We start from the raw sequence: 72,089 nt of genomic DNA, 5'->3' as shown, positions 1-72,089 counted from the left end.
CCTTTACATTTTTCACTCTTTGTTTCATTGCAGCCATTTGGTAAATTCAAAAAAGGTCTTTTTTTTTCATTAATGTACACTCTGCACCCCATCTTAACTGAAAAAAAAACAGAAATGTAGAAGTTTTTGCAAATTTATTAAAAAAGAAAAACTGAAATATCACATGGTCATAAGTATTTAGACTCTTTGCTCAGACACTCATATTTAAGGCACATGCTGTCCATTTCCTTGTGATCCTCCTTGAGATGGTTCTACTCCTTCATTGGAGTCCAGCTGTGTTTAATTAAACTGATAGGACTTGATTTGGAAAGGCACACACCTTTCTATATAAGGCTAGTTTCACACTAGCGTTTTGAGGAGCTGCGGAGAGCTGCGGACTTCCCCCGTGAAGCCCCTCCCTCAGCCGCACTTCCGCCGCTAGCTCCGCCTACTTCTGTATGTGGCCGGCATGCAGCCTGCGTACCTATCTTTAACATTAGATAAAGAGAAAAGGAACAGCACACTTTCTACTTATCTTCGGGTGCAGAGCCCCCAGGATAATAGTCCATATATCCAGGTTAGTCAATATTGGAAAAAATGAGGCAGCACTCCATTGTTGCAGTGTTAGACGTGCAGGATTTAATCAACCCACTTGAGAAAGGCTCAGTCTGAGCCGAAACGTCGCCCAGACAAGTGGGTTGATTAAATCCTGCACGTCTAACACTGCAACAATGGAGTGCTGCCTCATTTTTTCCAATATCTTTAACATTAGGTACGCAGGTCATGCCGCTGTATGCAGATGCTTCCGCATGTGTCGTTTTGACGATGCAGAAAAAAAAAGAAATTGCTACAAGCTGCGTCCTACGCTGGTCGCAGCATTGTCAAAACGAAACATGCGGAAGCATTAGCATACAGTGGCACAACCTGCGTACCTAATGTTAAAGATAGGTACGCAGGCCGCATGCCGGCCGCATGCAGAAGTAGGTGGAGCTAGTGGCAGAGGTGCGGCCAAGGGCGGGGCTTCACAGAGGAAGTCCGCAGCCCTCCACAGCTCCTCCAAACGCTGATGTGAAACCGGCCTAAGACCACACAGCTCACAGTGCATGTCAGATCAAATGAGAATCATGAGGTCAAAGGAACTGGCCAAGGAGCTCAGAAACAGAATTGCGGCAAAGCACAAATCTGGCCAAGGTCACAAAAGAATTTCTGCAGTACTCAAGGTTCCTAAGAGCACAGTGGCTTCTATAATCCTTAAATGGAAGAAGTCTGGGACCACCAGAAGTCTTCCTAGATCTCGCCATCCAGGCAAACTGAGCAATCGTGGGAGAAGAGCCTTGGTGAGAGAGGTAAAGAAGAACCCCAAGATCACTGTGGCTGAGCTCCAGAGATGCAGTAGGGAGATGGGAGAAAGTTCCACAAAGTCAACTATCACTGCAACCATCCACCAGTCGGGCCTTTATGGCAGAGTGGCCCGACGGAAGCCTCTCTTCAGTGCAAGACATATGAAAGCCTGCATAGAGTTTGCTAAAAAACACATGAAGGACTCCCAGAGGATAAAGCCAAGTGAAGGCTTGTTTATGTGTTAAATACCAAACAACCCTAAATAGCAGTGGCGTAACTACAAAGTTATGGGCCCCGGTGCGAACTTCCAAATGGGGCCCCCCCCCTACCTCCGTGACGCCCCCCCACCCCCTTCCCCTAGATACGCCTCGGACTGTTGCAGGAATCTCCTGCACTGCAACATGGTGTTGGGTGCCAGCACAGCCCGCACAGTGGTATATCCAGCACAGCCCGCACAGTGGTATATCCAGCACAGCCCGCACAGTGGTATATCCAGCACAGCCCGCACAGTGGTATATCCAGCACAGCCCGCACAGTGGTATATCCAGCACAGCCCGCACAGTGGTATATCCAGCACAGCCAGCACAGTGGTATATACAGCACAGCCCGCACAGTGGTATGTACAGCACAGCCCGCAAAGTGGTATATACAGCACAGCCCGCACAGTGGTATATACAGCACAGCCCGCACAGGGGTAAATACAGCACAGCCCGCACAGGGGTATATACAGCACAGCCCGCACAGGGGTATATACAGCAGAGCCCGCACAGGGGTATATACAGCAGAGCCCGCACAGGGGTATATACAGCAGAGCCCGCACAGGGGTATATAGAGCAGAGCCCGCACAGGGGTATATACAGCACAGCCCGCACAGGGGTATATACAGCACAGCCCGCACAGGGGTATATACAGCACAGCCCGCACAGGGGTATATACAGCACAGCCCTCACAGGGGTATATAGAGCACAGCCCGCACAGGGGTATATACAGCAGAGCCCGCACAGGGGTATATACAGCACAGCCAGCACAGGGGTATATACAGCACAGCCGGCACAGGGGTATATAGAGCACAGCCGGCACAGGGGTATATAGAGCAGAGCCCGCACAGGGGTATATACAGCACAGCCCGCACAGGGGTATATACAGCACAGCCCGCACAGGGGTATATAGAGCACAGCCCGCACAGGGGTATATACAGCACAGCCCGCACAGGGGTATATACAGCACAGCCCGCACAGGGGTATATACAGCACAGCCCGCACAGGGGTATATAGAGCACAGCCCGCATCTCATCTCCCCCCCCCCCCCCGATAATGGCCCCACAGTCCGGTGAAAAAGAAAAAAAAAAACTCTCCTCACCTTTCCTTTTGCCCGCGCTGCTCCTGGTGGCTGCAGTCTGCCCAGGACACTGCAGGTGCGCGATGATATGACGTCATCGCGCACCCGCAGTGTACTGTCAGAGGCAGAGCGGGGAATGATGGGAGAGGGAGCGTCAGGTGACGCTCTCCTCCATCATTGCATTGAACTATACCGGTGTCATAGACGCCGGTATAGTTAAATGCGGCGGCGGCGGCGGCGGCGGCGGGGGGGGAGGAACAGTGCAGCGGCCCACTACTGGCATCGGCTCTTCTGGCATTTGCCAGAAGTGCCCGATGTCCAGCACGGCCCTGCCCTGACCTGCCGGCCCGGGGCCCCTGACCTGCGGGGCCCGGTCGCAATGGCGACCGCTGCGACCGCGGTCGTTACGCCCCTGCTAAATAGGAATAAGATATAGGCAAAAAACACAACGAACAATATCATACACAAAACCCCTGCAAGCTTAGGTAAAGCAAAGAAATGGGTCAAAAAAAGTGTATCTTAGGCCACAAAATATTTTATTATAAACACATATTAGGATATACAGAAATTGAACAGAATATTCATGCTGAAGCAGGAAAACAGGGATCCAGTAAGGAATTATTATAAATCCATACTAGTAGCATCAATAAACATATTAGTCCCATATGGAGAATACGAGAAAAATCCATATTAGATTAAACTAAATGTACATCTGGAGAGCTCTCAGAAACTAATATGTTCCCTAAAGACAAAAATTTAATGATAACGGTAACACATTACCAAAATTGTGGATATGTAAGGTCACTGTAATCAAATCCACAGTCATATACTGGTTATAGAAGCAGCATAATATGTGCTCAATAATAAAGTGCCAGTGCTAAAGTACCCATAATGCAGTTGCCATAATAACCACAACTATATGAACCAGGAAGGGAGTGCTAAAGCCGGTAATTACTGGTATAAAAAAGGACCCCAACCTGCCGCCCCTACGCGCGCTTCAAAGTCTCTTCTTCAGGAAACCTGCCAATTTTTTTGGTTTCATTTTTTCCAGCATTCCTTCCACCGCAGTACTAGTACGGCGGCACGATCGCGCGGTCTCATGGTGAGCACCGCGGCAATCGCGTGCGGGTGTCAGCTGTATGTGACAGCTGACACCCCGCAGCAATGCCCATGATCGGCGCTAGCGACATAGAGGGGCATCTCGCAGGGACAGGGGCTCCCTGCGCTCTCCCACCGGAACAGCGCGATGCGATCGATTTGTTTCGGTGATCTCCATGGAGTCCCTGGATCCAAAATGGCTGCGGGGCTCCTTCCGGGGCCTGAAGTGAGGTAGCTAGCCAGCGCCTGCTGAGAACAGGTGCCGGAAAGCCTCCTGCACTACCTGTCAGATCGCTGACCTGACACAGGGCTATTCAAAGTGTCATATCAGATCTGATGTAATATATAGTGATGTCCCACCCTGGGACAATGTTATAAAGTAAAAAAAAATAAATCCCCAAATAAAGAAAAAAATAAATAAATATTTTCCAATAAATCCATTTATTTATGTAAATAACGGACAATAAAAGTACACGTTTGGTATCGCCGTGTCCGCAACGACCCGCTCTATATAACTATCCCACTAGTTAACCCCTTCAGTGAACATCGGAAAAAAAAAAAAAAAAAAAACGAGGCAAAAAAACAATGCTTTATCAGCATACTGCTGAACAAAAAGTGCAATAAAATGTGAGCAAAAAGACATATAAACATGGTACCGCTGAAAACGTCATCTTGTCCCGCAGAAAACGAGCCGCCATACAGCATCACCAGCAGAAAATTAAAAAAGTTATAGCTCTCAGAATAAATCGATGCAAAAACAATTATTTTTTTTATATAAAATAGTTTTTATTGTGTAAAAGTGCCAATACATAAAAAAAAGATATAAATGAGGTATCGCTTTAATCATACTAACCCGAAGAATAAAGCTGCTTTATCAATTTTACCACACGCGTAACGGTTTAAACGCCCCCCCCCCTAAAAGAAATTCAAGAATTGCTGGTTTTTGTTCATTCTGCCTCCCAAAAATCAGAATAAAAAGCGATCCAAAAATGTCATGTGCCCGAAAATGGTACCAATAAAAACGTCAACTCGTCCCGCAAAAAACAAGACCTCACATGACTCTGTGGGCCAAAATATGGATAAATTATAGCTCTCAAAATATGGTGATGCAAAAACTATTTTTTGCAATAAAAAGCATCTTTTAGCATGTGACAGCTGTCAAACATAAAAACCCCCTATAAAAACCAGCTATAAATAGTAAATCAAACCCCCCTTTATCACCCCCTTAGTTAGGGAAAAAAAATAAAATTAAAAAATGTACCCGTATTTTCTGGTGTATAAGACGACTGTCATGGTTCTCAATGGCAAGAGAACATAGCCCAGCAAACATAAGTACTAGCTCTTGGAAGGATGGAAACTAAACTGACCATGAACTAAACCTGCCGCACAACTAACAGTAGCCGGGTAGCGTTGCCTACGTTTTTTATCCCTAGACGCCCAGCGCCGGCCGGAGGACTAACTAATCCTGGCAGAGGAAAATATAGTCCTGGCTCACCTCTAGAGAAATTTCCCCGATAGGCAGACAGAGGCCCCCACATATATTGGCGGTGATTTTAGATGAAATGACAAACGTAGTATGAAAATAGGTTTAGCAAAATTGAGGTCCGCTTACTAGATAGCAGGAAGACAGAAAGGGCACTTTCATGGTCAGCTGAAAACCCTATCAAAATACCATCCTGAAATTACTTTAAGACTCTAGTATTAACTCATAACATCAGAGTGGCAATTTCAGATCACAAGAGCTTTCCAGACACAGAAACGAAACTACAGCTGTGAACTGGAACAAAATGCAAAAACAAACGAGGACTAAAGTCCAACTTATCTGGGAGTTGTCTAGCAGCAGGAACATGCACAGAGAGGCTTCTGATTACAATGTTGACCGGCATGGAAGTGACAGAGGAGCAAGGTTAAATAGCGACTCCCACATCCTGATGGAAGCAGGTGAACAGAGGGGATGATGCACACCAGTTCAATTCCACCAGTGGCCACCGGGGGAGCCCAAAATCCAATTTCACAACAGTACCCCCCCCTCAAGGAGGGGGCACCGAACCCTCACCAGAACCACCAGGGCGATCAGGATGAGCCCTATGAAAGGCACGGACCAGATCGGAGGCATGAACATCAGAGGCAGTCACCCAAGAATTATCCTCCTGACCGTATCCCTTCCATTTGACCAGATACTGGAGTTTCCGTCTGGAAACACGGGAGTCCAAGATTTTTTCCACCACGTACTCCAACTCGCCCTCAACCAACACCGGAGCAGGAGGCTCAACGGAAGGCACAACCGGTACCTCATACCTGCGCAACAATGACCGATGAAAAACATTATGAATAGAAAAAGATGCAGGGAGGTCCAAACGGAAGGACACAGGGTTAAGAATCTCCAATATCTTGTACGGGCCGATGAACCGAGGCTTAAACTTAGGAGAAGAAACCCTCATAGGGACAAAACGAGAAGACAACCACACCAAGTCCCCAACACAAAGCCGAGGACCAACCCGACGCCGGCGGTTGGCAAAAAGCTGAGTCTTCTCCTGGGACAACTTCAAATTGTCCACTACCTGCCCCCAAATCTGATGCAACCTCTCCACCACAGCATCCACTCCAGGACAATCCGAAGATTCCACCTGACCAGAAGAAAATCGAGGATGAAACCCCGAATTACAGAAAAAAGGAGACACCAAGGTGGCAGAGCTGGCCCGATTATTGAGGGCAAACTCCGCTAAAGGCAAAAAAGCAACCCAATCATCCTGATCTGCAGACACAAAACACCTCAAATATGTCTCCAAGGTCTGATTCGTCCGCTCGGTCTGGCCATTAGTCTGAGGATGGAAAGCAGACGAGAAAGACAAATCTATGCCCATCCTAGCACAGAATGCTCGCCAAAATCTAGACACGAATTGGGTTCCTCTGTCAGAAACGATATTCTCCGGAATACCATGCAAACGGACCACATTTTGAAAAAACAGAGGAACCAACTCAGAAGAAGAAGGCAACTTAGGCAGGGGAACCAAATGGACCATCTTAGAGAAACGGTCACACACCACCCAGATGACAGACATCTTCTGAGAAACAGGAAGATCCGAAATAAAATCCATCGAGATGTGCGTCCAGGGCCTCTTCGGGATAGGCAAGGGCAACAACAATCCACTAGCCCGAGAACAACAAGGCTTGGCCCGAGCACAAACGTCACAAGACTGCACAAAGCCTCGCACATCTCGAGACAGGGAAGGCCACCAGAAGGACCTTGCCACCAAATCCCTGGTACCAAAGATTCCAGGATGACCTGTCAACGCAGAAGAATGAACCTCAGAAATGACTTTACTGGTCCAATCATCAGGAACAAACAGTCTACCAGGTGGGCAACGATCAGGTCTATCCGCCTGAAACTCCTGCAAGGCCCGCCGCAGGTCTGGAGAAATGGCAGACAATATCACTCCATCCTTAAGGATACCTGTAGGTTCAGAGTTACCAGGGGAGTCAGGCTCAAAACTCCTAGAAAGGGCATCCGCCTTAACATTCTTAGAACCCGGCAGGTAGGACACCACAAAATTAAACCGAGAGAAAAACAACGACCAGCGCGCCTGTCTAGGATTCAGGCGTCTGGCGGACTCAAGATAAATTAGATTTTTGTGGTCAGTCAATACCACCACCTGATGTCTAGCCCCCTCAAGCCAATGACGCCACTCCTCAAAAGCCCACTTCATGGCCAAAAGCTCCCGATTCCCAACATCATAATTCCGCTCGGCGGGCGAAAATTTACGCGAGAAAAAGGCACAAGGTCTCATCACGGAACAATCGGAACTTCTCTGCGACAAAACTGCCCCAGCTCCGATTTCAGAAGCGTCGACCTCAACCTGAAAAGGAAGAGCAACATCAGGCTGACGCAACACAGGGGCGGAAGAAAAGCGGCGCTTAAGCTCCCGAAAGGCCTCCACAGCAGCAGGGGACCAATCAGCAACATCAGCACCCTTCTTAGTCAAATCAGTCAATGGTTTAACAACATCAGAAAAACCAGCAATAAATCGACGATAAAAGTTAGCAAAGCCCAAAAATTTCTGAAGACTCTTAAGAGAAGAGGGTTGCGTCCAATCACAAATAGCCTGAACCTTGACAGGATCCATCTCGATGGAAGAGGGGGAAAAAATGTATCCCAAGAAGGAAATCTTTTGAACCCCAAAAATGCACTTAGAACCCTTCACACACAAGGAATTAGACCGCAAAACCTGAAAAACCCTCCTGACCTGCTGGACATGAGAGTCCCAGTCATCCGAAAAAATCAAAATATCATCCAGATACACAATCATAAATTTATCCAAATAATCACGGAAAATGTCATGCATAAAGGACTGAAAGACTGAAGGGGCATTTGAAAGACCAAAAGGCATCACCAAATACTCAAAGTGGCCCTCGGGCGTATTAAATGCGGTCTTCCACTCATCCCCCTGCTTAATTCGCACCAAATTATACGCCCCACGGAGATCTATCTTAGAGAACCACTTGGCCCCCTTTATGCGAGCAAACAAATCAGTCAGCAGTGGCAACGGATATTGATATTTAACCGTGATTTTATTCAAAAGCCGATAATCAATACACGGTCTCAAAGAGCCATCTTTCTTAGCCACAAAGAAAAACACGGCTCCTAAGGGAGATGACGAAGGACGAATATGTCCCTTTTCCAAGGACTCCTTTATATATTCTCGCATAGCAGCATGTTCAGGCACAGACAGATTAAATAAACGACCCTTAGGGTATTTACTACCCGGAATCAAATCTATGGCACAATCGCACTCCCAGTGCGGAGGTAATGAACCAAGCTTAGGTTCTTCAAAAACATCACGATATTCAGTCAAGAATTCAGGAATCTCAGAGGGAATAGATGATGAAATGGAAACCACAGGTACGTCCCCATGCGTCCCCTTACATCCCCAGCTTAACACAGACATAGCTTTCCAGTCAAGGACTGGGTTATGAGATTGCAGCCATGGCAATCCAAGCACCAACACATCATGTAGGTTATACAGCACAAGAAAGCGAATAATCTCCTGATGATCCGGATTAATCCGCATAGTTACTTGTGTCCAGTATTGTGGTTTATTACTAGCCAATGGGGTGGAGTCAATCCCCTTCAGGGGTATAGGAGTTTCAAGAGGCTCCAAATCATACCCACAGCGTTTGGCAAAGGACCAATCCATAAGACTCAAAGCGGCGCCAGAATCGACATAGGCATCCGCGGTAATAGATGATAAAGAACAAATCAGGGTCACAGATAGAATAAACTTAGACTGTAAAGTGCCAATTGAAACAGACTTATCAAGCTTCTTAGTACGCTTAGAGCATGCTGATATAACATGAGTTGAATCACCGCAATAGAAGCACAACCCATTTTTTCGTCTTAAATTCTGCCGTTCACTTCTGGACAGAATTCTATCACATTGCATATTCTCTGGCGTCTTCTCAGTAGACACCGCCAAATGGTGCACAGGTTTGCGCTCCCGCAGACGCCTATCGATCTGGATAGCCATTGTCATGGACTCATTCAGACCCGCAGGCACAGGGAACCCCACCATAACATCCTTAATGGCATCAGAGAGACCCTCTCTGAAATTCGCCGCCAGGGCGCACTCATTCCACTGAGTAAGCACAGCCCATTTACGGAATTTCTGGCAGTATATTTCAGCTTCGTCTTGCCCCTGAGATAGGGACATCAAGGCCTTTTCCGCCTGAAGCTCTAACTGAGGTTCCTCATAAAGCAACCCCAAGGCCAGAAAAAACGCATCCACATTGAGCAACGCAGGATCCCCTGGAGCCAATGCAAAAGCCCAATCCTGAGGGTCGCCCCGGAGCAAGGAAATCACAATCCTGACCTGCTGAGCAGGATCTCCAGCAGAGCGAGATTTCAGGGACAAAAACAACTTGCAATTATTTTTGAAATTTTGAAAGCAAGATCTATTCCCCGAGAAAAATTCAGGCAAAGGAATTCTAGGTTCAGATATAGGAACATGAACAACAAAATCTTGTAAATTTTGAACTTTCGTGGTGAGATCACTCAAACCTGCAGCCAAACTCTGAATATCCATTTTAAACAGGTGAACACAGAGCCATTCCAGGATTAGAAGGAGAGAGAGAGAGAGAGAAAGGCTGCAATATAGGCAGACTTGCAAGAGATTCAATTACAAGCACACTCAGAACTGAAGGGAAGGGAAAAAAAAAAAAAAAAAAAAAATCTTCAGCAGACTTCTCTTTTCTCTCCTTTCTCTGTCAATTAATTTAACCCTTTTTGGGCCGGTCAAACTGTCATGGTTCTCAATGGCAAGAGAACATAGCCCAGCAAACATAAGTACTAGCTCTTGGAAGGATGGAAACTAAACTGACCATGAACTAAACCTGCCGCACAACTAACAGTAGCCGGGTAGCGTTGCCTACGTTTTTTATCCCTAGACGCCCAGCGCCGGCCGGAGGACTAACTAATCCTGGCAGAGGAAAATATAGTCCTGGCTCACCTCTAGAGAAATTTCCCCGATAGGCAGACAGAGGCCCCCACATATATTGGCGGTGATTTTAGATGAAATGACAAACGTAGTATGAAAATAGGTTTAGCAAAATTGAGGTCCGCTTACTAGATAGCAGGAAGACAGAAAGGGCACTTTCATGGTCAGCTGAAAACCCTATCAAAATACCATCCTGAAATTACTTTAAGACTCTAGTATTAACTCATAACATCAGAGTGGCAATTTCAGATCACAAGAGCTTTCCAGACACAGAAACGAAACTACAGCTGTGAACTGGAACAAAATGCAAAAACAAACGAGGACTAAAGTCCAACTTATCTGGGAGTTGTCTAGCAGCAGGAACATGCACAGAGAGGCTTCTGATTACAATGTTGACCGGCATGGAAGTGACAGAGGAGCAAGGTTAAATAGCGACTCCCACATCCTGATGGAAGCAGGTGAACAGAGGGGATGATGCACACCAGTTCAATTCCACCAGTGGCCACCGGGGGAGCCCAAAATCCAATTTCACAACAGACGACTGGGCGTATAAGATGACCCCCAACTTTTCCATATAAAATATGGAATTTGGGATATGCCCGCCGTATAAGACGGGGGTCATCTTATATTCCCAGTCATCTTATACGGCGTGTGGTTCCCAGGGTCTGGAGGAGAGGAAACTCTCCTTCAGGCCCTGGGATCCATATTCATGTAAAAAATAAAGAATAAAAGTAAAAAATATGGATATACTCACTCTCGGACGGCCCCTGGCTGTCACCGCTGCAAGCGTCTGCCTCCGTTCCTAAGAATGCAGTGAGTGTAGGACCTGCGATGACATCACGGCTTGTGATTGGTCGCGTGAGCGGTCACATGAGCGGTCACGCGACCAATCACAAGCCGCGACGTCATGGAAGGTCCTTCACTCTCTGCATTCTTAGGAACGGAGGCAGACGCTTGCAGCGGTGAGGTCCAGGGGCCGTCGGAGGGGTGAGTATATCCATATTTTTTATTTTTATTCTTTATTTTTTACATGAATATGGATCCCAGGGCCTGAAGGAGAGTCTCCTCTCCTTCAGGCCCTGGGAACATCCAGGATCGCTCCCTGTACCCGGCGTATAAGATGACCCCCGACTTTTGGGACAATTTTTAGGGGTTAAAAAGTCATCTTATATGCCGGAAAATATGGTATTTATTTCCATTTTCCCATTAGGGTTAGGGTTGGGGCTAACATTAGGGTTAGGGTTGGGGCTAAAGTTAGGGTTGGGGCTAAAATTAGGGTTGGGGCTAAAGTTAGGGTTAGGGCTGGGGCTAAAGTTAGGGTTGGGGCTAAAGTTAGGGTTAGGACTAAAGTTAGGGTTGGGGCTAAAGTTAGGGTTAGGGTTGGGGCTAAAGTTGGGGTTAGGGCTGGGGCTAAAGTTAGGGTTGGGGCTAAAGTTAGGGTTTGGATTATGCTTACGGTTGGGGTTAGTGTTGTGAATTTGCTTTTTGGCTCCCTCTAGTGGTTACTAGTTTTTTGACTCTGGTTTTTCTGTCATTCCTTTTATCCGCACCTGGGTCGTTAGTTAGGGGTGTTGCTATATAAGCTCCCTGGACCTTCAGTTCAATGCCTGGCAACGTAGTTATCAGAGCTAATCTGCTGTGCTCTTGTCTACTGATCCTGGTTCCGGTTATATCAGCTAAGTCTGCTATTTTGCTTTTTGCTATTTGTTTTGTTTTGTATTTTTGTCCAGCTTGTTCCAAATCTGTATCCTGATCTTTGCTGGAAGCTCTAGGGGGCTGGTGTTCTCCCCCCGGACCGTTAGACGGTTCGGGGGTTCTTGAATTTCCAGTGTGGATTTTGATAGGGTTTTTGTTGACCATATAAGTTACCTTCTTTATTCTGCTATTAGTAAGCGGGCCTCTCTGTGCTAAACCTGGTTCATTTCTGTGTTTGTCATTTCCTCTTACCTCACCGTTATTATTTGTGGGGGGCTTCTATCCTGCTTTGGGGTCCCTTTCTCTGGAGGCAAGAGAGGTCTTTGTTTTCTTCTACTAGGGGTAGTTAGATTCTCCGGCTGGCGCGTGTCATCTAGAATCAACGTAGGAATGATCCCCGGCTACTTCTAGTGTTGGCGTTAGGAGTAGATATATGGTCAACCCAGTTACCACTGCCCTATGAGCTGGATTTTTGTATCTTGCAGACTTCCACGTTCCTCTGAGACCCTCGCCATTGGGGTCATAACAGTTTGCCAGGCCAGTATTATATGTTTAATGCATTGCAAAAGAGGGATTACAAGAAAGAAGATTCTGAGTTTTTTTTTTCTCCTCTCTCATTTTTTTTTTTCTTCTTCCCCTTTACCTCAGAGTGGCTTAAGCTTGCTGCAGACATGAATGTCCAGACCTTGATTACAAGTGTGGACCAGCTGGCTACTCGTGTGCAGGGCATACAAGATTATGTTATCAGAAATCCTAGGTCAGAACCTAAGATACCGATTCCTGAACTGTTTTCCGGAGACAGGTTTAAGTTTAGGAATTTCATGAATAATTGCAAATTGTTTTTGTCCCTGAGACCCTGTTCATCTGGAGACTCCGCTCAGCAAGTAAAAATTGTTATTTCGTTCTTACGGGGCGACCCTCAAGATTGGGCTTTTTCGCTGGCGCCTGGAGATCCGGCATTGGCTGATATTGATGCGTTTTTTCTGGCGCTCGGTTTACTTTATGAGGAACCCAATCTTGAGATTCAGGCAGAAAAGGCCTTGCTGGCTATGTCTCAGGGGCAGGACGAGGCTGAAGTGTATTGCCAAAAATTTCGGAAATGGTCCGTGCTGACACATTGGAACGAGTGTGCACTGGCCGCTAATTTTAGAAATGGCCTTTCTGATGCCATTAAGAATGTTATGGTGGGTTTTCCCATTCCCACAGGTCTGAATGATACTATGGCACTGGCTATTCAAATTGACCGGCGGTTGCGGGAGCGCAAAACCGCAAATTCCCTCATGGTGTTGTCTGAACAGACACCTAATTCGGTGCAATGTGATAGAAAAACCGTAAATTCCCTCATGGTGTTGTCTGAACAGACACCTGATTTAATGCAATGTGATAGAATCCTGACTAGAAATGAGCGGAAAATTCATAGACGCCGGAATGGCTTGTGTTACTACTGTGGTGATTCTACACGTTATCTCAGCATGCTCTAAACGTATAGCTAAGGTTGTTAGTCCGGTCACCGTTGGTTATTTGCAACCTAAATTTATTCTGTCTGTAACTTTGATTTGCTCACTGTCATCTTATCCTGTCATGGCGTTTGTAGATTCAGGTGCTGAGTCTTATGGATCTGTCATTTGCTAAGCACTGTGGTTTTATTCTTGAACCATTAGAAAATCCTATTCCTCTTAGGGGTATTGATGCTACGCCATTGGCAGCAAATAAACCGCAGTATTGGACACAGGTTACCATGTGCATGACTCCTGAACACCGCGAGGTGATACGTTTTCTTGTTTTACATAAAATGCATGATTTGGTTGTTCTAGGGCTGCCATGGTTACAGACCCATAATCCCGTCCTGGACTGGAAGGCTATGTCGGTGTCAAGTTGGGGCTGTCGTGGTATTCATGGGGATTCCCTGCCTGTGTCTATTGCTTCTTCTACGCCTTCGGAAGTTCCGGAGTATTTGTCTGATTATCAGGATGTCTTTAGCGAGTCCAGGTCCAGTGCATTGCCTCCTCATAGGGACTGTGACTGTGCTATAGATTTGATCCCAGGCAGTAAATTTCCTAAGGGAAGACTGTTTAATCTGTCGGTACCTGAACATACCGCTATGCGTTCGTATATCAAGGAGTCTCTGGAGAAAGGACATATTCGTCCTTCTTCTTCCCCTCTTGGGGCGGGATTCTTTTTTGTGGCTAAAAAGGACGGATCTTTGAGGCCTTGTATTGATTATCGGCTTTTAAATAAGATCACTGTCAAATTTCAGTATCCTTTGCCGCTGTTGTCTGACTTGTTTGCCCGGATTAAAGGTGCCAAGTGGTTCACCAAGATAGACCTTCGTGGTGCGTACAACCTTGTGCGCATTAAGCAAGGTGATGAATGGAAAACCGCATTCAATACGCCCGAAGGTCATTTTGAGTACTTGGTGATGCCTTTTGGGCTCTCCAATGCGCCTTCAGTTTTTCAGTCCTTTATGCATGACATTTTCCGGAAGTATCTGGATAAATTTTTGATAGTTTATCTGGATGATATTTTGGTTTTTTCTGATAATTGGGACTCGCATGTGGAGCAGGTCAGGTTGGTCTTTAAAATTTTGCGTGAAAATTCTTTGTTTGTCAAGGGCTCAAAGTGTCTCTTTGGTGTACAGAAGGTTCCCTTTTTGGGGTTCATTTTTTCCCCTTCTGCTGTGGAGATGGACCCAGTCAAGGTCCGAGCTATTCTTGATTGGACTCAGCCCTCGTCAGTTAAGAGTCTTCAGAAGTTCTTGGGTTTCGCTAACTTCTACCGTCGTTTTATCGCTAATTTTTCTAGCATTGTGAAACCTTTGACGGATATGACCAAGATGGTAGGCCTGAGTCTTGTCCACCTGACAGACTGTTTGTCCCGGATAAGTGGACCAGCAGAGTCATTTCCGAGGTTCATTCCTCGGTGTTGGCAGGTCACCCGGGAATTTTTGGCACCAGAGATCTGGTGGCCAGGTCCTTTTGGTGGCCTTCCTTGTCAAGGGATGTGCGGTCATTTGTGCAGTCCTGTGGGACTTGTGCTCGAGCTAAGCCTTGCTGTTCTCGTGCCAGCGGGTTGCTCTTGCCCTTGCCTGTCCCGAAGAGACCTTGGACACATATCTCCATGGATTTCATTTCTGATCTTCCGGTGTCTCAGGGCATGTCTGTCATCTGGGTGATATGTGATCGCTTCTCCAAGATGGTCCATTTGGTTCCTTTGCCTAAGCTGCCTTCCTCTTCCGATCTGGTTCCTGTGTTTTTCCAGAATGTGGTTCGTTTGCACGGCATCCCTGAGAATATTGTGTCAGACAGAGGATCCCAGTTCGTTTCTAGGTTCTGGCGATCCTTTTGTAGTAGGATGGGCATTGATTTGTCGTTTTCGTCTGCTTTCCATCCTCAGACTAATGGACAGACGGAGCGAACCAATCAGACTTTGGAGGCTTATTTGAGGTGCTTTGTCTCTGCTGATCAGGACGATTGGGTGACATTCTTGCCGTTGGCTGAGTTTGCCCTTAATAATCGGGCTAGTTCCGCCACCTTGGTTTCGCCTTTTTTCTGCAACTCTGGTTTCCATCCTCGCTTTTCTTCGGGTCATGTGGAGCCTTCTGACTGTCCTGGGGTGGATTCTGTGGTGGATAGGTTGCAGCGGATCTGGAATCATGTGGTGGACAACTTGAAGTTGTCACAGGAGAGGGCTCAGCGCTTTGCCAATCGCCGCCGCGGTGTGGGTCCCCGACTACGCGTTGGGGATTTGGTGTGGCTTTCTTCTCGCTTTGTTCCTATGAAGGTCTCCTCTCCAAAATTTAAACCTCGCTTCATTGGTCCTTACAAGATATTGGAAATCCTTAATCCTGTATCTTTTCGTCTGGATCTTCCTGTGTCGTTTGCTATTCACAATGTATTTCATAGGTCCTTGTTGCGGCGGTACGTTGTGCCTGTAGTTCCTTCTGCTGAGCCGCCTGCTCCGGTGTTGGTTGAGGGCGAGTTGGAGTACGTGGTGGAGAAGATCTTGGATTCGCGCCTCTCCAGGCGGAGGCTTCAGTACCTGGTCAAGTGGAAGGGCTATGGTCAGGAGGATAATTCCTGGGTGGTCGCCTCTGATGTTCATGCGGCCGATTTAGTTCGTGCCTTTCATGCCGCTCATCCTGATCGCCCTGGTGGTCGTGGTGAGGGTTCGGTGACCCCTCACTAAGGGGGGGGTACTGTTGTGAATTTGCTTTTTGGCTCCCTCTAGTGGTTACTAGTTTTTTGACTCTGGTTTTTCTGTCATTCCTTTTATCCGCACCTGGGTCGTTAGTTAGGGGTGTTGCTATATAAGCTCCCTGGACCTTCAGTTCAATGCCTGGCAACGTAGTTATCAGAGCTAATCTGCTGTGCTCTTGTCTACTGATCCTGGTTCCGGTTATATCAGCTAAGTCTGCTATTTTGCTTTTTGCTATTTGTTTTGTTTTGTATTTTTGTCCAGCTTGTTCCAAATCTGTATCCTGATCTTTGCTGGAAGCTCTAGGGGGCTGGTGTTCTCCCCCCGGACCATTAGACGGTTCGGGGGTTCTTGAATTTCCAGTGTGGATTTTGATAGGGTTTTTGTTGACCATATAAGTTACCTTCTTTATTCTGCTATTAGTAAGCGGGCCTCTCTGTGCTAAACCTGGTTCATTTCTGTGTTTGTCATTTCCTCTTACCTCACCGTTATTATTTGTGGGGGGCTTCTATCCTGCTTTGGGGTCCCTTTCTCTGGAGGCAAGAGAGGTCTTTGTTTTCTTCTACTAGGGGTAGTTAGATTCTCCGGCTGGCGCGTGTCATCTAGAATCAACGTAGGAATGATCCCCGGCTACTTCTAGTGTTGGCGTTAGGAGTAGATATATGGTCAACCCAGTTACCACTGCCCTATGAGCTGGATTTTTGTATCTTGCAGACTTCCACGTTCCTCTGAGACCCTCGCCATTGGGGTCATAACAGGTTAGGGTTGGGATTAGGGTTAGGGGTGTGTCAGGGTTAGGGGTGTGGTTAGGGTTATGGTTAGGGTTGAGATTAGGGCTGGTATTAGGGTTAGGGGTGTGTTGGGGTTAGGGGCGTGGTCAGGGTTATGTTTGGGATTAGGCTTAGGGGTGCGTTTGGGTTGGAATTAGAATTGGGGGGTTTCCACTGTTTAGCACATCAGGGGCTCTCCAAACGCGACATGGTGTCCGATCTCAATTCCAGCCAATTTTGCAAACAGCGCTACTTCCTTTCCGAGCTCTGCCATGCGCCCAAACAGTTGTTTACCCCCACATATGGGGTATCAGTGTACGCAGAACAAATTGCACAACAACTTTTGGGGTCCAATTTCTCCTGTTACCCTTGGGAAAATAAAATATTTGGGGAGAAAAAAAATCATTTTTGTGAAAAAAATATGATTTTTTTTTACGTCTCTACATTATAAACTTCTGTGAAGCACTTGGGGTTTCAAAGTGCTCACCGCACAGCTAGATTAGTTCCATAGAACTACTACTCTACTATCCAAAATGGTGTCACTTGTGGGGGGTTTCCACTGTTTAGGCACATCAGAGGCTCTCCAAACGCAACATGGTGTCCGATCTCAATTCCATCAAATTTTGCATTGAAAAGTCAAATGGCGCTCCTTCCCACATATGGGGTATAAGCGTACTCAGGACAAATTGTACAATGACTTTTGTGGTCCAATTTCTCCTGTTACCCTTGTGAAAATAAAACGTGGGCTAAAAAATAATTTTTGAGGAAAGAAAAATTATTTTTTATTTTCATGGCTCTGCATTATAAACTTCCTAACAAAAAAAAATTATGTTTCCAAAATGGTGCTATTGTAAAGCAGACATGTGGGTAATATTATTTATTAACTATTTTGTATGATATGACTCTCTAATTTAAGGGCATAAAAACTAAAAGTTTAAAAATTGCAAATTTTTTGCCAAATTTCCATTTTTTTTTTCCACAAATAAACGCAAGTCATATCAAAGAAATTTTACCACTATCATAAAGTACATGTCACGAGAAAACAATCTCAGAATCACCGGGATCCGTTGAAGCGTTCCAGAGTTATGACCTCACAAAGTGACAGTGGTCAGAATTGAAAAAAATGGCCTGGTCAGGAAGTTGAAAACAGGCTTCGGGGTGAAGGGGTTAAAAAAGACTTGGAAATATGATTGCCTAGGTCAGTACGATTACAATGATACCAAACTTGTATTTTCTTTTAACTGGTGAAAAAAGTTTCAGAAATTCATCCCAAAAAATTAGCGTGAGCCGCTATTTATCAAAACACATAACATTTTTACTTTTTGGTTCATGGACCTGTGGAAAGGTTTGTTTTTCGCTTGGTGACCTGATCTTTTTATTGATTCTATTATGGGGTAGATAGAAAGCTTTGATCACTTCTTATTACTTTTATTTTCATGTCATCCTCCACCACAGCACCACAGGAGGTTTACTCCAAGCCCAAATAGAGGCAGGAAACACAAAGAGGTCAATTAGCCAACCATACTTACTCTTTCCAGTGTTTTTCCTGTCCTTGTGCGGCATCACGTGCTGCTCTGTGGCCGGCGACAGAGACTGAGTTTGAGTACCTTAAGTCTGGGCAATGGAGGACGATCGCTTATGCTTTCTCTGTGAAGCTGCTTCTGTCTCTTCCGGGATACCTCGCCATTCTTACTATGACTCTGGGTGAGGCAGAGTGGTTTTGAGCTGGGGGCTGTTGTGAATTCTGCTCTCGGGTTCCCTCCGGTGGTTGTGGGTGGTATTGCAGTTGTCCCTGGCTTGCAATCCTGGTCAGGTGTTCCTGCTGATTGCAGGCCTGACTGGGGTATTTAGGGTTGCAGGATTCATTAGTCCGTGCCAGTTGTCCATTGTTCTGGGAGGTTTAGGATCTCTTTCTGGTCTTCCTGCCCTGCTGCCAAATCAGCAAAGATAAGTGTCTGTTTTTTGTTTCTGCAGCACACATGCTGTGTGCTTACTATTTAGTGCTATTCATTTGTCTTTTCTTGTTCAGCTTGGACTGTGTCAGGATTTTTCCAGTCAAGTTGGATTCTCAGGAGATGCAGATATACGCTCCATGTCTTTAGTTAGATGGCGGAATTCTTGTATTTTCTGCTGTGGATATTTTTTAGGGTTTTATACTGACCGCTTAGTATTCTGTCCTATCCTTTCCTATTTAGCTAGAGTGGCCTCTTTTGCTAAATCCTGTTTCCTACCTGTGTATGTCTTTCCTCTAATACTCACCGTCAATATTTGTGGGGGGCTGCCTATCCTTTGGGGTTCTGCTCTGAGGCAAGATAGTATTCCCATTTCCATCTATAGGGGTATTTAGTCCTCCGGCTGCGTCGAGGTGTCTAGGATTGATAGGTACACCCCACGGCTACTTCTAGTTGCGGTGTCAGTTTAGGGATTGCGGTCAGTACAGGTTCCACCTACTCCTGAGAAAGTCTCATGCGGCTCCAAGGTCACCGGATCATAACAGGGGGCATCCCAGAACTCCCCAGCTCTTCATCTGCCCTCTCCAGTATTCAGCATGCAAATACTGGAAGTGATGTCAGAAGTCTCTTTCAGGGAGACAAGGATCCTGCTCCAACAAGTAAAGATAAGATGTCAGCCTGCAAACGTGCTTTTTGTGTTAAAAAAAACCTTTCATTATCCCATAAGAAACAGCTTGTCATAGTTGCACGGATAAAAGTGTGAAGGAGTAACAGCCTTCATTAATAGAAGAATTAAGAGGGATGGTCCACCAGTAGATTCTCATCCCTAGCCTCGTTTTCTCAATCATTTTCAGTGACCTCATCAGGAGGCCAAGAAGAGGAAATTTAGTTTGGAAGAAGAATCAAATTCAGATTCACAAAAAGTCCAGAGATCTATTGTTGGAGAGTGGTGGGAAGAAGGCGAGTTAGCCTCAGGCCCAGATCTGACACAGGGGAATAAGTATTATTCTCAAAACCACTCGTACATTCCAGGACAAAATGTTTGGTTGACGTAAATAAAAAGAGGATGGTGTTCTCTATGCATGAGAACATCCAGAGTCTAATTTTAGATAAACGGGAGTTTTCAGAGAGACATTTTAGGTATACAGACGGAACTGAAGGATAGATTTCCATTAGAGGAAGAAATATCCAAGTGTTGATCAGAAATACTGAAGACTGATATCCAGGTGGTTAAGGTGGAAAAAAAGACAAAGATGCATTTATAAGATTCTTCACAACTTGGCGACCTAAGGGATCAGAAGATGGATAGCCTTCAAATTCTGGGAGACTTCAGCATCCCTGTTGAGAACAAATGAGGTATCTACATGTGTAGCAAGGTGTTATGATCTGGTGGCCTAAGAGCAGCATGAGACGTACTCTGGAGAAGGTGGTACCTGTACTAACCGCAGACCCTGAACTTAACACCGCAACTAGAAGTAGCCGTGGAATGTACCTAGCGCTCCCTAGACATCTCTACACAGCCGGAGGACTAATTACCCCTAGAGATAGAAAAGGGAAAACTATCTTGCCTCAGAGAAAGTCCCCAAAAGATAAGCAGCCCCCCACAAATATTGACTGTGAGAGGAGAGGGAAAAAACATACACAGACGGAAATGAGAATTTAGCAAAGGAGGCCACTTCTAGCTAAATAGAAAGGATAGGACAGAGTACTATGCGGTCAGTATTAAAACACTAGAAAATATCCACCACAGAAAATACAAAATCTCCACAGCTAACTAAAGATATGGAGGGTATATCTGCATCTCCAGAGATACCAGCTTGGCTAAACAAATCCTTATACAGACCAAGCTGGACAAGAAAAAAAACATGGAAAAGAACTGAACAATAAGGCCACAGCATGTGGACAGCAAAAATCAAGGCCAGAACTTATCTTTGTTGAAATGAACTGCAAAGCAGAAGAGACCAGGCAGAGATGTGAATCCTCCAGGAACAATGGACAACTGGCACTGACTAAAGGGTGAAGCAAGACTAAATAGCCCAGTCAAAATTGCAAAAAGTGAACACACCTGATAATTGCTGCGATTCAGAGACAGCAGCGCTACCACTTACAACCACCGGAGGGAGCCCAAGAGCAGAATTCACAACAGTACCCCCCCTTGAGGAGGGGTCACCGAACCCTCACCAGAGCCCCCAGGCCGATCCGGACGAGCCAAATGAAAGGCACGAACCAAATCATCAGCATGAACATCGGAGGCAACAACCCAAGAATTATCCTCCTGGCCATAACCCTTCCATTTGACAAGATACTGAAGCTTCCGCCTCGAAAAACGAGAATCCAAAATCTTCTCCACCACATACTCCAACTCCCCATCAATCAACACCGGGGCAGGAGGATCAACAAAGGGAACAACGGGCGCCACATATTTCCGCAACAAAGATCTATGAAAAACATTATGGATGGAAAAAGAGGCTGGAAGGGCCAAACGAAAAGACACTGGATTGATAATCTCAGAAATCCTATAAGGGCCAATAAACCGAGGCTTAAACTTAGGGGAAGAAACCTTCATAGGGACATGACGGGAAGACAACCAGACCAAATCCCCAACCCGAAGCCGGGAACCAACACACCGACGACGGTTAGCAAAACGTTGAGCCCCCTCCTGAGACAACACCATATTGTCAACAACATGAGCCCAAATTTGCTGCAACCTGTCAACCACAGAGTCAACCCCAGAGTCAACCCCAGGACAATCAGAAGGCTCAACCTGCCCCGAAGAAAAACGAGTATGAAAACCAGAGTTACAAAAGAAGGGTGAAACCAAGGTAGCAGAACTAGCCCGATTATTAAGGGCAAACTCGGCCAATGGCAAGAAAGCCACCCAATCATCCTGATCAGCAGACACAAAGCATCTCAAATAAGTTTCCAAAGTCTGATTAGTTCGCTCGGTTTGACCATTTGTCTGAGGATGAAATGCGGAAGAAAAAGACAAATCAATGCCCAGCCTAGCACAAAAGGCCCGCCAAAACATAGAAGCAAACTGGGAACCTCTATCGGACACAATATTCTCCGGAATGCCATGCAAACGAACCACATGCTGAAAAAACAACGGAACCAAATCAGAAGAGGAAGGCAATTTAGGCAAAGGTACCAAATGAACCATCTTAGAAAACCGGTCACAAACCACCCAGATAACTGACATCCTCTGGGAAACCGGAAGATCCGAAATAAAATCCATAGAAATATGCATCCAAGGCCTCTCAGGGACCGGCAAAGGCAAAAGCAACCCACTAGCGCGGGAAGAACAAGGCTTGGCACCCGCACAAGTCCCACAGGACTGCACAAAAGAACGCACATCCCGTGACAAAGAAGGCCACCAAAAGGACCTACCAACCAAATCTCTGGTACCAAAAATCCCAGGATGACCAGCTAACACAGAACAATGAACCTCCGAAATCACTTTACTAGTCCATCTGTCAGGAACAAACAATTTCCCCACTGGACAGCGGTCAGGTTTATCAGCCTGAAATTCCTGAAGAACCCGTCGTAAATCAGGGGAGATGGCAGAAAGAATCACCCCTTCCTTCACAATACCGACCGCCTCAAGGGCCCCAGGAGAATCAGGCAAAAAGCTCCTAGAGAGGGCATCAGCCTTAACATTCTTAGAACCCGGAAGATACGAGACCACAAAATCAAAACGGGAGAAAAACAGGGACCATCGGGCCTGTCTAGGATTCAGCCGTTTGGCAGACTCGAGATAAATCAGATTCTTATGATCGGTCAAGACCACAATACGGTGCTTGGCCCCCTCAAGCCAATGTCGCCACTCCTCAAATGCCCACTTCATAGCCAACAACTCACGATTGCCGACATCATAATTGCGTTCCGCAGGCGAAAACTTTCGAGAAAAGAAGGCACACGGTTTCATCAAGGAACCATCAGAATTCCTCTGAGACAAAACGGCCCCTGCCCCAATCTCAGAAGCGTCAACCTCAACCTGAAAAGGAAGAGAAACATCCGGCTGACGCAACACAGGGGCAGAAGTAAATCGGCATTTCAGCTCCTGAAAGGCAGAAACAGCCGCAGAGGACCAATTCGTCACATCAGCGCCTTTCTTCGTCAAATCGGTCAGGGGTTTAACCACACTGGAGAAGTTGGCAATGAAACGGCGATAAAAATTAGCAAAGCCCAAAAATTTCTGAAGGCTCTTCACGGATGTGGGCTGGATCCAATCATGAATGGCCTGAACCTTAACCGGATCCATTTCTATAGATGAGGGAGAAAAAATGAAGCCCAAAAAAAAAATCTTCTGTACTCCAAAGAGGCACTTAGACCCCTTCACAAACAAGGCATTATCACGAAGGATCTGAAATACCATCCTGACTTGTTTCACATGAGACTCCCAATCATCTGAAAAAATCAAAATATCATCCAAATATACAATCATGAATTTATCAAGATAATTCCGAAATATATCATGCATGAAGGACTGAAACACAGATGGAGCATTAGAGAGTCCGAATGGCATCACAAGGTATTCAAAATGGCCTTCGGGCGTTTTAAACGCAGTTTTCCATTCGTCACCCTGCTTAATACGAACAAGATTATATGCCCCTCGAAGGTCAATCTTAGTAAACCAACTAGCCCCCTTAATCCTAGCAAACAGATCAGAAAGCAAAGGCAAAGGGTATTGGAATTTGACCGTGATCTTATTCAAGAGGCGATAATCAATACAGGGTCTCAAGGAGCCATCTTTTTTGGCAACAAAAAAAAAACCTGCTCCCAATGGTGAAGAAGATGGCCGAATATGCCCCTTCTCCAAGGACTCCTTAACATAGCTCCGCATGGCGGTATGTTCTGGCACAGACAGATTGAAAAGTCAGCCCTTAGGGAACTTACAGCCTGGAATCAAGTCAATAGCACAATCACAGTCCCAATGCGGTGGAAGGGAACTGGACTTGGGCTCATTGAATACATCCTGGAAATCTGACAAAAACTCAGGAATTTCAGAAGAGGGGGAGGAGGCAATTAACATCAAAGGAACGTCACCATGAACCCCCTGACAACCCCAACTAGTCACAGACATAGATCTCCAATCTAATACCGGATTATGCACCTGTAACCATGCGAAACCCAGCACAACAGCATCATGCAAATTATGCAACACCAGAAAACGACAATCTTCCTGATGGGCTGGCGCCATGCACATGGTCAGCTGTGTCCAAAACTGAGGTTTATTTTTAGCCAACGGTGTAGCATCAATACCCCTCAAAGGAATAGGACTCTGCAAAGGCTGCAAGGGGAAACCACAACGCCTGGCAAATTCTAAGTCCATTAAATTTAGAGCGGCGCCTGAATCCACAAATGCCATGACAGAAAATGACGATAATGAGCAGATCAGGGTCACAGATAACAGAAATTTAGGTTGTACAGTACTGATGGTAACAGAACTAGCGATTCTCTTGGTACGCTTAGGGCAATCAGAAATAACATGAGCAGAATCGCCGCAGTAAAAACACAACCTATTCTGACGTCTGAATCCTTGTCGTTCAGCTCTAGACACAATCCTATCACACTGCATAGGGTCAGGACTCCGCTCGGAAGACAATGCCATAGTGTGCACAACTCTGCGCTCGCGCAAGCGCCGATCAATCTGAATGGCCAGAGACATAGAATCACTCAGACCAGCAGGCGTGGGGAACCCCACCATAACATCTTTAACGGATTCAGAAAGACCCTTTCTGAAGATTGCCGCCAAGGCATCCTCATTCCATTTAGTCAGTACAGACCATTTTCTAAACTTCTGGCAATATGATTCTGCCGCTTCTTGACCCCGAGACAGGGCCAACAAGGTCTTCTCAGCATGATCCACTGAATTAGGTTCATCATACAATAACCTAAGCGCCTGAAAAAAGGTGTCTATATTAAGCAATGCCGGATTCCCAGGTTCCAGGGCAAATGCCCAATCCTGAGGGTCACCATGCAGCAGAGATATAACAATTTTAATCTGCTGGATGGGATCACCAGAGGAACGGGGTTTCAGAGCAAAAAAACAGTTTACAGTTATTTTTAAAGCTCAGAAATTTGGACCTATCCCCCCAAAAAAAATCAGGAGTTGGAATTCTAGGCTCTAAAACCGGAGTCTGAACGATATAATCGGAAATACCCTGTACTCTAGCAGCAAGTCGATCCACACGAGAAGCCAATCCCTGAACATCCACATCAGACCTGAACTCCTGAGCCACCCAGAGGTAAAGAGGGAAGAAAAAAAAAACACAACAGACTACAGAAAAAAAATGGCTCAGCACTTTCCTTCCTTTCTTCTGAGATGCGGTTAACTCATTGTTGGCCAGTTGTACTGTTATGATCTGGTGGCCTAAGAGCAGCATGAGACGTACTCTGGAGAAGGTGGCACCTGTACTGACCGCAGACCCTGAACTTAACACCGCAACTAGAAGTAGCCGTGGAATGTACCTAGCGCTCCCTAGACATCTCGACACAGCCGGAGGACTAATTACCCCTAGAGATAGAAAAGGGAAAACTATCTTGCCTCAGAGAAAATCCCCAAAAGATAGGCAGCCCGCCACAAATATTGACTGTGAGAGGAGAGGGAAAAAACATACACAGACGGAAATGAGAATTTAGCAAAGGAGGCCACTTCTAGCTAAATAGAAAGGATAGGACAGAGTACTATGCGGTCAGTATTAAAACACTAGAAAATATCCACCACAGAAAATACAAAATCTCCACAGCTAACTAAAGATATGGAGGGTATATCTGCATCTCCAGAGATACCAGCTTGGCTAAACAAATCCTTATACAGACCAAGCTGGACAAGAAAAAAAACATGGAAAAGAACTGAACAATAAGGCCACAGCATGTGGACAGCAAAAATCAAGGCCAGAACTTATCTTTGTTGAAATGAACTGCAAAGCAGAAGAGACCAGGCAGAGATGTGAATCCTCCAGGAACAATGGACAACTGGCACTGACTAAAGGGTGAAGCAAGACTAAATAGCCCAGTCAAAATTGCAAAAAGTGAACACACCTGATAATTGCTGCGATTCAGAGACAGCAGCGCTACCACTTACAACCACCGGAGGAAGCCCAAGAGCAGAATTCACAACAGCAAGGTCTATGTTCAGGTGGCTGAACCAACTGAAAGAGTATCTCAGTATGAGCACTTCCATAAAAGATCTGTTAAAATCCCTGCCTCTTTATCAGAAAGCCACAGGATTCCTGGCTGACGCCTCTGCAGAGTCAGTCAGAATAGCTTCAATGTCATTGGTCTTAACAAATTCCACAAGACGAGCGCTGTGGCTAAAGTTATGGAACGGAAATATAGTTTCCAAGATCAAACTCTGCTCTATTCCTTTCTGAGGGGAATATACACTCACTGGCCACTTTATTAGGTACACCTGTCCATCTTCTTGTTAACACTTAATTTCTAATCAGCCAATCACATGGCGGCAACTCAGTGCATTTAGGCATGTAGACATGGTCAAGACAATCTCCTGCAGTTCAAACCGAGCATCAGTATGGGGAAGAAAGGTGATTTGAGTGCTTTTGAACGTGGCATGGTTGTTGGTGCCAGAAGGGCTGGTCTGATTATTTCAGAAACTGCTGATCTACTGGGATTTTCACGCACAACCATCTCTAAGGTTTACAGAGAATGGTCCGAAAAAGAAAAAAAATCCAGTGAGCGGCAGTTCTGTGGGCGGAAATGCCTTGTTGATGCCAGAGGTCAGAAGAGAATGGGCAGACTGGTTCGAGCTGATAGAAAGGCAACAGTGACTCAAATCGCCACCCGTTACAACCAAGGTAGGCCTAAGAGCATCTCTGAACGCACAGTGCATCGAACTTTGAGGCAGATGGGCTACAGCAGCAGAAGACCACACCGGGTACCACTCCTTTCAGCTAAGAACAGGAAACTGAGGCTACAATTTGCACAAGCTCATCGAAATTGGACAGTAGAAGATTGGAAAAACGTTGCTTGGTCTGATGAGTCTCGATTTCTGCTGCGACATTCGGATGGTAGGGTCAGAATTTGGCGTAAACAACATGAAATCTTTGGGATGTGGTGGAACGGGAGATTCGCATCAGGGATGTGCAGCCGACAAATCTGCGGCAACTGTGTGATGCCATCATGTCAATATGGACCAAAATCTCTGAGGAATGCTTCCAGCACCTTGTTGAATCTATGCCACGAAGAATTGAGGCAGTTCTGAAGGCAAAAGGGGGTCCAACCCATTACTAGCATGGTGTACCTAATAAAGTGGCCAGTGAGTGTATGTTCAGTCCAGAATTGGATGACTTGCTTCAAAAAAGCATCAGATAAAAAGAAAGTATTACAGAACTGAAAATTGTCAGGACCTTTCTGTCCTTCACAGAGCTAACCCTCTCAGTGTAGGGTGAAATAGAAAGCCAGATGTTGGAGCTACCCCAAGGGAGTTAGAGGCAGAAACATCTTGCTCTCTCAGAACCAGCGTCAGGCGAGACAATGATGCCAGGGTAGTAGAGGGTTGGATTTCCAGATTCTTCTCCCAATGGCAGACAAGCTCCTCAAATTGATGGGTTCTGGAATGTGTCAAAGAAGGAATAAAAATAGAGTTCTCCTCCAACCCTCTGCAGAGCCTGAGAGTAACTTCTCTTTTGTCCCCAGGTTTACGGAACGTCTTAATGTCAGGGCTTTAGAAGTTACAAGCTGCAAGGGTAATCTCCCCAATTCCAGAGATAGAGTACAAAAGGTGACATTATTCTTGTGTGTTTCTTGTAAGGAAACAAAGAGACTTATAGAATAATAATAAATTTGAAACCTTTAAACTCTCACATTAATTACAGAAGATTCAAGATGGAGTAAAAAAAATCTGCCGTTCCCTTTTATAGGAGAAATTTTCATAATGGCATCCATCGACTTACACAATGCCTACTATCATGATCCTATCCCCTGGCCTGCCAAAAATTCCTGAGGTTTGCATGGACATCAAATACTTAATTTCCTGTTCAAAGTCTTGCCAGTTAGGATTTTGTCAGCGCCTAGAGTGTTAACAAAAATCATGGCAGAAGTGGTAACATTTATCAGAAGCCAAAACATCTGCATCATTCCTTATCTCTACAACTTTCTGGTCATAGCTGCGAGTATGCCAATAGTTGAAGAATACATACAGAGAATCCTTCAAATCTCTAGGTTGGCTGGTAAATCTTCAAAAATCAGACCTAGTTCCTTCCACCAGGAAGATCTTCCTATGGATTCTCTTAGATTCTAAGAACAAATATCCCAATTACCAAGAGACAAACAAGTCCAGTTACGATCCAAAATAACGGCCTTATGGGATTAGAAGAAAGTATCCTTGAGAATTGCAATGCCAGTCCTGGGTTCCATGACTTTATGTATTCAAGCGGTAGCTTTGTCTCAGGCCCATACAAAAATCTTAAAGGGAACCTGTCACCCCCAAAATGGAAGGTGAGCTAAGCCCACCAGCATCAGGGGCTTATCTACAGCATTCTGTGGTGCTGGTTAGGCAGTGTGGAGTTTGAACCTGAAACATCTATGTCCGGACATGGTCAACCTTTATCTGCGTTTGCCCTTTCTGGTGCCATGGGAGTGATTCAGAAACGCTTCAGGTACAATTTGCATTTAATGTGGTTTTGCTTTTAATACATTTAGGAGGCCGTAATGGCACATCGAATATAAAAAAAAGTAGAGTAGGACTGCCCCATTTGAGAATGCCTTGGCGTGGCGGGGTGGCTCAAAGAATTGAACTATTGTTTGCTAAATGTTTCATTTTGAAATACAGTTAGAAATTAATATGTGCATATGCACTTAATTTATTGCGTTCTGACCATAAGCAGTGCTGGCTTCTCCCCTTTTTATTTTATCATTCACTGCCTTCAATGATCAAAACCCTGGAGGAAGAATCAGAATTCTCTTCATCCACTGTGATGGTCATAACAAAGGCAAAAAGGTGTCAAAAAATACTATTGCAAACAGGATTAAGAGAGCAACTGTCACACTATGACAGTCTTCAGTAAGGAAGGGGGGCCTTAAACTGTCCATGGCACTGGGACCCTAACCCTGTCACTGGAGTACTCTTAAAGCTAGAGAGACCCGAGTCTCCGACCTTACTATGCTCCCATTAATGACTTAAGCCGTCCCCTCCCCCACCCCAGAGGCCTGTGACAGATATGTTAGTGTATATACACCTAAGTCAAAAGGGGATAACAAAAAAACAACTTACATACAAAAACATTCACCAAGGGTAGAGGGTAATCAAGGGAAGGATAACAAGAAACACACCAAATGGGAATAGGATAACGGAGAAAGCATACACCCAAAAAAATAGACAACAATCTCCAGCAACAACTACGAACTCCAACTTCAGGACACCAACTCCAGCAAGCCACAAAAGCAAAATTTTCACAGGCAGGGAGGAGAAGCCCTGGCCAGGTTTTATAGAGAGAAAAGAGTAGATCAGGAGCAGCTGTGAGATAGAGCTGCATGTCTCTAACCAGCATACATAGAGTCTTTAAACTCTTTAGCGTCAAAGGAAACAAAGTCCATTTAATATGAGGAACAAAACACACAGGCTAAATGGAAGACCTGCGATTCACAGTACATAAAGAGCGCCTAACCCCAGACCTTCCAGAAGGACGTGACACACTCTTGACAGTACCCCCTTCTACGAGGGTCCACAACACCCTCGGATCCAGGTTTATCTGGATGGGTAAAATGAAAGGACTGTATCAACCAACCGACATTAACTTCAGACGCCGGTATTCGCATCCTCTCCTCAGGACCATACCCCTTCCAATACATCAGGTACTTTACAGAGTAGCAAACCTTGTGAGCATCAACAATTTTCGCTACCTGAAATTTTAAATTGCCATCAATAATAACCAGTGGTGGTGATAAAGGTGATGGTACCACATGTGCAACATATCTTTGGAGTAAAGACCTGTGGAAAACATTATGAATCTTGAGAGTTGGTGGAAGCTTGAGACAAAAAGCTACAAGGGTGATTACGGAGACCACCTTATAATATGAGGACCAATAAACCTAATTTACAATAAGGAACTTTCAGTTTAATATTTTTGGTGGACAGCCATACTAAATCATTCACCCCCTGGCCTGAAGACATTCATTTTTTATCAGCCATACGTTTGTATTTGTCTCCCATGATCTTTAAATTATTCTGAACCCCTCGTAGTCACATGGCTCCGCTCCGTACACCTCGCAGACAGACAGCTCCGCGCCGTACATGCTTGGCTCTGCTCCGTACACGTGTACACGACTCCGCTCTGTACACCTCGTACACACAGCTCCCCTCCGTACACCTCGTACACACCTGGCTCCGCTCCCTACACCTTGTACACACGCGGCTCCGCCCCGTACACCTCATACACACGCGGCTCCGCTCCTTACACCTCGTACACATACGGCTCCGCTCCATACACCTCGTACACACACGGCTCTGCTCCATACACCTCGTACACACACGGCTCCGCTCCATACACCTCGTACACATACGGCTCCGCTCCATACACCTCGTACACACACGGCTCTGCTCCATACAACTCGTACACACACGACTGCGCTCCATATACCTAGCACATATGGCTCCGCTCCTTACACCTCGTACACATACGGCTCCGCTCCATACACCTCGTACACACACGGCTCTGCTCCATACACCTGGTACACACACGGCTCCGCTCCATACACCTCGTACACACACGGCTCCGCTCCGTACACCTCGTACACACACGGCTCCGCTCCGTACACCTCGTACACACACGGCTCTGCTCCGTACACCTCGTACACACACGGCTCTGCTCCGTACACCTCGTACACACACGGCTCTGCTCCGTACACCTCGTACACACACGGCTCTGCTCCGTACACCTCGTACACACACGGCTCTGCTCCGTACACCTCGTACACACACGGCTCCGCTCCGTACACCTCGTACACACACGGCTCCGCTCCGTACACCTCGTACACACACGGCTCTGCTCCATACACCTCGTACACACACGGCTCTGCTCCATACACCTCGTACACACACGGCTCCGCTCCATACACCTCGTACACACACGGCTCCGCTCCGTACACCTCGTACACACACGGCTCTGCTCCGTACACCTCGTACACACACGGCTCTGCTCCGTACACCTCGTACACACACGGCTCTGCTCCGTACACCTCGTACACACACGGCTCTGCTCCGTACACCTCGTACACACACGGCTCCTCTCCGTACACCTTGTACACACACGGCTCCTCTCCGTACACCTTGTACACACACGGCTCCGCTCCGTACACGCGGCTCCGCTCCGTACACCTCATACACACGCGGCTCCGCTCCTTACACCTCGTACACACACGGCTCCGCTCCTTACACCTCGTACACACACGGCTCCGCTCCTTACACCTCGTACACACACGGCTCCGCTCCATACACCTCGTACACACACGGCTCCGCTCCATACACCTCGTACACACACGGCTCTGCTCCATACACCTCGTACACACGGCTCTGCACCGTACACCTCGTACACACACGGCTCCGCTCCGTACACCTCGTACACACACGGCTCTGCTCCATACACCTCGTACACACACGGCTCCGCTCCGTACACCTCGTACACACGGCTCTACTCCGTACACCTCGTACACACACGGCTTCGCTCCGTACACCTCGTACACACACGGCTCTGCTCCATACACCTCGTACACACACGGCTCCGCTCCGTACACCTCGTACACACGGCTCTACTCCGTACACCTCGTACACACACAGCTCCGCTCCGTACACCTCGTACACACACGGCTTCGCTCCGTACACCTCGTACACACACGGCTCCGCTCCGTACACCTCGTACACACACGGCTCCGCTTCGTACACCTCGTACACACGGCACTACTACATTCACACTGTAAACCCCTTCTGACCCCACACATAAACTTCCCCTCATCCAGCACCATGACAACCAGCACAGCAGAGTCCTGCATACACTGAGGCCCCTGATCATGTGACCCCTAACTCCTCCCCTCCTGTGACCTCATCCCAGGTCCTGTGCGCACAGAACAGCCATATATGTGGTGTGCGGCTCTGCAGGTGGAGGTAGGTGCTGGAGATTCACCATTACTGGGCGAGGGCAGTAACCCCTTCAGTGCTGACACTACTGTGCCCTCGGCCTCCCTTATCTCTAGTGCTGGGACCTTTCTCTTTCCTCCCATTTCTCTGGATCAGGTTTTCCTTATTAGGCCAGGGTCACACTTGAGAGAGCAATGTGAGAACCTCACACGAGTCTCTGCATCAATAGCCGGTGCTGCAGGCACTCGGACCGGAGTGTGCGGCTGCATGTATTTCTATGCAGCTGAACGCTCTGTTCCCGAGAGCCAGCGGCATCGGCTATTGATGCAGAGACTCGTGCGAGTTTCTCACATTGCTCTTGCAAGTGTGACCCTGGCCTTACGGGATGAGTTGTATTTTGTCGCCATTTTCGGCTCCATATAATGTAACTGATCGGCTTCTCTATTATCTCTCAGTAATAAATGTACAATTACTGTGACAATGACATATAGAGAATATTCGTTGTACGACTTTTCCACAATAATATCTCATTACTTGGGAGGGAATATCACATTTATGTCATCAAACTCCAAATACTGGAACATTTGCTATTTTGTCTTGCTGCCATGATAACAATCAACATCCTGCGATCACATAGCGAGATGCTGATGTAACGTGTAACCACCTGGATGAGACCGTCGCTATTGACCACAGCATCCGAGGGGCTAAACAACCCGTGCAATTGACATCATGTCATAGTATGTGTGACAGTGAGAAAACGGCCTCCGCATCATGCTGGACAGTAACGGCAAAGATCAGGCAGAGAAGAAAGGGATTTTCCAACAGTCGAGAAATAATAAATATAAAATCTACATGTCACATCTTCTGATCTGTTTCCCCTTATTATCCCCAGTTATTGTGTTATTACTCAGGATCATTTGTGATATTACATTGTCATCTTCTTCCCAATCAGGTCTCATCGGATCCTGTTAGTGGAGATCTTTTATATAAGAAAATTTTCCTGATTTACCCATCAAGGATGGATAGGGAGAGGAACAAGATGGCGGAGAGGATATTACACCTCACCCTAGAGATCCTCTTCCGGCTTACTGGAGAGGTGAGAGATTCTGATGTCACATTACATCATTCTTATCTATGGGAATAACAGATGGACAGAACTGGAGAGGTGAGGACTCTGGAAATGTCTGTAGTGAGGTTTATTAATGTGTCTCTCCATAACCAGGATTACACAGTAGTGAAGAAGACCTCTAGTGAGCGCTGTCAGGACCATTTGTCTGAGGGAGGGGGAAGACCCCTGAGCCTCTTCACGGGGCCTCCACCTCACACCCTGATACATGAGGACATCAATGATCATAAGATCCTAGAACTCATCTACAAGATGATTGAGCTGCTGACTGGAGAGGTGACACTGCTGGGAATGCTGGGACATTATACAGTAACGCTATGAAGGGATCAGGGGGATGACGGTATCATTGTATGTGTCAGGTTCCTATAAGGTGTCAGGATGTCACCGTCTATTTCTCCATGGAGGAGTGGGAGTATTTAGAAGGACACAAAGATCTGTACAAGGACATCATGATGGAGGTTCCCCAGCCCCTCACATCACCAGGTAATAGAAAAGACTAAATACACATGGCCTATAATTATCTGTATGTAAAGAATGAATTCAGTCCCTGTATGTGTTTCCTCCAGTTCTATCCAGTAAGAGGACAACACCAGAGAGCTGTCCCCGTCCTCTTCTTCCACATGACTGTAAGCAAGAAGATCCCAATGTTCCTCAGGATCATCAGGTAGATGGAGAGAAGGTGTCATGAGATCTCCCCTATGATGTGTAGACGGCTATGAAGGTCTTGTGTTCATTCTTGGCATATTTCCCAGAATTAAACACCAAAGGGTCATTTTATTAGAAACATTTTCGTCATTTTGTTAGTAATTAATCTTTTCTGTTTATCTGAATCGACTTTTACAATATTTATTTCAGGATATTGACATGAGCAAAATTATTATAGAGCCATTTGTGATGGATGATGTGCGGTGTAAAGAGGAGATTCCTACATATGACTGTCCAGGTGAGTAGTAACCACAAAATGCAAAGAATAGTCACATCAGGGTAAATTACTATACGAAAAGGGGTTCAACTATATACAAACTCCAGGATTGTGGGACAGGCAGTTTCTGTTAGAAAATAACGGATTAACTTCAAATAAGTTTACGATAACCTAAAATGGCTCTTATGACTCCATATCACGAATTTCATGATTTTTTTGATCCTAAGCAATTAAAATTACCGCACAGTCTCTCCTGACACGAGGAGCACTAATACTTTCTCTACCTTTCTAGTCAGGACTTATAGTAGCTTCAATGGTCCAAAGTTGAAATGTTCTCTTTAAATTTTTAATGTTCTCTTTAAATTTCTAATATTTCTTAAAGAAAATACACAAAATATTGGCCCCTACAATAGTTTAGATTGTCAAGAGCCAACATGTCACATACTATAATTACCCAGAGATGTCACAGTTTTTTACTACAGTAGTTACCGCCCAAGATCCTCTGATTTAATCACTTTCCGTTGCAGCCAGTTTTGTGTTCATAATCCGGCCCCATTTTTCAAATCTGACATATCACGTTACTAGGCTTAGTAATAACTTTAAAAAGGATAACCTGATCCCAGTAATTTTGTTTGAGGTTGTTTTTTTTTCGTGACACATTGTACTTTTCATATATAGATTAGATCCACTACGCTACAAAGTTGGATATTATACCGCTTGACTTCTCAACTAGAAACTAATAAAGAGCCAGAAATTAAAAAAATACAGTACAGACCAAACGTTTGATGTTTGATGTAGTTTGATGACTACTTTGAAAAACCTAGAATATAAGACATAATTTCAGTTGTTTCACACTTTTTTGTTAAGTATATAATTCCACATGTGTAAATTCATAGTTTTGATGCCTTCAGTGTGAATGTACAATTATCAGTCATGAAGATACAGAAAAATCTTTAAATGAGAAGGTGTGTCCAAACTTTTGGTCTGTGCTATATATAATTACATGTGATATATATTTATAATATACTGTTATCTTTGGTTTAAAGTTGTTTCGCACTGTTGTCCTGCAATTGCTGCTGATACATTTAATCCATGATATAAGCCTACAGGCATTGGTGAATTTAGTCTATGGTATAAAGCCTATTTTAAAAATCAGTACTTAATACATGCGTGGTGAAACAACTTGTGTGTATTCTGCAATATCAATACCTTGTTCACTGAACAGGTTGTCCTTTTTTTAGTATTTTCTACTTAGTATTTTTGACCAAAATACTGATCCAGAGCAGTACATATAGATCAAGCTAATATTTTTGTATGAACAGTAAATAGTTATGTATATGTGCACATAGAGGAACGGCAGACCATTCAGAGTAAGTAGTAGACCCAATAGAGAAAAAAAAACGATTACCGTATATACTCGAGTATAAGCCGAGATTTTCAGCCCAAATTTTGGGGCTGAAAGTGCCCCTCTCGGCTTATACTCGAGTCATGATCGGTGGTGGGGTCGGCGGGTGAGCACTGTCATATACTCACCTGCTTCCGGGGCTCCTGGCGCTCCCCCTGCACGTCCCACGGTCTCCGGGTGCCGCAGCCTCTTCCCCTGAGCGGTCACGTGGGACCGCTCATTAGAGAAATGAATAGGCTGCTCCACCTCCCATAGGGGCGGAGCCGCCTATTCATTTCTCTAATGAAGCGGTGCCGGTGACCGCTGATAGAGAAAGAGGCTGCGGCACCGAAGACAGGCAGGGGGAAGGAGCGGGACGCCGGGAGCAGGTAAGTATCGCATATTCACCTGTCCTCGTTCCACACGCCGGGCGTCGCGCCATCTTCCCGGCGTCTCTCTGCACTGACTGTGCAGGTCAGAGGGCGCGATGACGCATATAGTGTGCGCGCCGCCCTCTGCCTGATCAGTCAGTGCGGAGAGATGCCGGGAAGATGGCGCCGAGGAGCTGCAAGCAAGAGAGGTGAGTATGTGTTTTTTGTTTTTTTTTATTGCAGCAGCAGCAGCACAGATTTATGTGGAGCATCTATGGGGCAATGGTGCAGAGCACTATATGGCAGAGCTATGGGGCAACGGTGCAGAGCACTATATGGCACAGCTATGGGGCAACGGTGCAGAGCACTATATGGCACAGCTATGGGGCAACGGTGCAGAGCACTATATGGCACAGCTATCTATGGGGCAATGGTGCAGAGCACTATATGGCAGAGCTATGGGGCAACGGTGCAGAGCACTATATGGCACAGCTATGGGGCAACGGTGCAGAGCACTATATGGCACAGCTATGAGGCAACTGTGCAGAGCACTATATGGCAGAGCTATGGGGCAACGGTGCAGAGCACTATATGGCACAGCTATGGGGCAACGGTGCAGAGCACTATATGGCACAGCTATGGGGCAATGGTGCAGAGCACTATATGGCAGAGCTATGGGGCAATGGTGCAGAGCACTATATGGCACAGCTATGGGGCAACGGTGCAGAGCACTATATGGCACAGCTATGAGGCAACTGTGCAGAGCACTATATGGCAGAGCTATGGGGCAACGGTGCAGAGCACTATATGGCACAGCTATGAGGCAACTGTGCAAAGCACTATATGGCACAGCTATGGGGCAACGGTGCAGAGCACTATATGGCACAGCTATCTATGGGGCAACGGTGCAGAGCACTATATGGCACAGCTATGGGGCAATGGTGCAGAGCACTATATGGCAGAGCTATGGGGCAACAGTGCAGAGCACTATATGGCACAGCTATGGGGCAATGGTGCAGAGCACTATATGGCACAGCTATGGGGCAACGGTGCAGAGCACTATATGGCACAGCTATGGGGCAACGGTGCAGAGCACTATATGGCACAGCTATGGGGCAACGGTGCAGAGCACTATATGGCAAAGCTATGGGGCAACAGTGCAGAGCACTATATGGCACAGCTATGGGGCAACGGTGCAGAGCTCTATATGGCACAGCTATGGGGCAATGGTGCAGAGCACTATATGGCACAGCTATGGGGCAACGGTGCAGAGCATTATATATATGGCACAGCTATCTATGGGGCAACGGTGCAGAGCATTGTATATATGGCACAGCTTTATGTGGAGCATCTATGGGGCCATAATGAATGGTATGGAGTTTCTATTTATAATTTTGAAATTTACCGGTACCTGCTGCATTTTCCACCCTAGGCTTATACTCGAGTCAATAAGTTTTCCCAGTTTTTTGTGGCAAAATTAGGGGGGTCGGCTTATACTCGGGTCGGCTTATACTCGAGTATATACGGTATATGTCAAGGAGAATATAAAAATAATGGATGAGTGAAACGAATAGACATTAAAACACCTTTATATGAGACACATGGTGAAGTGGTGACACAACTAACAGGGGTGCCTACAGTACAAACACCAAAAGAGTATAAAAGTCATATATAATTTAATTACATGATTTAAAAGGGGGGGTTACATTAAGGTAAAAAGGCCAGGTAATATATATAGAAGGGAAGTATACTGTGACAATGTCTGAGTGGACAAGTAATGGGCATGTATCAGGTATCCAAGAGAAAATGCTAAAGTATACAGAAGTTAATAATGGCACAGAGGTAACTATGCGTGAAAAGCCAAGAAAGCCACGCTAGGGATAGTTATACATGTGTAAAAGTTAGATACATAAGTTAAAAAGGGAGCATGGCACACATGGCAATAAACTAGACTTGAAAGCATCACCGATAAGCACATAACATGGGGTAGAGAGGGAATATTACCTGGTAAGCTGTGTAAATGCGGCACGTACCCTGACGTGCGTTTCGGGGTACTTAAACTAATGTTTGGGCGCATGCCAGGGCTTGAAAGGGAAGGAGTGCCATTTGATTTCTGGAGCAATTTAGCTGGAATTGATTGTGCAGATGCTATGTCACATTTGAAGAGCCCCTGACATACCAAAACAGCAGAAACCCCACAGAAGTGACCCCATTTTGGGGAATTCATCTACGGGTGTAGTGAGCATTTTTAACTTTCAGGTGATTCACAGAAGTGTATAACATTGGGCTGAGTAAATCGAAAGCTACCAATATTTTTCACTAAAATGTTGATTTTTGCCCCAAGTTTTTAATTTTCAAAAGGAATAGTATGAGAAAATGGACCATACAATTTGTTATGCCAATATGTGGTGAAAAACGACTTTTAAGGCACAGTGCAAAGCTCAGAAGGGAAGAAGTGCAGATGTTATGGAAATTTGGTTTGGATAAATCTATCCCTGTGTGTGCTGCGGCCGTTCCCAATAAGACTGAGTATTTTGAGCTCTCATCAAGAATGAGACTGTACACTATGGTGACAGAATAACATTCCATCAATACTGATGGTTTATTATACATACATGGTTTTATAATTGCATATAGAAAGGGGGTGGTTAATTAATTACCATATTGTCAAGCTCCTCTGTTATTGGTTATCTAAATATATATGGAATATTGTGATTAATGCACATATGAATGCTGATTAAGCAACTAAAGTGTAGCTGTCTCCGTTTTCTGCACCTAGGACAAAGTTGAGACATCTGAGCCTGAGCATCACTTAGTACATCTGGTGCTGTTCCGCTTTTGCCTGGAAAGCCCCAAACAGTCTGTCTGGCTTATATCAGTTTATGTCAGCCATTTTAACCCCTTCCCGACCTCCGTCGTATTATTACTGCGGAGGTCGGGTCCCCTGCTTTGATGTGGCCTCCGGCACTGAGCCCACCTCAAAGCCGGGACATGTGAGCTGTTTTGATGATCGCTGCTATGTAGCTGAGCCGATCGAGTTGTGCCAGCTTCTAGCCTAGGCTATTGAAGCATGGCAAAAGCAAAAAAAAAAAATTTTTAAAAAAATATGAAAAAATTAAAAAAAGATATAAAAGTTTAAATCACCCCCCTTTCGCCCCATTCAAAATAAAACAATAAAAAAATCAAACCTACACATATTTGGTATCGTCGCATTCAGAATCGCCCGATCTATCAATAAAAAAAGGATTAACCAGATCGCTAAACGTCGTAGCGAGGAAAAAATTCAAAATGCCATAATTACGGTTTTTTGGTCACCGCGACATTGCATTAAAATGTAATAACGGGCGATCAATTATCTGCACTAAAATGGTATCATTAAAAACGCCAGCTCGGCACGCAAAAAATAAGCCCTCACCTGACCTCAGATCACAAAAAATGGAGACGCTACGGGTATTGGAAAATTGTGCAATTATTTTTTTTAGCAAAGTTTGGAATTTTTTTTACCACTTAGATAAAACGTAACCTAGACATGTTTGGTGTCTATGAACTCGTAATGACCTGGAGAATCATAATGGCAGGTCAGTTTTAGCATTTAGTGAACCTAGCAAAAAAGCCAACCAAAAAACAAATGTGGGATTGCGCTTTTTTTGCAATTTCACCGCACTTGGAATTTTTTTCCCGTTTTCTAGTACACGACATGCTAAAACCAATGATGGCGTTGAAAAGTGCAACTTGTCCTGCAAAAAACAAACCCTCACATGGCCTTATTGACGGAAAAATATAAAAGTTATGGCTCTGGGAAGGAAGGGAGCGAAAAACGAGAATGCAAAAACAGAAAAGGGCAAGGTCGTGAAGGGGTTAAGCAATTGATTATAGTGTATATATTAGCTGTGAGTATATATGAGTTTATATGCAAGTGCGATCTAAATGAAATATATATATATATACACTCACTGGCCACTTTATTAGGTACACCTGTCCAACTTCTTGTTAACACTTAATTTCTAATCAGCCAATCACATGGCGGCAACTCAGTGCATTTAGGCATGTAGACATGGTCAAGACAATCTCCTGCAGTTCAAACCGAGCATCAGTATGGGGAAGAAAGGTGATTTGAGTGCCTTTGAACGTGGCATGGTCGTTGGTGCCAGAAGGGCTGGTCTGAGTATTTCAGAAACTGCTGATCTACTGGGATTTTCACGCACAACCATCTCTAGGGTTTACAGAGAATGGTCCGAAAAAGAAAAAAAATCCAGTGAGCGGCAGTTCTGTGGGCGGAAATGCCTTGTTGATGCCAGAGGTCAGAGGAGAATGGGCAGACTGGTTCGAGCTGATAGAAAGGCAACAGTGACTCAAATCGCCACCCGTTACAACCAAGGTAGGCCTAAGAGCATCTCTGAACGCACAGTGCGTCGAACTTTGAGGCAGATGGGCTACAGCAGCAGAAGACCACACCGGGTACCACTCCTTTCAGCTAAGAACAGGAAACTGAGGCTACAATTTGTACAAGCTCATCGAAACTGGACAGTAGAAGATTGGAAAAACGTTGCTTGATCTGATGAGTCTCGATTTCTGCTGCGACATTCGGATGGTAGGGTCAGAATTTGGCGTAAACATGAAAGCATGGATCCATCCTGCCTTGTATGGAGCATCTTTGGGATGTGCAGCCGACAAATCTGCGGCAACTGTGTGATGCCATCATGTCAATATGGACCAAAATCTCTGAGGAATGCTTCCAGCACCTTGTTGAATCTATGCCACGAAGAATTGAGGCAGTTCTGAAGGCAAAAGGGGGTCCAACCCGTTACTAGCATGGTGTACCTAATAAAGTGGCCGGTGAGTGTATATATATATATATATATATATATATATATATATATATATATATATATATATATATATTTCCATCACACAGATTTTGCAGAAATGGTTTAAGGATGCCACGATCCACTAGCAGAGCCCATGAGGTGCAAAAAAAGCAGAAATCCCCCATAAGTGACCCCATTTTACAAACTGCACCTCAATTCATCGAAGGGATGCAGTGATCATATTTACACCACGGGTGTGTCACAGAATTTTGTACTATTGGGAAGTGAAGAAAAAATAATTACATTTTTACCACAAAAATTTAGTTTTAGCCCCAAATTTTACATTTCTACATGAGGAAAAATAGCAACAAAATTTGTCACACAATTTCTGCCGAATGTGGCAATGCCCCATATGTGGCTGAACAGTTGTGCTTAGCCACATGGTGAGACTTGGGAGGGACGGAGCGCTATTTGATTGTTGGAGAACAAATTATCAAATAATAGTTTGCGGAATCCATATACACAGCCCTTAAGTGCTAGAAGAATCTACTGACAAGTGACCCCATTTTCGAAATTGCAAATTTCAAAATTTGTCTACATAAGTAGTGAAGATTTTCACTGTATGGGTGTTTTCCAAAAACGAGCATCAGTCGATGTTCCATATAGAAAATGTCAAATTCACCATTGTAGTGCAAAGACATGTCAGTGACAAGTACAATGTAGTGCCCCTACATTATGCCCAGTATGTGCTTTTGGAGACATGGACCCCGTAAAGTAGGCGGGCTCTCACCACTACAGAATTGTCTGTAGACGCTTAATGTGGTTTAGGCATACTGAGGGGCATTTGGACTTGGGAGCTCAGAATTCGCAAGATTTCTATTGAGGGGGCGAGGGGCCATAAATGTTTTCCAGAGTTTTTGTGCTACCAATGACGTGCAAGTTCCCTATATTTCCAATGACAGATGACAGACCTGAGTGGTGACTTGCTTTTTTGTGGATTGAGTTTAATCTTTTTTTTTTTTTTTGAACACGTAACATATAATTTTGTATCACATTTATCCTGCCTTCTACACTGAGCAGTTACATTGGAGTTTCCATCTACATCTCCGAATGACATGGTTTAGATGAAACCCTTGAGGGATCCAATCAGTATGAGGCAGCAGAGTTCAGTGGTGCCATTTTCAGAGGTGGAGAAAACTTTTACCAAGTGCACTTTTATGCACTCTTAACCCCTTCACCCCCAAGGGTGGTTTGCACGTTAATGACCGGGCCAATTTTTACAATTCTGACCACTGTCCCTTTATGAGGTTATAACTCTGGAACGCTTCAACGGATCCTGGCGATTCTGACACTGTTTTCTCGTGACATATTGTACTTCATGATAGTGGTAAAATTTCTTCGATATAACTTGCGTTTATTTGTGAAAACAACGGAAATTTGGCGAAAATTTTGAAAATTTCGCAATTTTCAAACTTTGAATTTTTATGTCCTTAAATCACAGAGATGTCACACAAAATACTTAATAGGTAACATTTCCCACATGTCTACTTTACATCAGCACAATTTAGGAACCAACATTTTTTTTTGTTAGGGAGTTATAAGGGTTAAAAGTTGACCCCTAAGGAACTTATCTAGATGTGTTTTGAGAGCTTTGATCCCCCAAGTGTTTCACTACAGTTTATAACGCAGAGCCGTGAAAATAAAAATTCTTTTTTTTTTTCGCAAAAATGATTTTTTAGCCCCCAGTTTTGTATTTTCACAAGGGTAACAGGATAAATTGGACACCAAAAGTTGTTGTCCCTTTTGTCCTGAGTACGCTGATACCCCATATGTGGGGGGGAACCACTGTTTGGGCGCATGGCAGAGGTCGGGAGGGAAGGAGCGCCATTTGGAATTCCGACTTAGATGGATTGGTTTGCAGGCGTCACGTTGCATTTGCAGAGCCCCTGATGTACCCAAACAGTAGAAACCCCCCACAAGTGACCCCATATTGGAAACTAGACCTCCCAAGGAACTTATCTAGATGTGTTGTGAGAACTTTGAACCCCCAAGTGTTTCACTACAGTTTACAACGCAGAGCCGTGAAAATAAAAAACATTTTTTTCCACAAAAATGATTTTTAGCCCCCCAAATTTATATTTTCCCAAGGGTAACAAGAGAACTTGGACCCCAAAAGTTGTTGTCCAAGTTGTCCCGAGTACTCTGATGCCCCATATGTTGGGGTAAACCCCTGTTTGGGCGCACAGGAAAGCTCGGAAGGGAAGGAGCACTGTTTTACTTTTTCAATGCAGAATTGGCTGGAATTGAGATCGGACGCCATGTCGCGTTTGGAGCGCCCCTGATGTGCCTAAACAGTGGAAACTCCCCAATTCTAACTGAAACCCTAATCCACACACACCCCTAGCCCTAATCCCAATGGTAACCCTAACCACACCCCTAACCCTGACACACCCCTAACTCTAATCCCAACCCTAATCCCAACTGTAAATGTAATCCAAACCCTAAGCCTAACTTTAGCCCTAACCCTATCTTTATCCCCAACCCTAACCCTAACTTTAGCTCCAACCCTAGCCCCAACCCCAGCCCTAACCCTAACCCTAACCCTAGCCCTAATGGGAAAATGGAAATAAATACATTTTTTTAATTTTATTATTTTTCCCTAACTAAGGGGGTGATGAAGGGGGGTTTGATTTACTTTTATAGCATTTTTTATAGCAGATTTTTATGATTGACAGCCGTCACACACTAAAAGATGCTTTTTATAGCAAAAAAGTTTTTGCGTCTCCACATTTTGAGACCTATAATTTTTCCATATTTTGGTCCACAGAGTCATGTGAGGTCTTGTTTTTTGCGGGATGAGTTGACGTTTTTATTGGTAACATTTTCGGACACGTGACAGTTTTTGATCGCTTTTTATTCCGATTTTTGTGAGGCAGAATGACAAAAAAACAGCTATTCATGAATTTCTTTTGGGGGAGGCGTTTATACCGTTCCACGTTTGGTAAAATTGATAAGGCAGTTTTATTCTTCGGGTCAGTACGATTACAGCGATACCTCATTTATATCATTTTTTAATGTTTTGGCGCTTTTATACGATAAAAACTATTTTATAGAATAAATAATTATTTTGGCATCGCTTTATTCTGAGGACTATAACTTTTTTATTTTTTCTTTGATGACGCTGTATGGCGGCTCGTTTTTTGCAGGAAAAGATGACGTTTTCAGCGGTACCATGGATATTTATATCCGTCTTTTTGATCGCGTGTTATTCCACTTTCGGCGGTATGATAATAAAGCGTTGTTTTTTGCCTCGTTTTTTTTTTTCCCCCCTACGGTGTTCACTGAAGGGGTTAACTAGTGATATAGCTTTATAGGTAGGGTCGTTACGGACGCGGCGATACTAAATATCTGTACTTTTATTTTTTATTTTTTTTTTATTTAGATAAAGAAATGTATTTATGGGAATAATATATATTTTTTTTCTTTATTTAGGAAATTTTTTTTTTTCTTTTTTTTTACACATGTGGAAATTTATTTTTTTTACTTTGTTCCAGGGGGGGACATTACAGATCGGTGATCTGACAGTTTGCATAGCACTCTGTCAGATCAGCGATCTGACTTAGAGCACTGCAGGCTTACCAGCGCCTGCTCTGAGCAGGCACTCGGTAAGCCACCTCCCTCCCTGCAGGACCCGGATGCCGCGGCCATCTTGGATCCGGGACCTGCAGCGAGGAAGGAAGTAGGAGACCCTCGGAGCAACGCGATCACATCGCGTTGCTCCGGGGGTCTCAGGGAAGCCCACAGGGAGCCCCCTCCCTGCTCGATGCTTCCCTGTACCGCCGGACCACCGCGATCATGTTTGATCGCGGTGTGTCGGGGGTTAATGTGCCGGGGGCGGTCCGTGACCACTTCTGGCACATAGTGCCGGATGTCAGCTGCGATAGTCAGCTGACACCCGGCCGCGGTCGGCCGCGCTCCCCCCGTGAGAGCGGCCGATCGCATATGACGTACTATCCCGTCGGTGGTCATACGGGCCCACCCCACCTCGACGGGATAGTACGTCCAATGTCAGAAAGGGGTTAAGAAGACGGATATCGCTGAATCATAGATAGGGCAGAAAGAGTCCTAAGTGACTCCATCTGTCTCGTTATAGGGAATATTCCACCGCATTTATACAATAAAAACTATTTTATAGAAAAAAAATGTTCTGAGAGCTATAACTTTATTTCTCCACTAGCGGAGCAGTATAACAGCTTGTTTTTTGCTGGACAATATGACGTTTTCAGCTATATAATTTTTTTTTTGCATTCAAATGTTTCATTGCATTTGATTTTATTTTTTTGGGGCAGTATTTATATACATGTACACCTATTTATTAGTATAATATTTTAAATTTGTTTTCTATTTTGTTATTTATTTATTTTTTTAAGCTTTATTACAATTTTTTTTTTATTTAATCCCGCTATAGGCTTTTAACTTTTATTACTCTGATAACTGGTATAATGCATTGCAATGCACCAGCACTGTAATGCATCATAATTGTCAGTGCTGCACTGACAACAGCTTCTTAGACCATGCTCTTGACATGGTCTAAACAGGCTACCATAGCTGGCAGCAAGTCCACATCGCTATAGGAGTCCTGGAGATTTTTTTGCAGACAGATGCTATCAGAAAATGCGGCAAGGACCTGTCGTGGAATTTAGGGGCTAAATGGCCCAGGGCGGTTGTCACAGGTTCCTTCTCCAGTATCACACAATCAACAGAGCGAGAGATGAGTGAAAAGATCCAAGAACCTTTATTTACGCAAAAATACAAAAGGTCCATATATACGATCCACCACACTGAGGATACACTAGTCCAGAATGTAGTTCAGTAACAGGATAAAAGTCCAACAATCCAGCAGAGGATAGCATAGTCCATATACTCTTCTTTCTCTCTGATATGCTCTTCACATCATGGTTCCACACAGGATCTGATCTCTGTCTCACCTCCCTGATGTTTACAAGTCCCTCTCCTCATTCACAGGTTAGGGGGTGGGTCGCAGGGGCTCATTGTTTCAACAAGCTAGGTCAACATGTCATTAGCATATTAGCAAACAACATTATTCACTGACCCTGTGGAGAGATAACAATACAGAACTGTGGGGAGAATATCAGATGGCAAATAACAACTCATCCTACAAGAGAACACAATGAAAATAAGTAAAATATAAATATACGCAAAATTGATACCCATATAGCATATCACACCATCACAGTGGTAAAGGCACCGCTTTTAGCTGTTACAGCCGCGTCTCCATTTTCACTTAGGCGAAACTTCTGGTGCAAATCAGGCTGGCACTGCTCCTGGGCCCGCATGATTACCATGATGTAAGTTTGTCATTTTGCAGGAACCCGTTCCCAACTATGACATGAACTTACATCAAATGTCATGACGTGGTTACAAGCCTTTACTATCCAATTATCATATGTCAAGGGAATATACAAATCCTATTTTTCTGGGAACCAAATCACTTTTTAAGTTACTTGGAGGGCCTATATTTTAGAAAATTGCACTCCTCATAGTATAAAAAAATGGTATTCAGGAAATGTAACCCTTTATGTGTATCACAATAATTAACAATTCACAAAGGTAGTAGAACAATTGGACTTCTTTTGATTTGGACAAAATTTTACTGTTTCGGCACATGGCATGGCTCAGATGGGAAGGAGCACCATTTGGCTATTGTAATGCAGATTTTGCTAGAATAGTCTAGGGGCACCATTTGCAGATCACCTAAGGTAGCAGAATGGCAGATAATCAGAACAGTAGAAAAGCTAATAAAGTTGACTAAATTTTTCACAGTGAATTCATCTATAGGAGTAGTGACTATTTTAACCCTGCAGGTATTCTCTGGAAACTAACGTATTAGAATTTGAAGAGGGAAAATTGCCAATATACCATTTTCATGTCATATTAATGATGCCCAGCTTGTGCTTCTGGCAACACGAACACTTCCAAAGACATACTGATAGGGAATTTAGATTGTGAGCCCCGTCGGGGACAGCGATGATAATGTGTGCAAACTGTAAAGCGCTGCGGAATATGTCAGCGCTATATAAAAATAAAGATTATTATTATAAATGTTTAAATGGGTTTTTCCCGTTAACACAATGCTAAACATGTGGATGCTAATGGGGTTAAGGCAAGCTGCAGAACTCAGAAGCGAAGGGAAAGTTTGGCTTTGAAATAACAGATTTTGCTAGATTGGTTACTGGAAACCATGTTGCTTTTGAAGATCCCTCTATCTACTAATAAAGTGGAAACCCTCTATTTTTCTATTGACAGATGATAGATATAGGTGGAGTCTTGTTTTTGGGGAGGTTGGGGGGATTAGAAGTCTTTATTGGTATTTTGTGCTACATAATACTTTTTGGAGGCTTATTATTGCAATATTTGAGAGGCACAATGAACAAAAAGGGTAGAACTTATTATTCTACTGGTTCCTGCTCTTAGGTCTACTCTTGCCTTGTGAAAAGTTTTTGTCTTAGCAAATAATTGAATTTTGCTATATAACTTCAACATGAGTTTCAATGGATATTTTAAAAATATAATTCAGGATATTTAATTTAAAAATAATCTTTAATCTTCACAGATGACTTCACCAGAAGATCAGAGGGACAACTGGCCTCTTCAGTTTTTAAATCAGATGACCTTAATATCCCACAAGATATAACTGACATTTATGCCACTATTCCAGAAATACCAACATCATTTCACAGAAAAGATCTATCAATTGATCATTTTAAACAAGGCCTTTCTTCATTTAACCAAAGTGTAAAGCTTCTTAGAGAAAAAAGAGTTCACACAGGGGAGGAGCCATATTCATGTTCACAATGTGGTAAAATTTTTGTAAGTAAGTCGAAACTTGTTACACATCAAAGGACTCACACAGGTGAGAAGCCTTTTTCATGTTCAGAATGTGAGAAATCTTTTGCAGATAAATCAAATCTTGTTGCACACCAGAAAAATCACTCAGGGGAGAAGCCATATTCATGTTCTGAATGTGGGAAATGTTTTGTAAATAAATCAAAACTTGATAAACACTATAGAATTCACACAGGAGTAAAGTCATATGCATGTTCAGAATGTGAGAAATGTTTTGGCAAGAAATCACTTCTTTTGACACATCAGAGAAGTCACACAGGGGAGAAGTCATATTCTTGTTCAGCATGTTGGAAATGCTTTACACATAAATCACATCTTTTTATACATCAGAGAAGTCACACTGGTAAGAAGCCATTTTTATGTTCAGATTGTGGGAAATTTTTTGCATATAGATCAAGTCTTGTTACACATCAGAGAAGTCACACCGGGGAGAAGCCATTTTCGTGTACAGAATGTGAGAAATGTTTTGCCAAGAAATCACATCTTTTTACACATCAGAGAACTCACACGGGGGAGAAGCCATTTTCGTGTTCAGAATGTGATAAATCTTTTGCAGATAAATCAAACCTTATTACACATCAGAGAAGTCACACAGGGAAGAAGCCATTTTCATGTTCAGAATGTGGGAAATTTTTTGCATATAGATCAAGTCTTGTTACACATCAGAGAATTCACACAGGGGAGAAGCCATTTGCATGTACAGAATGTGAGAAATGTTTTGCTAAGAAATCACATCTTTTTACACATCAGAAAACTCACACAGGGGAAAAGCCATATTCATGTTCAGAATGTGGGAAATGTTTTACACATAAATCACATCTTTTTACACATCGGAGAACTCATACAGGGGAGAAACCATTTTCATGTTCAGAATGTGGAAAACCTTTTAAGCAGATATCGCATCTTATTAGTCACCAGAGAAATCACACAGGGGAGAAGCCATTTTCATGTTCAGATTGTGATAAATATTTTACCAACAAAAGGAGTCTTATTAAGCATGAAATGTCTCACAAAGGGAGAAGTCATTCTCATACATAAAAAAGGTGGGAAATATTTTACTCGAAAATTATTTTGTTGACCACAAAGGAAAACTCACACAGGGTAAGCATGTATTTTTGACAAACTGTACAATAAAACACATATCAGAGAGTCAAAGTAATGACATATAAGTAAATGAGTGTAAAGGGGAAGTGCTGGAGATGTGTATGTGTGTATTAGACGCACCCTTCCCCATCTAAGGCTGTGTGCACACGCTGCGGACTGGTGTTCGGATTTTTCCGCACTGATTTTGATAAATCCGCAGGTCAAAAACACTGTTTTTCCTGCGGATTTATCGTGGATTTACTGCGGTTTTTGTGCGGATTCGACTGCGGTTTTACACCTGCGTTTTTTTAATATGGAGCAGGTGTAAAACCGCTGCGGAATCCGCAAAAAGAATTGACATGCTGCGGAAAATAAACCGCTGCGTTTCCGCGCGTTTTTTTCCGCAGCATGTGCACAGCGGTTTTTATTTTCCATAGGTTAACATGGTACTGTACACCGCTCCGCAGTGTCAAAAATGCTGCGGGTCCGCAGTAAAAACCGCAACGTGTGCACATACCCTAAAGACGGGATCACAGTGTGTTTATCTCAGGACAATGGAATGCCCAGTCTGGATACATCAAAAGCTGATTCATAATAGTTTTGTTAAAATAGTGTTATCATGAAGGGGACAACAAAAATTGTTCCATTCTGTCCTATCAGCTGAGGTTGCAAAGGTACATCATGCAGTGGCATGTAAAAGTTTGGGCACCCCTGGTCAAAATTGTTGTTATTGTAACAGTTAAGCAAGTTGAAGATGAAATGATGTCTGAAAGGGCTAAAGTTAAAGATGACACATTTACTTTATAACTTAGGCAAAAAATATATATAGTCTTCTATTACATTTTAATAATTATAAAAAGAAAAATGGGCCAATGCAAAAGGTTGGGCACACTTGGAAATTTGTGTGAAACTAAGGTTTCCGACCTTAATTAGCCTGTTAGGGCTATGCCTTGTTCACTATCATCGTAAGGAGCGGCCAGGTGATGCAAATTTCCCAACTTTATAAGAACTCCCGGCCTCCTCTAACCTTGAGCCAAAAACCAGCAGCTATGAGTTTTTCTAAGCAGCTGCCTAGCACTCTGAAAATGAAAATGGTGGAGGCCCACAAAGCAGGAGAAGGCAATAAAAGGATAGCAAAGTGTTTTCAAGTTTCCCTTTCATCAGTTCGAAATGTAATTAAGAAATGGCAGTTGACTGCAATGGTGGAGGTGAAGATAAGGTCTGGAAGTCCAAGCAAAATTTCAGTGAGAGCTGCTCATAGGATTGCTAGAGAGGCAAATTGGTGCCCCTGCTTGACTTCAAAAGACCATCAGAAAGATTTAGCAGACTCTGGAGTTGTTACATTGTTCTACTGCTCAATGACACTTTCACAAATAAGGCTTTCATGGAAGAGTCATCAGAAGAAAATCTGTCTTGCATCCTCATCATAAATTTCAGCAGCAGTAGTATTCAAAAGAACATCTAACCAAGCCTAATGCATTTTGGAAACTAGTTTTTTAGACCAATGAGGTTAAAATAGAACTCTTTAGCCATAATGATCAAAGGTATGTGTTGGGGAAAAAAGGACACATCATTTCAGGAAAAGAATATCTCAACAACCGTTAAGCATGGGGGTGGATCAATCATGCTTCGGGGTTGTGTTGCAGCCAATGGCTAGGGGAAAATTTCACTGGTAGAGGGAAAAATGGATTCAATGAAACTTCAACAAATTCTTGATGCAAACATAACGCCATCTGTAAAAAAGCTGAAGTAGAAAAGAGGATGGCTTTTACAAATGGATTATGAACATTTGCATCACTATATACCGGGGTTGGACAAAATAATGGAAACACCTGGAAACATCAACAAAAGTTAGTTTAATATGGTGTAGGTCCACCTTTTGTGGTGATTACAGCATCAATTATCCGAGGAATTGATTCATGCAAGGTGTGAATTGTTTCCAAGGAATTTTAGCCCATTCTGCAGTTAAAACACCCTCCAGTTCTTTGAGCGACGATGACGGCGGAAGTCGACGTCTAACTTGAATCTCTAAAATTGACCATAAATGCTCAATAATGTTGAGGTCTGGGGATTGTGTGGGCCAGATGAGATGCTCAACTTCATTAGAATGTTCCTCGTGCCATGCTTTACCGATTCTAGCTGTATGAATTGGTGCATTATCATCCTGAAAAATGGCGTTCCCCTGCGGGAACAGTGCTTGAACCATTGGATGCACTTGGTCGCCCAAAATGCCTAAATAATCTCGGCTGTTAATTCTTCCATGAAGGGATATCATTGGCCCGGCGGATGTCCACGAAATAGCACCCCAGATCATCACAGAACCTCCACCATGTTTTACGGTTGGGAGAAGGCAGTCTGGATGGAATGCTTCTTTCGGCTGTCTCCAAACGTACACTCGGCCGGAGGTCGGAAATAGGGTAAACGATGATTCATCTGAGAATATCACATGTTTCCACTGCTCGAGGGACCAATTCTGGAGGTTTCTACACCACTTTAAATGCTTGGAAACATTTGTCATTGAGAGCAGCGTTTTTCTAATTGCAGCTCTTCCGTGGAATCCAGATTTGTGCAGCTCCCGACAAACAGTTTTCGTGGAAACTGGATTCTGTAGGTGTTCATTGAGCTCAGCAGTGATTTTCGGAGCCGTGGTCTTGTGATCCTCTCTCACAATTTGCTTTAGGGCTCATTTCCACTGTCGAGGAAAACGGACGAGTGCAATCCGATAAAAAATCGGATTGCACTCGGACCAATGTTATTCAATAGGTGTCTTTTCATGTGCGATTTTTTTTCTCAGCCGAAATCGGACTGAGAAAAAAATCGCAGCATGCTGCGATTTGCTGCGAGTCTCGGACGAGACTCGCCAATGCAAGTCAATGAATGCGAGAAAAAAACGTACGGAATACGGACCATCCGTATTCAGTCCGTTTTTTACGGATACATCACCATTCTGTGGCCTAGAACACTGTCCATGGTCCTGTAAATGACTGCCTAAAAATAGTTGCAGAGAAAAAAAACGGATTGCATACGGATGTCATACGGATGTAAAACGGATGGTGCGATTAAAAAATCGCATTGCACTCGCATGACAATCGCATGACAATCGCATACGCTACATCCCTTTTTTCGGTCCAGATTACGGACCGATTTGTCTCTCGCCAGTGGAAATGAGCCCTTAGAGTCCGACGGTATCTCTCAGTCAACTTTGACTTTCAGCCGGACCTGTGCTTTGCTGCGGACGTTTTTCCTTCTCTTTTAAACGCAGTCATTACTTTGGAGACAGTACCTCTTGACACGCCAAGCATTCGGGCACTTTCTGTAACACTAGCGCCTTCCATACGAGCACCAACAATTTGGCCTCTTTGAAAATCCGAGAGGTCTGCCATTGGTATCAGGTTCTCATTAATGTTCTTACAATTATGCAAAACAAACAGTTAATTTACATGCACATATCACATAACACATATAATCAACTACAAAACATTACCATATGTCACGGTTTGCATGTTTATAACATGTTCGAAGATTATGATGCCAAAACGTTACGTGTTTCCATTATTTTGTCCAACCCCTGTATATATAATACAGTTTTTAAACGTGTTATCTTTAACTTTAGCCCTTTTAGAGGTAATTTCAGCTTCAAGTTTCTTAAGTGTTCACAATAACCAGTGGTGCTAAAACTGTTACATGCCACTGTAGCTCTCAGTCAGGGATTGGCGGATGAACCTTAACCAGTGGGTGGGGAGAAATACATTATAGTGTTGACCTCATTTCACACACCTGAAATTGGACAATGCACTTTTTTTGCTGGGGTTAAAAACCTAGTGCTGCGTCATTTCTCTCTCTTATTCCACCAGTGTCATGAGGCGCATACTGGGCTAAGTATCCACTCTTTATCCCTGCATTAACCCCCATTGTTATTTATATCCTTAACCCCTTATTGGATATCTAGTTATATAAGCCCTTGATTTCTGTATAGGGACAGTTAATGTTAGGTTGGTTGTGTGTGTGTATGTATACACACACATATATATATATATATATATATATATATATATATATATATATATATATATATTAGGCTGTAGACGTATGTGTGTGGAATAAATATTCTTTATTAGTACACGGTTTTGTCTCAGTCGCTGTTCTTACATATATACCATAAGGAACAGAATGTGTTAAGGTGTAATTTAAGGGTACAGTTATATGAAAAAGTTTGGGCACCCCTATTAATCTTAAGCTTAATATTTTATAAAAATTGTTTTTTTTTTTTGCAACAGCTATTTCAGTTTCATATATCTAATAACTGTTGGAAACAGTAATGTTTCTGCCTTGAAATGAGGTTTATTGTACTAACAGAAAATGTGCAATCTGCATTCAAACAAAATTTGACAGGTGCATAAGTATGGGCACCCTTATCATTTTCTTGTTTTAAATACTCCTACCTACATTTTACTGACTTACTAAAGCACTTTTTTTTGTTTTGTAACCTCATTGAGCTTTGAACTTCATAGCCAGGTGTATGCAATCATGAGAAAAGCTACTTAAAGTGGCCACTTGCAAGTTGTTCTCCTGTTTGAATCTCCTCTGAAGAGTGGCATCATGGGCTCCTCAAAACAACTGTCAAATATCTGAAAGCAAAGATTATTCAACATAGCTGTTCAGGGGAAGGATACAAAAAGCTGTCTCAGAGATTTAACCTGTCAATTTCCACTGTGAGGAACATAGTAAGGAAATGGAAGAACACAGGTGCAGTTATTGTTAACCCCTTCATGACCCAGCCTATTTTGACCTTAATGACCTCGCCATTTTTTGCAATTCTGACCAGTGTCCCTTTATGAGGTAATAACTCAGGAACGCTTCAACGGATCCTAGCGATTCTGAGATTGTTTTTTCGTGACATATTGGGCTTCATGTTAGTGGTAAATTTAGGTCGATAATTTCTGCGTTTATTTGTGAAAAAAACGGAAATTTGGCAAAAATTTTGAAAATTTTGCAATTTTCACATTTTGAATTTTTATTCTGTTAAACCAGAGAGTTATGTGACACAAAATAGTTAATAAATAACATTTCCCACATGTTTACTTTACATCAGCACAATTTTGGAAACAACATTTTTTTTTGCTAGGAAGTTATAAGGGTTAAAATTTGACCAGTGATTTCTCATTTTTACAGCAAAATTTACAAAACCATTTATTTTAGGGACCACCTCACATTTGAAGTCAGTTTGAGGGTTCTATATAGCTGAAAATACCCAAAAGTGACACCATTCTAAAAACTGCACCACTCAAGGTGCTCAAAACCACATTCAAGAATTTTATTAACCCTTCAGGTGTTTCACAGCAGCAGAAGCACCATGGAAGGAAAAAATTAACATTTAACTTTTTAGTCACAGAAATGATCTTTTAGCAACAATTTTCTTATTTTCCCAAGGGTAAAAGGAGAAACTGGACCACGAAAGTTGTTGTCCAATTTGTTCTGAGTACGCTGATACCTCATATGTGGGGGTAAACCACTGTTTGGGCGCACGGCAGAACTCGGAAGGGAAGGAGCGCCATTTGACTTTTTGAATGAAAAATTGGCTCCAATCTTTAGCGGACACCATGTCGTGTTTGGAGAGCCCCCGTGTGCCTAAACATTGGAGCTCCCCCACAAGTGACCCCATTCTGGAAACTAGACGCCCCAAGGAACTTATCTAGATGCATAGTGAGCACTTTAAACCCCCAGGTGCTTCACAAATTGATCCGTAAAAATGAAAAAGTACTTTTTTTTCACAAAAAAATTCTTTTAGCCTCAATTTTTTAATTTTCACATGGGCAACAGGATAAAATGGATCCTTAAATTTGTTGGGCGATTTCTCCTGAGTACACGGATACCTCATGTGGGGGTAAACCACTGTTTGGGCGCACGGAAAGGCTCGGAAGGGAAGGCGCGCCATTTGACTTTTTGAATGGAAAATTAGCTCCAATCGTTAGCGGACACCATGTCGCGTTTGGAGAGCCCCTGTGTGCCTAAACATTGGAGCTCCCCCACAAGTGACCCCATTTTGGAAACTAGACCTCCCAAGGAACTAATCTAGATGCATAGTGAGCACTTTAAACCAACAAGTGCTTCACAGAAGTTTATAACGCAGAGCCGTGAAAATAAAAAATAATTTTTCTTTCCTCAAAAATGATTTTTAGCCCAGAATTTTTTATTTTCCCAAGAGTATCAGGAGAAATTGGACCCCAAATGTTGTTGTCCAGTTTGTCCTGAGTACGCTGATACCCTATATGTGGGGGTAAACCACTGTTTGCGCGCACGGCAGGGCTCGGAAGGGAAGGCACGCCATTTGGCTTTTTGAATGGAAAATTAGCTCCAATCATTAGCGGACACCATGTCGCGTTTGGAGAGCCCCTGTGTGCCTAAACATTGGAGCTCCCCCATTAGTGACCCCATTTTGGAAACTAGACCTCCCAAGGAACTAATCTCGTTGTGTGGTGAGCACTTTGAACCCCCAAATGCTTCACAGAAGTTTATAACGCAGAGCCATGAAAATAAAAAATATTTTTTCTTTTCTCAAAAATGATTTTTAACCCGCAATTTTTTATTTTCCCAAGGGTAACAGAAGAAATTTGACCCCAAAATTTGTTGTCCAGTTTCTCCTGAGTACGCTGATACCCCATATGTGGGGGTAAACCACTGTTTGGGCACATGCCGGGGCTCGGAAGTGAAGTAGTGACGTTTTGAAATGCAGACTTTGATGGAATGCTCTGCGGGCGTCACGTTGCGTTTGCAGAGCCCCTGATGTGCCTAAACAGTAGAAACCCCCCACAAGTGACCCCATTTCTGAAACTAGACCCCCAAAGGAACTTATCTAGATGTGTGGTGAGCACTTTGAACCCCCAAGTGCTTCACAGAAGTTTATAACGTAGAGCCGTGAAAATAAAAAATCATTTTTCTTTCCTCAAAAATAATTTTTTAGCCCGCAATACTTTATTTTCCCAAGGGTTACAGGAGAAATTGGACCCCAAAAGTTGTTGTCCAGTTTCTTCTGAGTACGCTGATACCCCATATGTGGGGGTAAACCACTGTTTGGGCACATGCCGGGGCTCGGAAGGGAGAGAGCACCATTTGACTTTTTCAAGATTGGCTGTAATCAATGGTGGCGCCATGTCGCGTTTGGAGACCCCCCTGATGTGCCTAAACAGTGGAAACCCCTCAATTCTAACTCTAACACTAACCCCAACACACCCCAAACCCTAATCCCATCCCTAACCACAATCCTAACCCCAACACACCCCTAACCCTAGTCTTAACCCTAATTCCACCCCTAACACAAATTCCAACCCTAACCCTAAGGCTATGTGCTCACGTTGCAGATTTGTGTGTGGATTTTTCCGCACCGTTTTTGAAAAATCTTCAGGTAAAATGCACTGCGCTTTACCTGCGGATTTACCGTGGATTTCCAGTGTTTTTTGTGTTGATTTCACCTGCGGATTCCTATTATGGAGCAGGTGTAAAACGCTGCGGAATCCGCACAAAGAATTGACATGCTGCGGAAAATACAACGCAGCGTTTCCGTGCTGTATTTTCCGCACCATGGGCACAGTGGATTTGGTTTTCCATAGGTTTATGTGGTACTGTAAACGTGATGGAAAACTGCTACAAACCCGCAGCGACCAATCTGCTGCGGATCCGCAGCCAAATCCGCACCGTGTGCACATAGCCTAATTCTAACCCTAATTCCAACCCTAGCCCTAATTCTAACCCTAATTGTATCCCTAACCCTAATTGCAACCCTAACCTAATTCTAACCCTAATTCTAACCCTAGCCCTAAGTGCAACCCTATCCCTAAGTGCAACCCTATCCCTAAGTGCAACCCTAACCCAAAGTGCAACCCTAACCCAAAGTGCAACCCTAACCCAAAGTGCAACCCTAACCCAAAGTGCAACCCTAACCCTAATGGAAAAACATAAATAATTATATTTTCTGTATTTTATTATTGTCCCTACCTATGGGGGTGATAAAGGGGGGGGGTTTATTTACTATTTTTTTTATTTTGATTGCTGTGATAGAACCTATCACAGCGACCAAAATGTACAGGGAACGAATCTGCCGGCCGGCAGATTCGGCGGGCGCACTACGCATGCGCCCGCCATTTTCCAAGATGGCGGCGCCCATGGAGAAGACGGACGTACACCGGGAGGGACATCGGAGCTCGGTAAGTATGGGGGGGTGGGATCGGAACACGGGGGGGGGAGATCGGAGCACGGGGGGAGCGGACAGGAGGACGGGGGAGCGGACAGAGGGGAGCGGACAGGAGGACGGGGCAGAAAGGATGACTAGAGAGGCGATCGGTGGGTGTGGGGGGGCAGATCGGGGTCTCCAGCCATGGCAGATGCTATTGCAGCATCGGCCATGGCTGGATTGTAATATTTCACTATTTTTATAGGTGAAATATTACAAATCGCTCTGATTGGCTGTTTCACTTTCAACAGCCAATCAGAGCGATCGTAGCCACGGGGGGGGGGGGGGGGGGGTGAAGCCACCCCCCCTGGGCTGAAGTACCACTCCCCCTGTCCCTGCAGATCGGGTGAAATTGGAGTTAACCCTTTCACCCGATCTGCAGGGACGCGATCATTACATGACGCCACATAGGCGTCACAGGTCGGATTGGCACCGACTTTCATGACGCCTACGTGGCGTCAAAGGTCGGGAAGGGGTTAAAGCCAGAAGTGGCAGGCCAAGAAAAACATCAGAAAGGCAGAGAAGAAGAATGGTGAGATCAGTCAAGGACAATCCTCAGACCACCTCCAGAGAGCTGCAGCATCAACTTGCTGCAGATGGTGTCACTGTGCATCTGTCAACTATACAACGCACTGTTTTTTTGCCGCCATGCATAACGCCTTTTTGTATGACCAAACAACTCAATCTTGGTGTCATCAGTCCACAGGACCTTCTTCCAAAAAGAAATTGGCTTTTCCAAATGTGCTTTTGCATACCTCAGCCGACTCTGTTTGTGGCGTGCTTGCAGAAACGGCTTCTTTCGCATCACTCTCCCATACAGCTTCTCCTTGTGCAAAGTGCGTTGTATAGTTGACCGATGCACAGTGACACCATCTGCAGCAAGTTGATGCTGCAGCTCTCTGGAGGTGGTCTGAGGATTGTCCTTGACTGATCTCACCATTCTTCTTCTCTGCCTTTCTGATGTTTTTCTTGGCCTGCCACTTCTGGCCTTAACAATAACTGTACCTGTGTTCTTCCATTTCCTTACTATGTTCCTCACAGTGGAAATTGACAGGTTAAATCTCTGAGACAGCTTTTTGTATCCTTCCCCTGAACAACTATGTTGAATAATCTTTGTTTTCAGATCATTTGACAGTTGTTTTGAGGAGCCCATGATGCCACTCTTCAGAGGAGATTCAAACAAGAGAACAACTTGCAAGTGGCCACTTTAAGTAGCTTTTCTCATGATTGCGTACACCTGGCTATGAAGTTCAAAGCTCAATGAGGATGCAAAACCAAAAAAAGTGCTTTAGTAAGTCAGTAAAAAGTAGGTAGGAGTATTTAAAACAAGAAAATGATCAGGGTGCCCATACTTATACACCTGTCAAATATTGTTTGAATGCAGATTGCACATTTTCTGTTAGCACAATAAACCTCATTTCAAGGCAGAAACATTACTGTGTCCAACAGTTATTAGATATATGAAACTGAAATAGCTGTTGCAAAAAAAAACAATTTTTATAAAACATTAAGCTTAAGATTAATAGGGGTGCCCAAACTTTTTCATATAACTGTATGTGTCTACGTGCCGTTTTACATCCGGAATAGCAGCGGATTGAACGCTGCGTGGAGCTGCAGCGTTCAATCCACAGTGTCCAGATGTTACAGCATAGTGGAGGGGATTTTATGAAATCCCGTCTCCACTATGCGTGGTAACACGCACCCGGTGGCCCTGCGATTCCGGACATGCTGCACGTCTTTTTAGATCGCAGCATGTCTGTGTACCTTGCAGTGACGCTGGGCCGCCGCAAGGTAAATCACAGGGCCCTATGTGTGCGGTGCGATGATGCCGGATGTGTGCAATGAACACATCCGGCATCATCGCGTCTCCAGAAGGGGGCGGAGCAAGTTCGCCGCTCCGTCCAAACTGCCAGCCATCCTGAACATGGACACATACCCTAATAAGTTGTATATTAATTATTAATAGTCAAGTTCAACATTAATGATTAATATCGGACTTCAATAAAGGTGTAGGAGTCCCTCTAACATTTTGGTGGGATTCACCCCTATTTCAATGAGAAAGCAAGTTAGAACGTAAATTTTAAGTAAAACATAAAGTTACTAATAGACATATATTATCTAAAAAGCAAATTAAATGCAATATTCCATCTCTTATTCTCTATGTGGATAAGAGTATTGCTACGCCTGTCCTTAAGCCTCACAAAAATACCCAACATTTTCTCGTCCCTCTTCTTCCTAACTCCCAATCTCAGCGTTCTGCCATTCATCAGTCTCTTTCAATCCACAATCTCCGTGTGTGAACAAACATCTTTAACTTTTCTATATCACAATAATAAACGTGTTCTTATTGCAAATTACTATTTACATGTATGATCCATTCCTTCTTTTTTGGATCGTATGGTGTGATCCATTGCAGTGAAAATATAATGTCTCTTTCTCCTCACCTCCCTTATCTCAATTTGTAATATTGGGGTAAGATTATCTATTCAGAGACCCCTGTACAGAAATATTAGGGTTACAGAAACATCACATATTTTATACAGAAGAATGGTGCTATCTTCATAGTTCTTTATACAAGGACATATAGATCAGACAAGGTCCTCATGTACAGGCAGTTTCTATTATTCTCAATCACTTCTTTATATGAACAAGATCAGAGTCTCATTATACCAAGTAGAGAAGCTCCAGGGACAAAGACCCTGTCTGGTCCTAACACGCTGGGAGCCAGGCCCGGAGTATTCATCTGTGAGAGGGGCCAGGGCTGTAGTTGTGGCTTTCAATGGTAGCTGCTTTAGCGCACCCTGGCCCTCCGTCACATGCACACAATGTCCCAGCAGCAGCGTACCTTTTTGTCTGCTTTCCTGTCCATCTGGGTCCTCTCTGATTCGCTGGGGGTTTCTTTCTTGAGATTCCATATAAAGAGAGACAGTCAAGTTCCAACTTAAAACAAACAATTTTACTTAGTTCCTTTCTCAGCTCATCCAGTTCACATCGAAGTACAGCATAGGATACTTCACAAGACACCCCATTTTCTGTCCCGGTGCTGTCCCTTTCTTTAGGAATACCTCCGGGTTGAACCGTTGTTCCCGGTACCGCAGCATTTGGTCTGACTAACTGTATGAGTCCCCGGTCCGTTTTGCCCCAGGCACGCAGGCGTCTTCCTAAATAGGTGACTGCCAACATGACAAAGCTTCCCTGTATTCCTCTGCTTCTCTGGCAATAGTTGCTTCTAGGATGAGCTGGGCTCCTTTTTCTTTAGTAACTTTGTGTGGCTCAACTGCCCTGTATGGGCTCTGAGGCCCTTCTGACTGAATACAGGAAATCCTTTGGCTTACCCCAGTTTGCCCTTCCTAATTTAACTAGTTCCTATCACCCTATCCTATTGCCGTCTTATACTACTGTGCCCCTCTCTAGTGGGTTAATCTGAACATTACACTTTCCCTACAAAATTACATAAATACATGGCATTATCAAACTTACAGTGCAAAAAACATTTAAAAGTCCTATATCATATAGCAGCATTATGCAGTTCACAGCATAATGTACTAAATATACCAGCTTGTCAGGGATGTAAGAACATGGGCGAGGGAGTGGGCACAACTAGTCCTTGTACCCCATTACACAGCCACGGGACCCAGATTCTCTCATTTTTGTCTCTGGCATTTCTTTTAGAATTAATCCTTTTCTTATACAGTCCTGTAGTAATGACTTTGTTAATCACGTTTGTAGGAGGATTTGTCTGAATCCATCTAAATGTTAACAATTTATGTGCAAGAAACAATAAACGTCCTACCGAAGTTTTCCCGTGTGTGTCCAGTGTCAGTTCTTCTACATACCCTAATTAAAAACCTTGGTGTCTCCAACGAAACCTGCTGATTATGATTATACAATTGTAATAACTTTACTCCTATAATGTATTTATAATCCCGTAGCATGTGTATAAGATCCGCAGAATCCGCTAAGCACTTTGGACCTTAGACCTTTGGCCTCTACGTATTCCGACCTTGTGGAGAGGAGTCACATATCCCCTATAGATGAGTTAGGCTGTGTGCACACGTAGCAGATTTTTTGCGTTTTTGTTTCGCGGTTTTTCGCTATAAAAACGCTATAAAACCGCGAAAAAAACGCTAACATTAAGCATCCTATGTAACAGAATGCAATCCGCATTTTTTGTGCACATGCTGCATTTTTTTCCTGAGCGGAATCGCAATCCATAAAAAAACGCAGCATGTTCATTAAAATTGCGGAATCGCGGCGATTCTGCACACATAGGAATGCATTGATCTGCTTACTTTCCGCACGGGGCTGTGCACACCATGCGGGAAGTAAGCAGATCAAGTGCGGTTGGTACCCAGGGTGGAGGAGAGGAGACTCTCCTCCACGGACTGGGCACCATATAAGTGGTAAAAAAAAAAGAATTAAAATAAAAAATAGCGATATACTCACCCTCTGGCGGCCCGACCTTCTTCAGCGGCTTCCGAGGTGTGTGTGAAGGACCTGCGATGACGTCGCGGTCACATGACCCGCGGTCACGTGACCGCTACGTCAATGGAAGGTTCTGAACACACAGCATTAGGAACGGATGCCGCTGAGGTGAGTATAGCCTTTTTTTTTTATTTTTTTAATTATTTTTAACATTCTATCTTTTACTATAGATGCGGCATAGGCTGCATCTATAGTAAAAAGTTGGTCACACTTGTCAAACACTATGTTTGACAAGTGTGACCAACCTGTCAAACAGTTTTCCAAGCGATGCTACAGATCGCTTGGAAAACGCTAGCACTCTGCAAGCTAATTATGCTTGCAAAACGCTAGTTTTCTGCGGGTATATGCATGCTAATTCTGCATGCGATATACCCGCGGCAGGAGGCGCAGAATTGCCGCGGAAATTTCCGCGGCAATTCTGCTACGTGTGAACTCAGCCTTAAAGTTAAAGTATGACAGTCTACAATGTTCCATTACAGATCTAGATCTCACTTCCTCAAGGATGTTTGTCCATTGGTCATCTGTAACGGGACCAATATCCATTTTCCAGTTACCCACACTGATGAATATCATTATCCTCATATTTAGATAGTGGCATTTTAGAAAGTCTTGAAATATTATAGACTATTTCACGACTTCCAAAAAAACTAATACCATAAAACTATATAAATTTTATTCCAATAAATTTAAAAACCAAACTGGAACTAAAAAAAACGTAATACAACACCAGGTCACTAGATTTGACCCACAATACTAGACCAAATCAAAGATGTTTTCAGAGTGCCATGCTGAAGGCACACTGTAAGAACATCCTGTATTGAATGGGTATTACTAAAGGGTGTTCTGCAGTCTTTTATGCGCTCAAAAGAGCATGCTGAGGAGATACTGAAAAAATCATTTTGTTTTGAACAGATTTCTTGATAAGGTTGTGAAAATATAAACTTAATCAAAAATGATGGTACTCTGTTGATTGGGACTCAGGTTTAGAGTCCCTAGTGTGACTATCATGATTTTTGAGCATTTTGCATGTATGATCTAGAGATCCCTAAGAGCCACTTTATTGTGAAAGGCTGGTGACCTAAGACTACTAATTAGTTGGTGGAGATGTGTTAGTCCCCTGCCACTTATATACTAGGCGATTGGTAGGGATACCAGAGACAGCCACTGAGGAGCGGGGTGCCATATTGCGTCCAAGAGGGTGCCAACCACCACTGGCAGGTAGGGATCACTATAGGGTTAACCACAGGATGCCCCTAACTTCCTAGAGTGCCAGATCTATTCTTCTATTTTTTTACTTGACAGTTTTTTTGTGGTGGCGGTTTTTGTCTATAATCCCTTGGTTAGTTGTATACTGCTTAGACACTGTATAATATTGTGTAAGGTGTCTGTTCTGTAGGGGTATAATCGGAAACCCCCTTCTTGGTGTAATAACTAGGAATTTCTAGGGATAGGAGGGCAAGCCGCCGAGGAGTGGGGGCGCTGCATTGCGTTCAAGAGTGTGCCAACCTCCGCAGATAGGTAGGATTCAGTTAGAGGTGGAGAGGGCGAAATAGGTATACCTACACCCTAACCTATCTTTGATTTGGTCTAATATTGTGGGTCAAATCTAGTGACCTGGTGTTGTATTACGCTTTTTTAAGTTCTAGTTTGGTTTTTAAATTTATTGGAATAAAATTTATATAGTTTTCTGGTATTAGTTTTTTGTAAGTCGTGCTTTATACTAATCCAAAATTATAGTAAATATACTTATTATAGACTATTTCCCTGAATTTAATGTTGTGTTTGGCATCATGTCTGACAGCAGTCAGTGGTGTAACACTGATAGTCACAAACAACATGGCTGCTATGGGGAATGTGATTTAAGGTATCTGGTGCAGGCCAATTATACTGCTTAAAGGGCGCTGTGGGTGTCAAGTATACCAATTAAAGAGCAATGTGGGAGGTCATTATACAGTATGTATGGCTGTGTGGGGTCCATCGTACTGTGTTGAGGAATGTAGGAGCCATCATACCGTATGGAAGGCTGTGTGGAGAAATCCTATAGTGTGGGGGCCTAATACTGTGTGGGAGAACTGTATTGGGGCCATCTTACTGTTTTGGGGTCACCTTGTGGATATAATACTTTGCAGGTGGGGTACTGTAGGGTATCACTCAGTGTTTGGCATATCTAGTTTCCAAATCAGATCTGTGACGTACTTATATCTGATTTGGAAACTAGATATGCCAAACAGTGTGTGATATGCCCACAGTGAATTCCTCAACATGTGCAGTATAATGACCTTACAGTATCCCTCATGCAAAGTATTTTATATAATTAAGAATGCATAAGCCAATACAAATATAAAGTAATTTAAAAAATGTGAATTTGTTCTTATTATTTGAGTCTAGAAATTCAGTGCAGAAGACAAGATCATTGCTATCTAGTTTTGATATTTTGAACTTTCACACAACGGGGGGAGCAAATGTTGACTTTTGCCATGAAAACCTATTGTACTAGCTGTGGAGACACGGGGGTCAGTGGGTGCTCTTATCCATTGGCCCAGCTTTACTTAGAAAGTCTTCATGGACCAGGGCTCTTCCACTGAACGCCCGCTCTCCCTGTGGGAAGAACACTGCTCAGACAACACAAGGTGAGGGTAAAACAATGAGGCAATAGTTTATTTAACTACCAACACACAATAGCATACAGAACAGTCCCAGCAATTACCCAAGATGGTTCAAATTACATACAGAGTCTCACCCTTCCTCTGACTCTCCGGGATTATAGCTGCTTCCAGTGTCGCATACCCCACCAGTGGCTCCCCACTTTTGGCAGGCCCCCACAGCAAGGAGGTAACCACAATCTTAGGAAGCTAGCTAAGAATAGTGAGGTATGTGGTCAGATTGTCCCATCCTGAATTCTTTAAGACGTCTCTGGGGTTTCAGTGATGGTCAATTAGGCAGTCCTTTATCCTTCCAGCCGGGTACGTAGTACCCTAGGCTCCTGATCCTGAAGAGTCACACCAACCATAAGAAAAAGTATGTAGTTCCCAACTGGCCTTCAGTCAGCATCCAGAGGTCAGAGAGAGATGTGGATGAGGTTAGCCTGCATTGTTCATGTAATCTATTTGCATAGTTTTTCCTCCTGTGTTTGGGAATGTCAAGAAACTGGCTGGCATAAACAATGTCAGTAATCAACATATCAGCACACATCTTTCTTCAGTGGCCATGTATTAGGCCATGTGCACACGTTCAGGATTGTTAGCGTTTTTTTCGCGTTTTTTCGCTATAAAAACGTGATAAAAACGCGAAAAAAAACGCTTACATAAGCCTCCTATTATTTACAGGGTATTCCGCATTTTTGGTGCAAATGTTGCGATTTTTTCCGCGAAAAAATCGCATAGCGGAAAAAAAAGCAACATGTTCATTAAAAATGCGGAATTGCAGGGATTCCGCACACCTAGGGGTCCATTGATCTGCTTACTTCCCGCACGGGGCTGTGCACACCATGCGGGAAGTAAGCAGATTATATGCGGTTGGTACCCAGGGTGGAGGAGAGGAGACTCTCCTCCACGCACTGGGCACCATATAAGTGGTCAAAAAATAAGAAATAAAATAATAAACAGTCCTATACTCACCCTCGATGTCTTGCCGCCTCCTCGCACGCTGCCGTTCGGTTTCTGTACCTGGTGTGCGCTGAAGGACCTCGCCGAATGACGTCACTGTCCTGTGATTGGTCGTGAGCGGTCATGTGACCGCTCACGTGACCGTGACGTCACGGGAGGTCCTGTGCGCACAGACCAGCTATACGGAACGGACGCCGGTGAGATGTCTGGGTGAGTATAAGCATTTTTTTATTTTTTTTATTATTTTTAAACATTCTATCTTTTACTATAGATGCTGCATAGGCTGCATCTATAGTAAAAAGTTGGTCACACTTGTCAAACGCTATGTTTGACAAGTGTGACCAACCTGTCAGTCAGTTTTCCAAGCGATGCTACAGATCGCAGGGAAAACTTTAGCATTCTGCAAGCTAATTACGCTTGCAGAATGCTAAAAAAACGCGAAAAAAACGGAAAAAAAACGCAAAAAAAAAAAAATGCGGATTTCTTGCAGAAAATTTCCGGTTTTCTTCAGGAATTTTCTGCAAGAAATCCGCAACGTGTGCACATACCCTTACTGTTTTGCAAAGATAACAGAAGATAAACTGTAGGAGATAATATATTAGAGGTACATATTCGTCCTACAAGAAGTCAATACTTCATATAACAGTTTATGATTCTGGGCCTACTTAATTTACGTCTAGCATAATTAAGAAGAAATGCTGTGTCGTCACACTGCTGTAAATGTGGGTGGTATCTGGTCACGTGTCTGATGTCACATCTCCCCTCCCTTTCTGGGTGTTTGCAAAAGGAGGACGGAGGATAAAGTTTAGGATCACAATACAGCTCCATTGTGTTGATGACTGTAAGGTAATACTGACATGTGAACTGTGTCCCTAAGGCTGGTAAAAATTCAGTTTTCTCTGCTAAGATATATTACAATGTTTCTTATCTTTTTTTGTATTATTCATTTAAGAAAAGAAAATAAACTTTAGTCACTCTATAACTATATCTATAACTATGTTTAGATAACACATTTTGTACTGATCGCTGCATCATAGTAGCTAAAGAGGTCTTAGGACTTTTTTATTATTTAACAGCCAGCACCGGAAATATATGGACATCAGCCCGTGTGGCAGATGTAACTAAGGGGTTAATATATTTTTGGGCATCTGTTAGGATTATTTATTTTGTTTTGTTGCTTTTTAGAAGGAGTCTGAATATGAGGGGTGGATGGAGGAACACGATTAATTATATATGCGATCTGTGGAAGTGAGGAAAGGAAAGTTCTAAGATGAGGACCACTTGGATGGTGGAGGCTCTGGGATGCCACATATGGAGTACAGAACTACAGTGCGGTGTCTGTGAACACCAGCAGCCGAGTCAGAAAACAGCAGTTCACAGTAACAAATCAGGAGATGAAAACATGGTCATATAAGCAGAGTTAGGGCAGGGAGAAGATTGAAGAACATGGTCAGGGACAAGACAAGTCTTCACCATCAATCACAATAATTAAGCAGTTGTGCACACAATAGAAATCACAAATATCTTTTACTGAGCCCACGGGGTCTTATATAGTAGACCACGAAGACTTTTACCCCTTACCAACCTATGACATACTGTGTATGTTATAGAGATCTGTAGTGTGAACATAAAAAATGGATATTTTGAGTCCATATTGAAATATGCAGAATGCATTCAAACTATGACAGAGCAGCATTGCTGGTCATACATTTACAGAAAGGCAATGCTCACAGTGACACAATCTTGAAAACTTTTCTGAAGATTTTTACATCAAAAATAGTCGTATGTTTGTTGTTTGTTATCGTAAAACATGGAGATTTATTTAAGCTCTGTCTCTGTGGACTTACGAGGCTGTTTATTGCCTCATATCTCGAATTCATCTAATCCCAAAGGCTGGCCACTTGATTGCAAAGGTTGAACCAGACATACACATAGTGCAAATCACTATATAAGGCCAGAAAAGCATGACTAAGCCAGAAGCAGAAAATTGGGTACCTGTACTTATACATGTACAATGTTGTAATACCTGCATAAGTGGGGACCTCCATGCAGTGTTGTGAATTTTCCAGGAGTTTCTCTGTCTTGGTGTTTGCTTCTCTGATATTCCAGATGGATGATTAAAAGCTCCATGGTGATGATGTGAGTATATGTACTTAACCTTTATATGTACTTAAGCTTTGTATGTTAAAATATACAACAGTGTATGCAATCATACTATTCCTTTAATTTAGTACTTTGAAATAAAACTGCGTTATATCACAAGTAATAGCCTTCTTTAATTCCTTTCTGACATTTGTCGTAAGAATACGTCCCTGTGCCCTGAGCCTATCTGACCAGGTATGTATAATTACTGCATGGCGATTGCCTGTGCACATGGGATGTGCGTGGTCGATCACCGCTGGGTGTCAGCTGATTGTGACAGCTGACACCCGGCACTAAGTGCTGGGAGCGGTCACACACCGTTCCTGGCACTTTACCCCCTAAATGCTGAGATTGAAATTCTGCGATCACAGCATTCCGGGATCCGGCAGAGGGCTGACAGCCCCTCTGCCTTTGGAACAGAAAACCCGGCGGTGTGACGCGGCGTCCCGATGGTTGACATGGTGACCTGATGTCGTCATGACGACATCTGGGTCACCAGAACTCAGAAAGTTGCTGATCATACGCAGTGCATGATCAGGAACTTTCCCTGTCAGTGCAGAGCTGACAGTTTCTACAGCATACGGATGCTGCTGCATCCCCATGCTGTACAAGCGATCAGCCTGCAAAAAATGATATTCCCATATTGAGACAAAGTAAAAAATATTTTTTAAAATAATTGTAAACATATTTTAAAAGAATATCAAAAATAATATAAAAAATCAAGATATTGTATCTATAAATATTTGTATGAAAAAAATAAAAACAATAAAAGTACATATAATTGGTATCGCTGCTTCTGCAATGACCTGACCTATAAAACTGTCACACTAGTTAACCCCTTTAGTAAACATCATAAAAAATTAAAAAAAGGCAAAAAACAATGCTTTATCATCATACCGCCGAACAAAAAGTGGAATAAAACTCAATCAAAATAAATATAAATAAACATGGTACTACTAAAAACGTTAGAAAAAAAGCAACAAAGATCAGCTCATCTCCTCTCAGTCCCACCGCGTGGTTCATGGAGTGCTGCAAGTAGTATGATGGTGAAGCAGAAGTCCAGCGTGGGTGATATCCATATAAAATAACTTTTATTCCACAATGACCAAGGCGGCACGACCGTTGAAACACGATTTTAAATGCACTTTAAGCCTGTGACTGTCACTGGTATGAATCACCCGTTTTTGTGTCTCTGGATATAAAGATGGATTTTGGACTTGTGTGCTTTTAATGAAAATGGAATAAAAGGTATTTTTTATGGATATCACCCACGCTGGACTTCTGCTTCACCTTCATACTACTGAAAACGTCATCTTGTCCCGCAAAAAAACAAACCACCATACAACTTTATCAGTGGAAAAATAAAAAAAGTTGTAGCTCTCAGAATAAAGCGATGCAATAATAATTTTTTTTTTCAATAAAATAGCTTTAATTGTGCAAAAATGGCAAAACATTATAAGCTATACATACATGAGGTATCACTGTAATCGTACAGACCCAAAGAATAAAACTGCCTTATCAATTTTTACCACATACGGAACGGCAAAAAAAAAAATAAAAATCCTGAATTGCTGGTTTGTGTTCATTTTGCCTTCTAAAGTAATAAAATATAAAGGACAATTAATAACGCTGCCATATAGTAGACGTCTGGTGACTGGTGATAATTCCCTCATGTGTGGGGTCGATTTGTCTCCAAGCAGAGAAATCACACAATACATTCCACACATAACACTGTGTAGAAAAGGGGCACGCGGGGGAATTGTGCCAGTAGTGAGGGGAAATAATGCTGGAAAGAGACTGAGAGGCTGTGTAAGACCGGGGTCACACTACCATAGAATACAGACGAGTGCTATGCGAGAAAGCATCGCATAGCACTCTCACCACTGTTAATCTATGGGGCAGCTCACATCACCGTTTATATTCAACATGCGTGTAAAATAGCAGCATACTCTGATCTTACGTGTATCTTGTCCGAGACTCGCCAGTGCAAGCCTATGGGTGCAAGAAAAACTCAGACACCACACGGACCATCTGTGTGGCTTGCGACAAATACACTGCTTTGCGAAAGTATTTGGCCCCCTGAAACTTTTCAACCTTTCCCACATATCATGCTTCAAACATAAAGATACCAAATGTGTTTTTGGTGAAGAATCAACAACAAGTGGAACACAATTGTGAAGTTGAACTAAATTTATTGGTTATTTTACATTTTTGTGGAAAATCAAAAACTGAAAAGTGGGGCGTGCAATATTATTCGGCCCCTTTACTTTCAGTGCAGCAAACTCACTCCAGAAGTTCATTGTGGATCTCTGAATGATCCAATGTTGTCCTTAATGCCTAATGATGATAAATATAATCCACCTGTGTGTAATCAAGTCTCCATATGATCAGGGGTCACATGATCAGGGGCCTCAGTGTGTGCAGGACTCTGCTGTGCTGGTTGTCATGGTGCTGGATGACACTTCTTACATTAGTGAAGAGGAATATGTAATAAAAGAAGGGATATGAGATGGGTTACTGTATGTAAACCATGTCTCATATCCAGTCGGGTTTGTGAAGGAGATAGTAAAAGCCGGAAATTGAATTACCGGCTTTTCTGCTATGTAGCGCTGAATTAAATATAAATATATATATATATATATATATATATATATATATATGTGTGTGTCTCACTGACATATATATACACATTCTATGTGTACACATTTATTCTACCTATTCTATTCTGTCAGTGTGATTTTACTGTACAATGCACTGAATTACCGGCTTTTCTAGAGAACACCGCTGCGTATTTCTCGCAAGTCACACGCATGGTCCATGTGTAATCCGTAATTTTCTCGCCCCCATAGACTTTCATTGGCGTATTTTTTGCGCAATACGCTGACAAACGCAGCATGCTGCGATTTTCTACGCCCGTAATATACGGCAGATAGGAGCTGCCCCATAGAGAATCATTGGGCCGTGTGTAATGCGTATTTTCTGGATGTATTTTCGGTGCTCAATTACGTCCGTAAAACACGCTAGTGTGATCCCGGCCTTAGAGTGGTCAGACTGTGGAATGCCCAAACACAAGAGGTAGTAATGGCAGACACTATAGCAGCTTTTAAAAAAAGGCTGGATGATTTCCTCACTGCACATAACATTGTGGGTCATAGATAATTGAGTGACAAAATGTACAATTTGTGGAGAAAGGTTGAACTTGATGGACCGTTGTCTTTTTTCAACCTATGTAACTTAATTCCACAAGCACTGAAAATTTTTCTATCAGTAGCTACAGTATATTCCTTGTCCACTGCCATTCGTCACAAACTGGTGGCACCATTATTTATTAATATGTATATAACTGCACAGATATACAGTGACATGTAAAAGGGAATATAATTATTTCAGGAAAATGGAGTTAAATGAATATAATTTTATTACTACAAAAATAACACAATTAGTGCATATACAGAAAGATGTTAAAAAAAATGTACAGAGGTAGACAAAGATAGCATTCACATTTGGCACCCTGGAAATGGAGGACTGGGTGGGTATTACGGCTGCGACAGCAGACGCGACCGAGTCGACGCCTCCTGTCGCCTGACCATGACGACATGGGTGAGTGTCCCAAGTAGGAACGCAATGTGGACCCACTGGACCACATAGAGTAACCTGGACCTACCCAGACTAGGGAAGGGCAGCGAGCAGGGTCTTGTGGAAGCTGAGCATGTGAACAAGATGTCGATATGCAGAACTAGATTACACCGCACAACTTCAGGTATGAAGAAACAAAGTTTACTTAAAATAAAAGTACAGTACATTACAAAACATAATGATGTCAGGATCCCGATTCCACATGTCTAGGAAGGGTACACGTCTCAGACGTCAGACGATGGCAGGAGTCATCACGGGTTGGTGTAGTCCAGGATCATCTGGCACGGGCATGCTAGAACGGCCTCTCTCTCAGGCCACAGGTGTAGCAGAGGCTCAGCAGGAGAACATCAGACACCGATCCCGGAAGGATGTCGTCACTGGGTGGACATCAGGACACAGGCAGGACACCTTGGACAGACGTCAGACGATGGCAGGAGTCATCACGGCTTGATGCAGTCCAGGGTCATCTGGCACGGGCTTACTAGGACGGCCTCTCTCTCAGGCGTAGCATAGGCTCAGCAGGAGAACATCAGAAACCGATCCCGGGAGGACGTCGTCACAGGGTGAAACTCAGGCCAACAAGGACACAGGCTGAACATCAAAACACAGGCTGGACATCAGGACACAGGCTGGACATCTGGGACACTGGCGTGGCAGCCCTGGTCATCGGCTGGGACATTGGCGTGGCAGCCCAGGGCATCAGGACATCGGACACAGGAAGGACATCAGGACATAAGGTCATCGGACACAGGATAGAAATCTGGGACACTGGCATGGCATGTCATGGCATGGCAGTCCAGGTAATCGCCTGGGACACTGGCATGGCAGACCAGGGCATCAGGACATTGGACACAGGCTGGGACTCAGATGGCACAGGACCAGGTAGTGGTGGTCAACAGGTTCCTAGCTACAGCCATGCTCTGGTCATCATAGCTAGGAAGGAACTCAAGCATGATGGTGCAAGCACCGCCGTACTGGACCTGGGCCAGACGGGGTTAGCAAAGCATAGCAGGCTGAGCACAGCATAGTAAAAGCTCAGTAGAAACTCCTGACTTTAACAGATGAGCCCAGGAAGTTCAGTCACTGGGTGTGGGGTGTCAGACACAAAAGAACTTCAGGAACATAACAGAGGACACAGTTCAGACAAGGTCAGGTACTGGATATGCAGCCTCCAGGAAAGGCGGGTCTGGGTACTCTGCCCCCAGAATAGGCAAAAAAAACAAAACACAAACGGATCTAGATATGCAGCCCCCAGGATAGGCGGGTCTGGGTACTCTGCCCCCAGATTAGGCGGAAGACAGGTATCAACTCTCCCAGAACATACTGCAGACAGAACGGGAGCTGGATACCTAACTCTCAAGGCAAGACAGAAACACAATGCTCTGGCCACACCCAACAGGAAAGAGGGAGTTTATATAGGAG

At 43.8% G+C, this 72,089-nt stretch overlaps 1 protein-coding gene across 1 annotated transcript; it reads left to right on the top strand.

The window, feature by feature from the left end:
* Positions 1-31,944: 31,944 nt before the first annotated feature.
* Positions 31,945-52,564, top strand: LOC143767525 (uncharacterized). Its single transcript, XM_077255937.1, has 7 exons — positions 31,945-31,978; positions 32,904-33,047; positions 33,174-33,353; positions 33,437-33,560; positions 33,644-33,741; positions 33,933-34,020; positions 47,197-52,564. Exons 1-7 carry the CDS (start codon positions 31,952-31,954, stop codon positions 48,525-48,527), a joined length of 1,992 nt encoding a protein of 663 aa, XP_077112052.1. The 5' UTR covers positions 31,945-31,951; the 3' UTR covers positions 48,528-52,564.
* The last annotated feature ends 19,525 nt before the right edge of the window (positions 52,565-72,089 follow it).

The sequence above is a fragment of the Ranitomeya variabilis genome, chromosome 4 (genome assembly GCF_051348905.1).
Source record: "Ranitomeya variabilis isolate aRanVar5 chromosome 4, aRanVar5.hap1, whole genome shotgun sequence".
Lineage (NCBI taxonomy): Eukaryota > Metazoa > Chordata > Amphibia > Anura > Dendrobatidae > Ranitomeya > Ranitomeya variabilis.
The sequence above is the reverse complement of the archived record's forward strand: the minus strand, read 5'-3'. Positions and strand labels throughout refer to the sequence as shown.

What these genes read in the sequence shown, in the direction of transcription:
- LOC143767525 (XM_077255937.1), top strand. Translation starts at nt 31,952, where the DNA reads ATGTGGTGTGCGGCTCTGCAGGTGGAG. An exon ending in TCTTCCGGCTTACTGGAGAG is followed by an intron (nt 33,048 to 33,173) that starts GTGAGAGATTCT and finishes CTCCATAACCAG; the next exon opens with GATTACACAGTAGTGAAGAA. An exon ending in CCAGCCCCTCACATCACCAG is followed by an intron (nt 33,561 to 33,643) that starts GTAATAGAAAAG and finishes TGTTTCCTCCAG; the next exon opens with TTCTATCCAGTAAGAGGACA.